The sequence below is a fragment of the Polypterus senegalus genome, chromosome 13 (assembly GCF_016835505.1).
Source record: "Polypterus senegalus isolate Bchr_013 chromosome 13, ASM1683550v1, whole genome shotgun sequence".
NCBI classification, from domain to species: domain Eukaryota; kingdom Metazoa; phylum Chordata; class Cladistia; order Polypteriformes; family Polypteridae; genus Polypterus; species Polypterus senegalus.
The window spans coordinates 7266136-7330655 of record NC_053166.1 but is presented as its reverse complement, the minus strand read 5'-3'; the positions used below and the strand labels follow the sequence as shown (position 1 = coordinate 7330655).

General features: G+C 41.7%; 2 protein-coding genes across 3 annotated transcripts in view; one reads left to right on the top strand and one right to left on the bottom strand.

Moving 5' to 3' along the window:
* Positions 1-10094: 10094 nt before the first annotated feature.
* LOC120542388 (F-BAR and double SH3 domains protein 1-like) lies at positions 10095-49531 on the top strand. Its single transcript, XM_039774825.1, has 12 exons — positions 10095-10236; positions 12817-12912; positions 14008-14124; positions 22648-22752; positions 23180-23341; positions 26760-26885; positions 27819-27902; positions 33063-33225; positions 37605-37807; positions 43246-43417; positions 47578-47633; positions 48166-49531. The coding sequence occupies exons 4-12, from the start codon at positions 22660-22662 to the stop codon at positions 48208-48210; spliced, it is 1104 nt and encodes a 367-aa protein (XP_039630759.1). The 5' UTR covers positions 10095-10236; positions 12817-12912; positions 14008-14124; positions 22648-22659; the 3' UTR covers positions 48211-49531.
* Positions 49532-61845: 12314 nt separating this feature from the next.
* The window catches only part of rell2 (RELT like 2), a 27470-nt gene continuing 24795 nt past the window's right edge, over positions 61846-64520 (bottom strand). For both annotated transcript variants that reach the window (XM_039775287.1, XM_039775288.1), the window contains exon 6: positions 61846-63901. In XM_039775287.1, coding sequence (XP_039631221.1) covers positions 63304-63901 — 598 coding nt within the window. In that variant the 3' untranslated portion in view covers positions 61846-63303. The remainder of the gene's footprint in view (positions 63902-64520) is intronic.

Sequence of the window (64520 nt, the reverse complement as noted above, 5' to 3'; positions counted from 1 at the left end):
TCTGTTGTGGTCCACAGACTTGGCAGGTAACTCATGTAAAAGAACATTAACTTCTAGCAGTACCACGTGAATGGGGACATCTTAATGTGTTCTGTGCCGAGTCGTGTCTTTTGTAGTGTTTGTCCCGTTTATTTCGTCTATTGTGCGTCTCTTTAAATGTTTTCCACCTGGAAACAAAAAGGGGAAGGAGAACGCTGTAGAGCTGTAATCCCTCACATCAGTTCCATCTGGGCTATTACTATATTAACGAGAGGGCAAGAAGAATTGGAGGATCAGTTACAACCTGGACACTTCACTGGAATCCAAAGAAATACGGAATGTACACCCTTGTCACATTGGCTGCTTTTGATGGCCAGCATTCAAATGCTTCACCATCACTACGCAAACCTCGGGGTTCAAGATCAGACCGACACGCTGAGGAGAGCGCGGTGAGACTGTTTTTAGTCGTTTGGGGAAGGAGCAAACAACGATTACATCTGTGTGATCTTCACTGTAGGACAATTCCAACCAGACAAGTTCACTTCCATTAATCGACTTCAGTTTAATCTTTTGGACTTTCATGTGAGTTTCGTGTTCTGTGTAGAGACCAGGGTTTGTATTGTGTATTTTTTGCTGCGCGTTTTATTATAACATTCCACCGTTCACCTTTGGGGTTGTGTGCGTTATGTTGGGGGGTGAGATATACGTATGTATTGTGGACACTAGGGGTGACTGATGCCCCTTAAACCCAACAGACAGACATGCAGGACACAGGTTAAAAGCACCAAGAAGATTCTGAATGCCTTTCTTCTTCTATAAACCGTGTCGCTAAGCACCTCAGCCGCAAATAAAAGGCAAAAAATCAAAATGGCACACAATAACAAATATCTTCTCCTCCTCACCTCCATCAAGCTACGTCCACCTCCACCCAACTCTGGAATGCTTGCAGGGTTCACAGCAGTCCTTTATATCGTGTCCGACCCGGATGTGCTTCTGTTCTTCCATCCATGGGACTTGCCAGCACTTCCGTTTCAGATGTAGAACTTGTGTTTTCTTCAGCCCGGAAGTACTTCTGGATTTCCGTCCTCGTGAGTCATTAGTACTTCTGGGCTATGAGGGAAGCACAACTCCCCAGGTCATCCTGCAACGTCTCCTGGCGGTACCCACGGTACCCGGCAGAGCTGTGAAGCTGAACTCCAAATCCCATAGTGCCCTGTGGGAATCCGGGGCACCGCTATGCTGCGGGGAAGTCCCCATAAAGTACCTTGGGGGAGGCAGTGTCTAAATGTAGTTGCCTTCCCTTCCCGGGGCGTCCTGGCCGGTTTGAGCTGCTGGCCGTCCCTTACAATGTAAACTGCTCAAAAAAATTAAAGGAACACTTTGAAAACACATCAGATCTCAATGGGAAAAAGAAATCCTCCTGGATATCTATACTGATATAGACTGGGTAATGTGTTAGGAACGAAAGGATGCCACATCGTTTGATGGAAATGAAAATGATCAACCTACAGAGCCCTGAATTCAAAGACGCCCCAAAAATCAGAGTGAAAAAATGATGTGGCAGGCTAGTCCATTTTGCCCAAATTTAATCGCAGCAACTCCAAATTGTACGCAGCACTTTGTATGGCCCCTGTGTTCTTGTATACATGCCTGACAACATCGGTGCATGCTTCTAATGAGATGACAGATGGTGTTGTGGGGGATCTCCTCCCAGATCTGGACCAGGGCATCACTGAGCTCCTGGACAGTCTGAGGTGCAACCTGGTGGCATTGGATGGACCAAAACATAATGTCCCAGAGGTGTTCTATTGGATTTAGGTCAGGAAAGTGTGGTGGCCAGTCAATGGTATCAATTCCTTCATCCTCCAGGAACTGCCTGCATACTCTCACCACATGAGGCCAGGAATTGTCGCGCACCAGGAGCCACTGTACCAGCATAGGGTCTGACAATGGGTCCAAGGATTTCATCCTGATACCTAATGGCAGCCAAGGTGCCTTTGTCAAGCCTGTAGCGGTCTGTGTGACCCTCCATGGATATGCCTCCCCAGACAATCATTAACCCACCACCAAACTGCTCATGCTGAATGATATTACAGGCAGCATAGTGTTCTCCATGGCTTCTCCAGACCCTTTCACTTCTGTCACGTGCTCAGGGTGAACCTGCTCTCATCTGTAAAGCACAGGGCACCAGTGGTGCATCTGCCAATTCTGGTATTCTATGGCGAATGCCAATCGAGCTGCATGCTGCTGGGCAGTGAGCTCAGGGCCCATTAGAGGACATGGGGCCCTTGGGTCACCCTCATGAAGTCTTTCTGGTTGTTTGGTCAGAGACATTCACACCAGTGGCCTGCTGGAGGTCATTTTGTAGGGCTCTGGCAGTGCTCATCCTGTTCCTCCTTGCCCAAAGGAGCAGATACTGGTCCTGCTGATGGGTTATGGACCTTCTATGGCCCTCTCCAGCTCTCCTAGAGTAACTGCTTGTCTCCTAGAATCTCCTCCATGCCCTTGAGACTGTGCAGGGAGACACAGCAAACCTTCTGGCAATGACACGTATTGATGTGCCATCCTGGAGAAGTTGGACTACCTGTGCAACCTCTGTAGGGTCCAGGTATGGCCTCATGCTACCAGTAGTGACACTGACTGTAGCCAAATGCAAAACTAGTGAAGAAACAGTCAGAAAAGATGAGGAGGGAAAAATGTCAGTGGCCTCCCTCCACCTGTTAAACCATTCCTGTTTTGGGGGTCATCTCATTGTTGCCCCTCTAGTGCATCTGTTGTTAATTTCATTAACACCACAGCAGCTGAATCTGATTAACAACCCCCTCTGCTACTTAACTGACCAGATTAATATGCCATAAGTTTCATTGACTTTATGCTATACTCTGATTAAAAAGTGTTCCTTTAATTCTTTTGAGCAGTATATATTGTTTGGAGTTTGTTTCACTTCTTTTCATTAATATATATTCACTTCATTATTTTACATACTGTTTGCCTTTTTGCTTATTTTGATCGTCAATTGGGGAAGTGTTCAGGAAGAAGCACGGTTTGTCTAATCTAACGTTCCCTCAGTATGCCAGGCCACAGGTCTTGGCGGTATAATTGCCATTCCCGATTATTGGGTCGGCCGTTACAAACTAATATCAAATAAGGTCAATCTGTCTTCTGTCAGTTCATGAAATAGCAAAGGCCTTTAACCCAAAGCAAATGAAACGTTGGTTGAACAACAGTGATGCTCCATTTGGTGATCTAACTACTTTCCTGTTAGTGAAAGTTGAAGGTTTTGCCCCCTAATATGACCTTAACTCGTGTGAATTTCCCCTTGGGATTAATAAAGTATTCTATCTATCTCTCTATCTATCTCTCTCTCTATCTATCTCACTATCTATCTCTCTCTCTATCATGCTCTTGTAATGCGCTGACCGTATGCCGCAAACAGAAACTAGACATTTTTCCCACAGGTGCTACTTTAATATTAAAATACATAACAAAGGCTGTCAAATGTGTGTCAGTCTAGTGTCTCCGTAATGTAGAAATTCTTTATATTGTCAATGCTTTGTTAAAAAAGTAGATGGAAATGAATGAATTACCTTAAACAACAGAGTGGAGACATCAAATGGCCGAAGTGGAGCATTTCTTTTTAAACACAAGAATAAGCTGGAACACAAAATACACAGACAGACATAAGACCTTGTGCCCTTTGTTGGCTGGGATTGGCTCCTGCAGACCCCCATGACCATGTAGTTAGGATATAGCGAGTTGGATAATGGATGGATGGATGATCCTAAATCCCTTGGTAAGGGGCTCATTCTGCATGGAGACTTTGTGATTTCTTGTCAACCCAGTAATAACCAGTTGGGCTTAATACAAGAGCTGCTATTTTAATAATCATTATCTTGCTAATTTCTTCCTTGTTGGTTACTTCACATGCTTTTGTACCTCCTTAGAGGTGAGACCCATTCTTCTTGTTCAATGCTGCACCACTTGCCCCCCCTTCACCTCCGTCACAGCACGTCTGTCTTTCACAGTTATTGTCAAACTGCATCCGCGTATTTCTTCTCTCCGTGTGGCTTACCACATTCACACCAAGATCTTATTTTAACTCTGCACTCTCCACCTTTTGTGTCAATAAACACCAGGCCCTTGCACCTAAACCTCTTCATCTGGACCTTTCCCCATTTTGCATCTTAGTCCGATACACCATAGAGCAGGGGTCTCCAACTCCAGTCCTGGAGAGCTACTGTGGCTGCAAGTTTTCATTCTAAATCTTTTCATATTGTGGCTTAGAGCTTCTCACTGACTTGGCATTAAATGGGTGCTTTTAAAGGTAAGATGTCCCCCTTTATGAATTTTATGTTCCGAAACCCAAGTTTTCTTCCATTTACACTACAAAGGTTTTATGTGGAGTATTTGTGTCTTCTTAGCGAGTCAAGGCTTGGGGGGCTGTCAAAAGGCAGAGCCTGTTAAAGCCCATTGTGGCACTTCTTGTGTGATTTTGGGCTACACAAAAATGAATTGTAATGTATTTAATGCTGCCATTGAGTCTGTGCTCCCATTCAACAAGTCATTCAGTCATTTTCTTAGTCCTGAATGGGGTCTGCTAGAGCCTTTTCCAGCTAGCACAGGGCAAGAACAAACCCTGGGCAGGGCACCAATCCTGTCAACACACACATGCACACACTAAGGCCAAGTTAATGTCCCCATTTCACCTAACATGCATGGCTTTGGACTGTGGGAGGAAACCGGACCACCTGGGGGAAACCCACAGACACGGAGAACATGCAGACTACACCCATGGAGGACGCGGGTCTCCTTACTGCGAGGCAGCAGCACTACCATTGTGCCACCGTGCTGCCCTTCGTTCAGTAAATCCCTTACGTAAAGTAAGTTCCCTATTTTGTCTTAGCAAAGTGTTCTGTTGGTATTGAGGTCTGTACTTTCAAAGTTTGCATTTGTCTCACCTTCTGTGCATATCTTAACAAAATTTGTGCCCTTCATCCGCCTGACAGCTTCTGATTGTACTGAATCTTTTCACAATCCATTTTTTAAAGGAGAAACTTTAAAGAAAATTCTCCATCAAGTCTGTGGTGCCGTAAATCAGGCCACCATCTCCACCATAATTAAGTGACCCCGTTTACAAAAGCAGCTGTGAAAAGGTGATGGCAAATCATTCTGCACACAAAGTTTGAATTTCAAGGCCAGATAAGACTCTGATTACTCCACTCCGTTATCAGGCAAGTTAAAATACAGGAGCCCTGAAGCAGGTGCTAAGCTTTGTGAGAAAGCAAGGTTAGACAAGGAGAGCGTGATAAGCAGCGCTGGAGTGCAATTCTAACTGAGACAAAGTCATTCATACATATTACAGCGGTACAAAAGTGCACGTCTTCACCTTCTTTAGTTTAATTCGACTACTTCATAATATAACATTTTATATTGTCTACCTCTGCATTTGTGCTGGAGCCTGGGAAGTCCATGGAAGCAAAACAGTGTGCACATTGCTGGTCTGTTGTGCAAATAAGAGATCGGCAACTTTGAAGGCTTTTTTTAAAGATGCAGCGATTAAGGCGGCGATGTTACAGCCAAGCTTTAGCACCACACGTTCCTGGATGTTAATGTTGACCCTAAAAATCATTAAAAATAGTCCTTTCACACAATCCGACTGCTATGAAACACATTTGTTTAAATAAAATACAAATAAACAGACTACTACTTTACACGGAAAGTAATGAAGAATAAGAGGATAAAACATAAAGCTCTCTGTCTCCTTTAGCAATTCATTAGTGAAATAAGCTGAACTGAGTGGATGGTCACCTGTTGTTTGTAAGCTTTCTTGTGTTTGTCTCCTTACTTCTTTTAAAGACACTCTGGAGTTTTCAGATTTTTCTTTATTAGTAATGATTATTGTATGCTATTATAACTGAATCATATATATATATATATATATATATATATATATATATATATATATATATATATATATATATATATATATATTATATTATATATATATATATATTCTTTATATATATATATATTCTTTATATGTGTACAGTATATGTATGTATGTGCATTTTAGGTGCCAAGGTGGATGGACTGGCATCCCAAGCAACAGGGATGGTGGTTCCTTACCCAGATGGGATGCCATAAGGGAAGGATCTGAATGAGTAGGCAGGTTGTTTGTGGATAACTTTCCTGGCAGGGAAGATATAACGGAAGGATGGAAAAATGTACGGTCTCTTTAGGCCATGTAGTCTCCCAGTACACCGGATGGCAGTATCCCTCGGGTACACCCGCAGGGCATAATGGGAATTGTAGTCCTAATGGAAAACCCTGACCAGTGTACATGGGTGCCACCACAGAGAGCTATGAAGGAGAGGACTCGGACATTTCAAGGAGGTTCTGCCTGACCCAGAATTGCTTCCAGAGTGTAATCATGTGGCACCCATCCTGTGGGACTGGCATGAAACAAACCACTCAACCTCACCCAGACAATTCGGTGTCGGGAGGTGGAGGGTAAGATTTTCCATGGAGGAGAGGAGAATAGAATTGTTATTGTAATCATACTTGTGAGGATTTGATTTGGAAAAAAACATGAAAATAAAATTAACTTTAGTTGAACCCTTGACTGTGCAATGTGAATTAGTGACTGGGGTACCCCCTTTTGGTCACAGTATGTATTTGTGTTTAAATGTGTGTGTGTGTGTGTGTGTATATATCTATCTATCAATCATATAGTGCCTTTCATATCTATCTATCTATCTATCTATCTATCTATCTATCTATCTATCTATCTATCATATAGTGCCTTTCATATCTATCTATTATATAGTGCCTTTCATATCTGTCTCTATCTGTCTATTATATAGTGTCTTTCATATCTATCTATCTATCTATTATATAGTGCCTTTCATATCTGTCTCTATCTATCTATCTATCTATCTATCTTTAGACCCCCTTTTTGACATCAGAACTGCTATAATGGCGTAAACTGAACAAGGTGCTAGAAACATTTCTCAGGGATTTTGCTGCATGTTGACATGACCGCATCACGCATTCATGTATATATGTGTGTGTCCTCAAAAATTTTGAAATGGAAGAAGTTTGGAACCACCAGGACTTTTCTTGGCCGAACTGAGTAACCGAGCAAGTAAAGCCTTGTAGTCAGGGAGCTGACCAAGAACCCAATGGTCACTCTAACAGAGCTTCATATGTCCTCTGCTGAGGTGGCAGAACCTGTTGGAAGGATGACCATTTCCACAGCACTCATCATTCAGAGGTTTATTGGCGGAGTGGCTAACTCTCATTAGGAGCTGCAAAATGGCATTTTAAAGATTTAGTGGTCTCTCTAACAAAGCTTGTGAAGTCCTCTGCTGAGACAAGGAGACCTGCTGTCAAGACCATCACCTTAGCAGCGCTCCGTCAATTAGGTGTTTATATTAGAGTGGTTAGACAGAAGCCACTCTTGAGTAAAAGGCATATGGCAGTTTAAAGAACATTGAGTGCTTGATGAAAAAGATTCTTGTAAACTCTTTGGCCAGATTGTCAAGTACTGTGTCTGGTGAATAGCAGGCTTTGCTAATCGCCTGCCTAATACTACCCCTGTGCTACGGGGGTGCACTTCTCCGTGGCAGGGACAGGAGGAATGGTCAGAATTAAGAGAAGGGTGAGTGCAACCCAACACAGGGATGAACTTTAAGAAAACCTTCTCCGTACTGCACAACATCTCAGTTAAGTTGATGGTTCACCCTGAAGCACACTGTCAAGACAATGCTGGAGTGGTTTTGGGACAAGTCTCCGAGTGTCCTTGAGTGGCCGGCCGGCCAAAGCCCAGACTTGAATGTGTGAGGAGAGACCTGAAGATGGCCGTTTACAGACACTTGAGTAATTGAGTGGTCTGCCAGTAAGAACTAGGATCAGCTCCTCAAATCCAGGGGTGTAAAGTTTGTAGAAACCTACCAAGAAGAATTGCAGCTGGAATTGCTGCCTAAGGGGCTTCTACTAAAGTACTGAGTTAAGAAACTAACTAAATACTTCTATGAATGAGAGATTTCAGTTTTTGATTTTTTTATTTTTTTTTTTACTAAATAAATGTGCACATTTTTCTGAAGGCATCACTATTTCACTTTGTCATTATGGGTTATTCAGTGTAGACGGATGAGCAGAAATGGCAAAATTATCGATTTAAAGTTACATTTACAGCACAACAAAATGTGCAGAAAGTGAAGGGGTCTGAATACGTTCTGAATCCACTGTGTATTTAGCAATGTCTTGTTGAGAAATTCTCACCACAAGAAGGATGATGTTATTTCCTGTAATTTACTGGTTTCCTCTTCATCTTTAAAAAAGAAGAGAAAAAAATGTGTACCCTGATCAACACTCGCTCTACAGATGGGCCGCTTACAGAATGACATCAATCATTCACTTAAAAATGACACTGAAGGAGACCACTTTAGAACTGTAGAGCAGTAGTTTATGAATATATAAAGTGTGGCAACGGTATTTATTTTAAATAAGATTATTATATTTGGTCTCTAACCACGCACTTATTTTAAATTTATTTTTTTATGCTTTCTCCTATTTCGCCTAAAGAGCAAAGAAACCTAAGTATGCACTTAACACCCAACGTGCAAAATGTCACTTATTTATTAGTCTCCTCATGGGGCCAGACGTGAATCTCAAACAAGAAAACACATCTGGGGACAACCTGTTAAAAAGCACGTGGGGCATAGCGGCGAAATCCTGCCCTGCAAAGGCTCCACCCACTTGGGGGCTCTTCCTAAAACGCCTGCCCCCCGCAATTTCTCCAGGGTGTGCTTCAGAGCCCTGCATGCCCGCACTGCCAGGCTGAAGAGCAGCTTTTACCCCAAAGCAATCAGCCATCACTGCCCCATCCTGTAACAGAGACCACCACTGATTGAAGTGAACATCTGCATCAACCACACATAGTCGCACACTTATAACATGGCCCCTGTGGAACTCGTGGCCATTACATTGACTGTAATCTTCACTGTGACTTCATTTGTTATTTCTCTATTTATGTTACATGCTTACTTGGACTCTGTGTATATTCAGACCTGTTAATAGTAACTGCGCTTCTCACAATTTAATGTTTACTTACTTTATTATCTACTCTTATATAAAGCACCTATAGGCTTGTTCCAAACGATATTTCAATACCGTATACACTTGCATTTAACTTCTTCCGCGGCTAAGTTGGGGCCTGATTTTACTTTATAATTTCCGGTATTTTATAATGTCGGTCATATAAGTCGAATGCAGAAAACTCCCGCTGTTGGTCCAAGAGATTATGATATGCTAACACCCACCTGAGAGAGTAACCACCGAGCACACGGCCTTTTTTTTCGATATACTTTGCCCACGTGACCACACGGTGATACCCGCACTATTCCAAAGCAACATTTGCACTGTTTTGGGTTTGTTGTAAAGTTAGTTTTCTTGGTTGTTTAAGTTTAGTTTTTGTATAAATTAAGGATTTTTTAAACTTTCATTTTTTTCGTTGTGCTTAAAACTGGCGTTTATGGCGAGTGGTTCGTAAGGATCTTGTATGAACTCTTGCAACGTTAGTTTTCTCTGTTGTTCAAAGTCTTCTCAGTGTTTTTACATTTAGTTTACTATCACACTGTGCATTCTATGGTATAATTCATTATTTTTGTGCTTAAAAGTCTTAAAAAAAATTTACATACAGTTTGTACGGTCTGGAACGGATTAATCGTGTTTACATACAATCTCATTGGGAAATTACGTTCGGGTCGCGTCCAGAGTTTTGGAATGAATTTTGGTCAAAGTATAAGCTTTTATAAGCACTTAAATTTACAGAGTAAAGAGAGTGGGACAAATTCAAGAAACGGGCCTCGGTGGAAACTGTAAATTGGCTGGGTGTGGATGTGTGTGTCCTGAAAGGGTGGTGCCACTCCTGCATCCAGTGGTACTTCCAAGTAATAAATCTCTGGATTGATTTTTATTTTATATTTTCAGAGGACTGCCGGTGTGATTTTTTTTTTTTTTAGCATGCATAGTACAGAATTGAGCACAGTGTCATCTTTTAGTGCTTTATTTATTTATTAGACTCTCTGTCCTTCAGCTGTTTTGATCAATTGTCACTATTTATGTTTCTAGGCTCTGGACGGTGACCTGTTTGATCGACTGAGGGATCATTTCACTTTGCTGAGCCAGACAGAGCTAGACAGCTGTCAAGCAACGCAGACCTTCTTCTGCAAGATCTTAAATAACTCCAATCAGGTATCAGATAAGTGAACAAATACAACATACGTGCCGACTTTAAGTTCCACTTGTGTCGAGCACTCGGTCGGGCTAAATGCTAATGCGGCTCATTTTGATTTTCATTGCCAGTATACTGTAGTTGTTTTATCTGAAACATTTTGATAGATAGATAGACAGAGAGATACTTTATTAATCCCAAGGGGAAACTCACACACTCCAGCAGCAGCATAGTGATACAAAGAAACAATATTAAATTAAAGAGTGATAACAATGAAGGTATAACAGACAATAACTTTGAATAATGTTAACGTTTACGGGTGGAATTGAAGAGTCGCAAAGTGTGAGGGAGGAACAAACGATCTCATTTCTAAACCTCAGTACCATTGCAAAGTACATTTTGAGAAATAAATAACACGTGTAAATAGTTCTAAACGGTATTTGACGTATGTGAATTCTTTTCCTGCCTTCTTATTATTAATCATTTATTATTATTTCTTTTTAATTTTGTTTGTATTAATTGTTATTAATAATGTATTATTATTTATGAGGTGGCTCTGTGGCTAAGGATCTGTGCTGGTATCTGGAAGGTTACCAGTTCAAATCCAATTACTGCTAGAAGGGATCCTACTCCATTGGGCCCTTGAGAAAGTCCTTTAAAAGATTGCTCTGGAGGGGCAGTGTACAACTCTGACCCCAACCCCTAAAGGTCATGCGAAAAGATACTTGGGGATTAATAAAGCGTATCAAATACCAAAAAAAAAGAACAAATTTATTTAGCGCATGCCTTTATCCAAGGTGATTTACAAACAAAGTTATATACATTACAACCAACCCAAACCCCCACGAAGTTGCGGCTCAGAGTTCACGGCCTCAGTCGTTTGCGGATTTTTCCTTCGAACCTGACTAATAATTGTTAGAGGAAACCACAAATATCCTCCGCAATTTTTTCTGGCTTTTTTCATGGCAATACTGTACTATAGAGAGAACAGGAAGCAACCGTAAAGGAAAACGCGGCTTGGGATGGTGAAAGTATTGACTGCTGCCCTGTGACGCATCTCCAGCTGAGTGTTCTTGTGTTTTCCTTTTGTTCTTCTTAACCCTTAAACCGCCGGAACCGGCTATAGTCGGCTCCCAATGCAATTTCCCAGCATGCCGGAGCCGAGCATATTCGGCGACGTACATTCATTAAACGCCGCAATCAGCTATAGTTGGTTCCCAGTGCAATTTACCAACACGCCGGGTGCCGTGTTGAGCAGCCAGCTCATGAACTTCTGGCGCCCCCTGCAGCACTGCAGCGTCACTGTCCCTGGGATTCAGCCGCTGCACTACACCAGCCTGTTGGCATCTGTGGGCAGCCAGTTCAAGCGCAGTTGGCTCGGTGATTTACTGAATTTCATCAGTGGTGTCACTTGCACCTTGTACATATTGTTCCAATAGTTTTTAAAATGGTTTTTACAGTTTATTGGCAGTGTGTAAAATGACCAGCGTTGCAGTAATTGTGATACTCTTTGCATGAAAAACAAAAATACGTGTTCCATTAAAATTTCACTTTTTCTTTGTGAATTGTGATGTTTACTTAAAAAGTGCAGCAAAAAAGTATTTGGCGTCCAGGGATGCATTAAGTATGTGGCAGTTTAAGGGTTAAAGCCCCAAGATGCCCCTGAAGCGCCCTGCACCTCCTAAGACTTCTGGCAATGAAAACGCGCTTGCGTGAATTCCAGTGGGTATAGTGAGCAGTAACATCGGTATTTTACATTCTAGCACTGCGGGAGACACAACGGTACAGCTCTGTACAGTAGACGGGTTTACCTTTACATTCTTTTTGTTTAGTTTGAAATGAAGTTAAAGTGTTTTGGGTTTCAACGATAAAAATAGGCTTTTTTTTTTTTTTTTAAAAACCACATCCAAAATTTGCGGTTTTTCACAATTTGCGGGTGGTCTAGGAACGTAACAACCCCTGCAAATTTCGGGGGTGTACTGTACATGCAAGAATGAAGGGACAAGCATCAAAAGCAACAGAAAACAAGATTTACTGTAAAATGAGCACAAGGGGATAAGAACAACTACATTATTATACCTAACTAAAAAGATTACAATATACAAGCTTTTGAGGCAACTCGCGCCCCTTCTTCAGGCAAGAACTTCATATCATGTCTAGTAAAGATTGAAAATTTCAAAGAAATAAATGTAAAAATACCAGGGTGTTGTACCGTATTAGCCAATATGGATGTAATGAGAAGTCCCTCAAGATGCCACCTTTTATTGGCCAACTGAACCGATTACAACATGCAGGCTTTTCAAGGCCTGAGTTGCCTCCATAGCCTGCATGTTGTAATCTTTTTAGTTGGCCAATTAAAGGTGACATCTTCAGGGACTTCTCACTGCATTCATAATGGTTGACACGTACAACAGCCTAGTACTGTAATTATACCTGAAGCTAGAATATTACAAAAGTCCGCATGTCATTTCAGCAGCAAGCCACCCTGTTGGAGAAAAACTGAGCAGCTCCAAAATATGTAATTAAAAAAGGTGTGTTTAGGCGTCTCTTAAAAACGCAAGTAGACTGGGTGATAAAATGATCAATTATTCTTTATGCAGGTATCCAGAGAGCAAAACCTTCAAATCTTCCTGCAGGATAATCCTACATTTTTCAAAGCTCCAGCCTTCACTTTCCAGGCAGCGCCAAATGATAAGGTATTGTGGGTATTTTGCTGTAGCAGAGTGCCAGTTTTTGATGCTATTCAGGATGTCAGAATAAAAACAATGTGGGGAATGTTCTTCGATATGAAGAGAGGACAAAACAAGAGTGCAGAATAGCAGCCCACCTTGGGTGGAATGGAAGCTTATCAGACACGAGCGCAGGCGCACACAGAGACCCCAACTGTGCTCATTCAGAATTCCCTAACATTGACGTCTCTGGAATGTTGATAAAGTTGCAGTGCAAGAGGAGACTGACACTTGGGGACATGGGGACACTCTCTGCATACTGTGCTGACTGGTGACATCCTAGGAGCTGTAAAGCAGCAGTACAAGTCCCTCTTCACTAAGGCCTCTGCCATTGTAGTCTCCATTTCAGTGTTCAGTGGAAACCAAATATGTCATTTACTTTTGAGTATTATACAGCATTTAAAAGAGCGTGATACATGACTTTGGAGGAAAAGCATTAATGGAAACAGATTAGGTAAACTTTAATACTTTTACAGAACTCCACCAATAGATTCAAATAGAAATATATACTGTTAACTAGTAAATGCTGTACAGGAAAAGCAGGTTAACAGTTGTTTGTGTGGAAAAAAAGGCATGCTTGTTTATAATTATTACAATAGCTTTATTAACTTTATTTCCTAAAAGAATAGCACAGTACACTTGGGTATAATCTCGTAAGTGCTCAAATTGCAGGCCTCCCTTACTCACAACTGTAAATCTGCTTTTACCCAGCTAACCTGCAGTTGCATTGTCCTGGATGTGACGTTAATCTGCAAGCAGGTCCTCCAATATATAGGGAGGGTTGGTGGCAGGATTGTCACTCCAGCCACTGTCCCAATTTGGTGCTGTGGCGTCACCCTGTGCACTCGGGTCCCAATCCAGGTGGTTCATCATGTGGTGGGTGCAGCAACGTGCTATTAACACAAGTGCCCAACCTCTCTCTGTCTGTATCTCTCTGTATTTATGAGCGTTAAGCCATCTTCAGTGTGAAGACTGCCATCTTCTGGTGGTTCTTTCTTATTGCAGGTGTGCCTGTAACTGTTTCAGTCAACTTTCTGTATTTGTACTGCGCTCTTATAACAGGTTGGCAGTCTGGTTCACCAAAGCAGCGGGCAAGGTGAGAGTTGCCTTGAGAAAGAAGCAAGAAAATGGGCAAGCAAAGCAGCCAAAGGTTACAAAATTGCCACTCATGGCGAAAGAGTGAGTACTTGTGTTATTTCTATTGACAATGGATATTTACATGAATTATGAATATACCATTTATTTGCATATTAGATGGAATGAGAACAGAAATTCCAAAGAGCTTCAATGAAACAATTGGCTAAACAATCTTTTATTTTATAAAGTGTCCTTAATAGAAGACACCATCACAAGGTCAAAAGTAACATGACAAAGCGCACGATTGTGCAGTTCATGATAGATTTTGACTAGAAAACCTTTGCTGTGCATGGGACAGTGTTGACCAGATGTGATGACAATACACTAGAATTATGTTGAGTAAATTTGGGATTAAAGATTCAAGTTAGAAAATAAAATGACATTAATAGTCAAGTAAAATGCCAGAGAGGGAAAAGACTGGAATGTAAGCACTGATGGCGCCACACACACACTGACCTAAGAGTGTTCTGGAAAGTGACAAAACTGAATGAGCAAAAATTGGAAGAGCAAGGAACAGTGAAAAAAGTCATTGTTTAGTAAAAATAAAACGTATCATTATTATTATTATGGAGAGGAAAGATGACAGGTAGTTGAAGGTGTAAGAAAAAATGACAGTCTTGAAGGCAGTAATATTTTAAAAAGAATTCCATATTGTCAACGTGCTTATTGTTTTGGGCGTGTGGTGGACATCTGGAAGCACCATTTTGAAATTCTTGCAGTCCCGTGACCCTGGGCAGAGTGGTGGCTCTGAGGTAGGGATGTGCACTGGTAATCAAAAGCTTTCCGGTTTGAATCCCGTAAACGCCAAAAGTGACTCTACTTTGTTGGGCCCTTAACTTGCCATCACTCCGTCATGGGTGTGACGTCAATCTGCAACCTGCAGGGAAAAACCTGGGGGTTGGTGGCAGAATTGGCTCTCCAGCTACCATAAAACCTCCCACTGGTTCTGTTCCATCTGAACTAGTGTGGCGCTGAGGTGTCACCTCCTCGGGTCCTGAGTTGGTGTGTCATGTGGTGGGTGCGTCAATGTGCTGCATCAGCGCCTGTTCCTAACCTCTAACCCCCCTCTCGTGACCCTTGAAAAGTGAATTGCAGTAATTTGATTGAGGCCTTCCTGTTAGTGGTAAATATTATGTCCCATTTTATACAAGCCTGAATCAAACAAATCGGAAATTGGCATTTTTCATGATGGCACATTTGGGTGAACATTTAAATAGAAGTTTGTTTAACAATACGTTTATTCTGCCATTTCAGCTCATAATTAAGAGGCCTTCAGTTCTCGATAGACAGATAATCTAGACAGAGTGTGACATTTAGCAGGATTGCACTCTTGGTGTAAGAAAGGATTTTAGCGGTGGGGCTAAGGAATTTCAATATTTAAGCAAAATCCTAATGCAAGTCATCAAAAATATTAATAGAAAAGAGATACATTTCTGAAGCCTCTGAATTAGTCTTTGAATTTCTTCGTCCTCACAGTCTTCTCTATTCTGTGTCATAATCTTTTTACTCAAATGTGCGGAGTCGCTTTTTTTGAAACAGTGATGATCTGAAGTTTTCCATATGAAGAGTCTTTCTGTATGATGAGTGCTGTGAATCCGCGAGTCTCGAGTGACTACTGCTATTTTGTTCCTCATGTAATAACTGAAGCATCGAGTAATTTAACATTTTTCTTTGTGGCAAATCAAGCAAATGAGTCGGTTGACAGTTCCTACTCTTTCTTTTTTTTTATTCTGTACTGAAGGCTCCCCACTCCTGATATCCTGCTTCCCTCTCCCTCGGTCCACAGCCTCTGTCTCAGATTAGCGTGAACATATTGCTCCTGCAACCGAACTATGATTCTTAGCGCAATGAGCGAAGTCGCAAAATCAAATGTTCAAGCAAATTCTAGAAAAAAAAAACCCGATTTAAATCCGTGAAGCAGTTCTCTCGTTCGCTAACTAAGCTGATGTAAGGTACACCCTGAGTCTGGAGCATGAGTGAGGAGGGCATCGGCCCGCTGCGTGTCTCTCGGATTTGCACAAATAAATTTATACTTCAAGCGAACTATGATTCTTTGCGCAATGAGAGAAGTCGAAAAATCAACCGGAATGTTTAAGCAAATTCTAGAAAAAGAAACCCGATCTAAATCCGTGAAGTAGTTCTCTCGTGAAAAGCAGACAGACAGACAGGCAGACATTGGATTTTATATATATATATATACACAGTTAGGTCCATAAATATTTAGACAAAGACAACTTTTTTCCCAATTTTGGTTCTGTACATTACCATAATGAATTTTAAATGAGACAACTCAGATGGCGTTGAAGTGCAGACTTTCAGCTTAAATTCAGTGGGTTGAACAAAAAGATTACATAAAAATGTGAGACAACTAAAGTATTTTTTGAACACAATCGCTTTATTTCAGGTTCTCAAAAGTAATTGGACGATTGACTCAAAGGCTATTTCATGGTCAGGTGTGTTTAAGTTTGTCGTTATGTCTTATCAATTAAGCAGATAAACGGCCTGGAGTTGATCTGAGGTGTGGTGCTTACATGTGGAAGATTTTTGCTGTGAACAGACAACATGCACTTGAAAGAAGCCATCCTTAAGCTGCAAAAACAGAAAAAACCCATCTGAGAAATTGCTACAATATTACGAGTGACAAAATCTCCAGTTTGGTACATCCTGAGAAAGAAAGCAAGCACTGATGAACTCAGCAACACAAAAAGACCTGGACGTCCACAAAAGACAACAGTGGTGGATGATCGCAGAATTATTTCCATGGTGAAGAGAAACCGCTTCACAACAGCCCACCAAGTGAACAACACTCTCCAGGGCTTGGTCGGCGTATTGATATCCAAGTCTACTATAAAGAGAAGACTGCATGAAAGGAAATCCAGAGGGTGACCTGCAAGGTGCCAGCCACTCATAAGCCTCAAGAATAGAAAGGCTAGATTGGACTTTGCTAAAGAACATCTAAAACAGCCAGCACAGTTCTGGAAAAACATTCTGTGGACAGATGAAACCAAGATGAACCTCTACCAGAATGATAAAGGCAAGAAAAAAGGATGGAGAAGGCGTGGAACAGCTCATTATCCAAAGCATAGCACATCATCTGTAAAACACGGTGGAGGCAGGCAGTGTGATGGCTGCCAGTGGCACTGAGACACTCGTGTTTATTGATGATGTGACACAGGACAGAAGCAGCCGAATGAATTCTGAGGTGTTCAGAGACTTACCGTCTGCTCAAATCCAGCTAAATGACGTCAAATTGATTGGGCGGCGGGCGCTTCATGATACAGATGGACAATGACCCAAAACACACAGCCAAAGCAACCCAGGAGTTTATTAAAGCAAAGAAGTGGGAAATTCTTGAATGGCCAAGTCAGTCAGCTGATCTTAACCCAACTGAGCAGGCATTTCACTTGTTGAAGACTAAACTTGGGACAGAAAGGCCCACAAACAAACAGCAACTGAAAGTAAAGGCCTGGCAGAGCATTAAAAAGGAGGAAACCCAGCATCTGGTGATGCCCATGAGTTCAAGACTTCAGGCTGGCATTGCCAGCAAAGGGTTTTCAACCAAGTATTAGAAATGAACATTTTATTTCTAGTTATTTAATTTGTCCAATTACTTTTCAGCCCCTGAAACGAGGGGATTGTGTTCAAAAAATGCTTTAGTTGCCTCACATTTTTATGCAATCGTTTTGTTCAACCCACTGAATTAAAGCTGAAAGTCTGCACTTCAACTGCATCTGAGTTGTTTCATTTCAAATTCATTGAGGTAAAGTACAGAACTAAAATGAGAAAAAGGTTGTCTCTGTCCACATATTTATGGACCTAACTATATAGAGATTTCTAGTATTTCTTAGTTTTATAAAGCTGAGGAATACACAAATAGATTTCTACTGTTGTGGAAGTGTATTTTATATATATATATATATATATATATATATATATATATATATATATATATATATATATATATATATATATATATATATATATATATATATATATATATATATATATACTAGCAAAATACCAAGGCTTCAAGAGAAGTAGTGTGTTAAAGAAGTTATGAAAAGAAAAGCAAACATTTTAAAAATAACGTAAGATGATTGTTAATGTAATTGTTTTGTCATTGATATTGAGTGTTGTTGTCATATCTATCCATTTATATATATATATATATATATATATATATATATATATATATATATATATATATATATATATATATATATATATATATATATATATATATATATATATATATATATATAAAAAATACCTGTGATTGGCAGCGAGAAGTAAAAAGAAAAGGAAACATTTTAATAATAACGTAACATGATTGACAATGTAATTGTTTTGTCATTGTCATGAGTGTTGCTGGCATATATATATATATATATATATATATATATATATATATATATATATACACATCTATACACATATATATGCACAGTTATATATATATATATATATACATATACACACATACATATATATACATACTGTATATACACATATATATATACAAATCTACATATATATATATCCACATATATATATATATTAGGGGTGGGACTCGATTAAAAAAATTAATCCAATTAATTAGAGGATTAATCGTATGTAATCGCACACGTAAATTTGCCCCAAATCGCAAATGTTTTTTTTTAATTTAAAAGTGTTTTAGTGGGCTTACAGAATCAAATAATAGACATGTACATGAATATTGTAAACTGAAGCTGTTTTAATTTCTGAAAAAAAGCCTTTAAACTGCATTTGAATTCAAAACAGAAACAAAAATATCATCCCTGGTTAAAATTGGGCAGACTTAAAAATAAAGTGGTAGTTTAAGTACTTTAAGTACATTTTCAGAATAGTATTGTCTTTAAATAATAATAACCAAAATTTCAACATAAAGTACAGTTTTTCTTCTTAAAAAAATAAGTCAGAAACATAAAAGGTAATTTGACCAACTTAATCTTTAAACTCTGAGTAACCTTAGCCAAAATTATTTTGTACATTAGGCTAAAACAGTGTGATCATTGAACATTTTGTAATTAGATGTAATTAGAATTACTAACGGTCACGGAAGTCCAATGATCCCCAGTAAGAGCCACAAAGTCCGCTTTCTGTAATGCATCTAATTTTGCTTGCTTTTCAGTGTGCACAAAACCATGCTTTTATCAAGGCTTCGCTCGGGAAGTCGAAATGATCAGTCGTAGGAACACGATTTATTCTGACTCTAACATTTTTGTAGCTGTGATGTGTGCATCAGTGTAATGGATGTACCAGGAAATCATGCATTGACAAAAGTTCCCGTTTGCTTGGAATTGAAAGTGTGATTAAATGCGTTATTTTTAACGCGTTATGGAGGACATGCATCGAAGCTTCTCAGCTGTGCTTGTGCTAATAAAGGGAAACATTTTAAAAATAACGTAACATGATTCTGCTAACCTAATATTTTTTCATACGTCCCAAACCAAGAAGATGCGAAGGTAAAATGAATCGGATAGCGCGCGTACATAGTCAGTATGAGTGCATCCCCTCTCAGGAATCGAACCTCGAATGTCCACATTAGAGGCGTAGACTCTACAATTGCGCTACAGCGTGTGGCTTGTCTATGCGAGAGTATGTACTGTAGATCGGGATTTATATATACATTTAAATATATACCCGCGTATCGCAGTGGAGAAGTAGAAGTTATGAAAAAGAAAAGGGAACATTTTAAAAATAACGTAACATGACTGTCAATATACAGTATTTGTTTTGTGAGTGTTACTGAGTGTTGCTGTCATCAAGGATTTGATTATCATTATTTCTTTCAATCAGGTTTGTATTTGTAGGATGTGTTGTGTTCAAGTTACATTCCGTGTTTGTCAATCGTTGTAAAGATGACAGGTTTCATTCATCGATTCGTTTCTTACTGCATCAATAAACAGCTCGTCTTCTTCTTTATCTGAGACCTGACACACTGCATGCACTTTTTTACACTGTCTTCCTTTAGCGGACATTGACTTTTTCCACCGTGTGCTTTGTTTCCACAGTAGCAGCATTTATGAATATGCTGTATGTATCAGACGCTTCATATTTTTGCTGCCTTTTCAATTGTGTAATTCGGTTTTGTTCAGCTCTTTGGAACTGTTGCCTTTATCTGTGCACTCGTCAGTTCACGTGAGCCGCTCGGTGTACATGCAGCGAAGTTCCCAGTTGTGCTGGTGCCATCTCGTGCTATGTCCATGGCTGTATTTAATGTTACCTTAGTCCTGACACTTAAAACTTTCTCTGGCAGTTTCGCTGAGTTTGTGTCAAACACCACCCTGACCATCTCATCTTCCTCTCCATAAGCACAGTCCTTAACCCGTGAATATTTAGTGGAGTTTGCTATTGGATTGCCGCTGACGGACGGCCTTATATGGGCAGGCACTAAATTACAAACGCCAGCGGCAGCCTGTCTATGAACTTAATTTAAAGTGTAGGTTTACATCGTGCTTTGTTTCCGAAGTAGCAGAACTCATCAATATAGTTGTATATGTCACTCGCTCGCTTCTTATTGTTTCGCTACCTTCTCAATTATATAATGCATGTTTTCTTCAGCGCTTTTGGAGGTCTTCCTGATTTTCTACGTACTGCGTGATTACGTGGGAGGCGTGATGATGTCCCACGAAACTCCGCCCCCACGGCGTTCAAGCTCATCTCCATTACAGTAAATGGAGAAAAACAGCTTCCAGTTATGACCATTACGCGTAGAATTTCGATATAAAACCTGCCCAACTTTTGTAAGGAAGCTGTAAGGAATGAACCTGCCAAATTTCAGCCTTCCACCCACACGGGAAGTTGGAGAATTAGTGATGAGTGAGTGAGTGAGTGAGGGCTTTGCCTTTTATTATTATATATATATATATATACTTAAAAGTGTACAAATGATTAAGAATATGAAATATCCTCTATGTAGAGAACATAGATGAGCACATTGACATCCAAGTTTGGTATTTGGTTTTTCACTCTGTCACATTAAAAAAAAAAATACATCACTCCGCTGTGCCTGAGGTTACATTTCACCAGCCACCCATTTCACCAGGGAGAGAAGCAGTTCAATTTATTAAGGGTATTGTATGGGCCTTTATGTCCAGAGCGATACTTTCTCATTTATGTCACATTTCCTTAGTCAGACAGCAAATAAATGTGTGAATTGGAGAGTGTAAGTAAATGAATGTCTTACAAAGACAATGAGTAAAGCATCCATTAAGGATAAGAAGATGTGCTCAGCTACTTGAGTTAACAGAACTGCTAGTTTTAATGTGCCCTTCATGAGGTGTGGCGTCCACCTGCAGGTCTGTGGGCTGTAAGCAGCGTGCTGGTGTTATGGAGGCTGCAGCTGAATTTGTGATAGATGGCACGCACTTGAAGGTTTAAGCCAGAAATTCAAAGATAAAAGCAGGTAATACAATATTTGCTTGAAAGTGTTTTTTCAGACCATTATCTGAAAAAGAAATATATATTAATTATTAAAAAGCGTAAAAATATTACAAAGATTAAGTATTTTTTAAATTCAGTATGGTAAGAAATTAAAAGTTAACAGCATGCCGAGTGTGTGTATCTATAAAAATGCAGATACAGTCACCTCTTCACATTTGCAAGGGTTAGAGGTGGAAGACCCCTATGGATGTGAAACCTCGCAAATAATTGTTTCACAGGCCTGCAGAATTCAATGACTTGAAAACTTTCTTCAGTATTCCAACTGTTCCTTATGTTTTTTGGGGCGCTGACTTCAAAAATACATCCGGTAAGAATGTATTCAGTCTTCATTTACATGACTTACTCCTTTCATATTTTTTATGAATAGTCTCCGTTGTAAATTATTTTCAAGACAGGAATTGAAAAATAGAGTAAAACAGTATTAAAGAAACGGGTTTCTACGCCTGCACTTAATGGCGTTTTCACTGTCCTTCAAACTTCTCTTGAGGCTTCTCCTTTTATGTTATTTGTCCACAGTTTCTCGCTGCAGCCCCCCTAAATAGTCCGCAGTCATGCTAAGGTTCCGCCACCCCGGTACCTCCTTGATGGCACCGCTTGCCACACCCAAGTTCACCAGGAAGTCGTCCACAATGAGAGTTGAGAAAGTGGAGCTTGAGGCTCATTGAGCAACCCAGTTCTTCTGATTAAGTCAACATATTTTCAACGATGGCCTCAAAGTTTGGGTCCTTATGGTTACAACGGCCAAGCTGCATATGGCGATTTGTGGGAAAATAAATGGATGTCATTTTTGGATTCAGCGCCCCAAAAAAATGTAAGAATCTGTGAAAACTTTGAGAAAAAATGTTTCCATCGCAGTCCTGTGACTTGGTCTGCCTTAATTATGGTGGGGGTGTCAGAGCAGAAGGTATTTGTATTTTCATTTATTAATTGCTTTTATTCCCCACTGGTTCACCGGCTCCTTACCGAAGTTGATTTCCATTTAGCGGCGTGGTGAGTGCACCATCTCAACCGTGGGGTTGGCTACAAGAAGAAAAAGTGCAGACGGGACCATGACAGTTACAAAGTAAGGATTTTCATAAAAGCGTCTTTGACCTGCAGGTACTTCAGACAATGGACAAGAGAAAAAAGCAGGTCTCCGAGGACGAGGCAGCCACCTTGGAGCTGAGAATGGAAGAAGTAAGGGAGAGCATTCGCAAAGCACAGGTGACGTATTTAACGTGTTCAATGACTGTTATTAAGTAAACGATAAAAGAGCCCACCACTGAATATGACGTCTAACGCAGATTCTCTGATATTTAGTGAGTTAGGGGAGGCAATGCACTCTGTAATGGCTGTACAAAAGAGAAGTGCTTTTCATTTTAATACAGTATAACTGAAAAGTGAAGGAGGGAATTTTGAATAAATTAGGTATAGTTGCAATCGAATTTGTTTGAAGAGAACAAGTGGAAGACGTTAGGAAGTAAGAGATTTTACAATTAAGACATCACAAAACTCTTTCCTGTGAAGAACAATATAATGCAAACGACCGAAGAAAGGATTTCTAAGGTGCTTATTTAATAAAAGGACAAAAGGCTCCAGCAGTCCTTAGCATGACCAGACTTCTTGAAGGTCTTCTGTTGTGTATTTTCAGGTAGACCAGCTGAAAGCAAACGCAAGACTGGACCTCCTGCGATCGGCTGGTGTGGATGTGGACCCTTGGGTAGCAAGCTCGTTTAGCCAGGCCAATGAAGAACTGGAGAAGGAGAGGCGAATGAGTGAAGCAAGGCTGTCTAATGGAGATATCTCCCCAATGGTTAGTCCGTACTCCTGAGGTCAAACCGTTCATTTTTCATTAAGTAAAAGGGAGGTGCAGAAACAATGCAATGCAAGAAAGCAACAGCAAATGAGTTATAAAAATAAAACAAATGACGCAGACCAGCCTTGGCGCTGTTGTGTGTGTGTTGCTGTGATCTCAGGGTCAACGCACATCTGGAACCTGAAGCCCTTGATGCTGCCATGCTGTGTCAGTGCCAGTCTGGGTGGGTGAGACGCTTTTAAAATGCCTACAGTTTAAAAAAGAAATCATGTAAAATTCACTATTAAAGAAAAAATATGTTTATACATACGTTCATATATCTGCATTATCGTTTGTTTGTCTCTGTTTATATTTCATTAAGGCAGCGTTTGGTAAATTCGGTTATTTGAGTCAATGTGAGGAGATCCTGTATCCCAATTGTAGCAGTTGTGTTCATTTATACACTCGAAAGATAAATAAAACATTTTTAGGTACCTTATTGTTGCAGTATTTTCGACTATGAAATTAATAAAGGAGAAAGCAAACCTCCAAATAACAAGTCACAACAGGACTTCACTGAATTTGACCGCAAAGTCAGCTTCATCAGTGGCAACCCAAGCCCCTAAAATCAATAAACTGCCCTGGCCCAAAATGGGGCAACAGTTCTTAAAAATTAATAAAAGTCTACGTGTGTAAGTGTGTGTGTGTCTGTCTGGCCCAGAAGTGCGAGGCTACTGCATGAAGCTCAAAGAGCTGGCAAGGCAGCCCCAAAGTTAACGAGTCGGGAGAAGAAAGAAGGATGAGGCTACAGCATGGAGCTGAAAGAAATCGACTCCGTCACCAAAGTGAAACCGCTGAGGAAAGACAAACGAGAGAGAAACTCGCTTAGCCTCTGATAGACAACGGGGGGTTGGGGGGGGTGGTGATGTGGAGCATGTCTGCAAAAACAAAACCACCGACTCTGCGTTTCAGTTTTGTTTCTGACGATTTCAATAGTTTCTAGCAGCCTGGGCATTTTACAGAACGGGCGTACATGGCGAGTAAATAATAAAACTCTCAAAATGTACTCAAAAATGAAAAGGGAAAATATGAAAGTTCTAATCCAACAGAAACCAAAGCAAGTTCCTTTAATGTAAAGAATTGATTAAAAAGCTTCAAAATGGCGATGCAGGCACAAAAGAACCAAACATAACATTTGGCCTAAAAGGGCAAAACCTAAACAAACAAAATCAAGAAACACAATCCTGACACGTAACTTTAAACACAGCAAAAAAAAACCAAAACTCCAAACAAGAATCATCAATCAACTAAAATATCCCAAGTCGAGAACAGAAATGCAGCACAAATTATGTAAATTGTTTAAATGAATTATTTGTATTTTTTTCTGTGACTGTTATTGCAGTAGTTATTTATTTTTTCCTGGTTTCCTTCTTCCAGTTATTGAACCAGACTGGGAGCAAGTAGCCAGCCGATAGTTTCAGTCTGTTCTCCGCTGTTCAGGACCATTATAGATAGATAGATAGATATGAAAGGAGCTATATAATAGGTAGATAGAGATTTGAACAAAGGACCACTTGAATCTAATACAGTTTTATTTTCATCTTGGACTCAAACATTTGGATTTACTTCAATTTTGGCTGTCAGACACATTAGAACAATCTAGACGAGAACAGGCCATTCAGCCCAACAAAGCTCGCCAGTCCTATCCACTTGTTTCCTCCAAGAAAACATCAAGTCGAGTTTTGAAAGTCCCTAACGTCTTACTGTCTACCACACTACTTGGTAGCTTATTCCAAGTGTCTATCGTTCTTTGTGTAAAGAAAAACTTCCTAATGTTTGTGCGAAATTTACCCTTAACAAGTTTCCAACTGTGTCCCCGTGTTCTTGATGAACTCATTTTAAAATACAAGTCTCGATCCACTGTACTAATTCCCTTCATAATTTTAAACACTTCAATCAGGTCTCCTCTTAATCTTTTGTTTAAACTGTAAAGGCTCAGCTCTTTTAATCTTTCCTCATAATTCAACCCCTGTAGACCTGGAATCAGCCTAGTCGCTCTTCATTGGACCTTTTCTAGTGCTGCTATGTCCTTTTTGTAGCCTGGAGACCAAAACTGCACACAGTACTCAAGATGAGGCCTCACCAGTGCATTATAAAGGTTGAGCAGAACCTCCTGTGACTTGTACTCCACACATCAAGGCGCTATATAACCTAACATTCTGTTAGCCTTCTTAGTGGCTTCTCAACACTGTCAGGAAGTCGATAGCTTAGAGTCCACTGTGACTGTTAAATCCTTCTCATAAGGTGTACTCTCGATTTTCCGACCGCCCATTGTGTATTCAAACCTACTATTTTTACTTCCTATGTGTAATTCTTTACATCTACTGACATTAAATTTCATCTGCCACAAATCTGCCCAAGCCTGTATGCTATCCAAGTCCTTCTGTAATGATATAATGGATTCCAAATTATCTGCTAATCCACCTATCTTGGTATCATCTGCAAACTTAACCAGCTTGTTACTTATATTCCTATCTAAATCATTTATATATATCAAAAATAGCAGCGGCCCTCTCACTGACCCCTGTGCAACACCACTCTTAACATCGGCCAGTTTTGATGAGGTTCCTCGCACCATCACCCTCTGCTTCCTGTGTCTGAGCCAATTCTGCACCCATCTAAAAACATCACCCTGAACTCCCACTTCTTTTAACTTGATGCCCAACCTCTCATGTGGCACCTTATCAGAGACACGGCATTGTTATAAACGTCTATTTAAAGGACAACACAATGTTTTTGCTTTGATAACGTTAAAGTTCCTTTTCCGGTTCACTTGAACTGTATGTCAGAGAAAAGGGAATACAAACTGGACTGCAAGGGGGAAGAAGAATAACAATCTGTTCATACAAATTAATAATCCATTTGGGCGAATCATTCGAACGGATTAAAAATTTAAAAATTTCTTGAGGACGGTCTAAGAGCTAAAACGGCTAGATAGAAAAACACCAAACTCGAAACGTAAGCCTGTTATGAGAGGATGATGTTGTGATTAGCTTTTGAGCCAAATCATACAGGAGAAAGAGGCACTCGAGAGGAACCCACAAATACCGGAATTCTGCAATGAATTATGAATTCTGCTCGTCAATTGCTATTGTAATGACCGATCAGCATCAGAGCGGTAAATAATTACTGAAATGTTATCAAATAGTTTTGGGTAACCTGGTCCTTAGGGCGCAAAGCCTACTGATGTTCACATCCAGGCCTGTACACCCCTGTTCTTCTAGAATATCGCTTCCTGTTTTTTGAGTGTGAACTGTTATGGAGGAACACCAATTTCCCAAATATAAACTACTAGGAGCGCTGAACACAATTCTTCCTGATTCTTTTGCACATATTTAGGTATCAAATGAACAGAATGTTTTTATGCTTGCTGTAGGGGGATCAGTTGGAATTCACAGATTTTGAAGATTTTGACGACGCAGCAGAGACCTTTACGGATTCGTCTTCAAAGCCCTCCTGTCACAGCTACCCTCTGCCTTGTCAAGTGCTTTATAGCTACCAGGTAATAAACTCAGGTTTTAGTGGTGAAATAGATATTGTACTCTTAATCTGTACTGACTTTTAAGATGTTTCTTGTAACCCTTTTGTCCTTCTGTGGCATTATAAAAAAATTACCTTTTACATAATCAGCGTTTTCTATTTAAGTTTTTCATTTTGTGACAGTGCAGTGGTGTGGTGTTTAGTGCTGCTGCCTCAAAGTGTTTTTGTTTTCCAAATGTTAGAGATTAGGAAATAAATAAGGTTTTAAACAACTAGACATGTATTTCAGTATTCCTTGTATTTGTCGAATGTACTCTTCAAATTGCCTCCCATGTAGCCCTCCATTACAAATATCTGACAAGTCGTGTCGGTAGATGTTAAAGCAGATCTCTCCTTACTTATCCGGCTTCAGAACACTTCTCATTTACCTTTTTGACACTCTGTTTTGGGGTGACGTGGTGCTTACTCACAGTGTGAGGGACCTCAGTTTACCTCCCTGGCTGATTGCTGCCTGTTTGAAGTCTTCATGAGCGGCCATGCATGTCAGGTTTGTTTGTCAGAAGTAAGTGAGGTTGGCTCTGTGTGTGTGTGAAGAAGATGCCCTGCCACACAGTTTGTCCATTTCGGGGTTGTTTCCTGCTTGCACCCGTTGATTACAGGGTCCCGTATGGTATAGATGTGAGGACCAATCAGAAAACGTCATCACGTTTTCCAGATGTGTTGCTTAATACTGGAGGCTGTGCTTTTTTGTTATTGTGGACACCGGTAATGCATGATATTGCAAAACTGTGTTAAAATGGTTTCAGTCAGAAGAAAGGTTGTTGTTTTGAAACCGTGTTTTATTTGTGCGGATGTTACAAATAACAAAAGCCGTTATTCTAATTATTTGTTATGCATTTTTTATTTTCTGTTTTTTTTCTTTCTCAAATGCTATATTATCTTCTTTTTTTTTCAGGCTTGCCAGGCAGATGAGTTATCAATCACAGAAGGTGAACACCTAGAAATTATTGAAGATGGAGACATGGAAGACTGGCTGAAGGTCTGGGGGGGCTTACTACATTATGCTGTACATTGTTTCCTACTTTGATAGATAAATAGAACTTTATTAGTTCCTAGGGGGAATTTGGCTTTACTATGTTACTATGAATGGAGCATAAAAATGAACAGTGAAGATTGGTAGTGTTTAGTGGTTTTTTTTTTTCTTTCTTTTTTGTTCATATTGTGTCTCTTTGATTATTCCTTCGCATCATAGTCTAGTGTCATAGATTTTGCTTTGTGTCTTTTGATCCATGAATACTAAAATCAAATTGTATCCAGTTAAATAATCCTTCTGTGTCATATGTAGGAGATATAATAGATAGATACATGCTTTATTAATCCCAAGGGGAAATTCACATAATCCAGCAGCAGTATACTGATACAAAAAACAATATTAAATTGAAAAGTAATAAAAATGCATGTAAAAGCAAACAATAACTTTGAATAATGTTAGCATTTACTCTGCCGGGTGGAATTGAAGAGTCGCATAGTGTGGGGTCTCCTCAGTCTGTCAGTGAGCAGGACGGTGACAGCAGTCTGTCTGTTGCTGAAGCTGCTCCTCTGTCTGGAGATGATCCTGTTCAGTGGATGCAGTGGATTCTCCATGATTGACAGGAGTTTGCTTAATGCCCGTCGCTCTGCCACGGATGTCAAACTGTCCAGCTCTGTAACTACAATAGAGCCTGCCTTCCTCACTAGTTTGTCCAGGCATGAGATGTCATTCTTCTTTATGCTGCCTCCCCAGCACACCACCGTGTAGAAGTATGAGATTGAAGTTCTTCCTCAGTAATCCTGAGAGGACCATAGGGACCCTCATTCACCTGACCTCGCAGTTACCACCATCTTTGATGACCTTTAGTTTCTTAGAGTCATCACCAGTTTTTGGTCCTTTCTGACCATAAAGCTGTTTCCCAGCCAAGCATTTTTTATGTGATTCTTAGCCCTGTATTGTGAGTCACAATGGCTGAGAATAATTTTTGTTAATCTAATGTTTTCATGGAGGGGTGAGATGACAAAGTTTCTGGGGACCAAGAAAGTGAAGCGCATTCAAGCAAATTCAAGCTTCTTCATTAAAGACCAGCCTTTGATCTGGCACCGCATTGTTAGTTTAAAAGCTCGAGTTTACTTGAACGTGCTTTACTATCGTGTACTACTCGTTTTCTGCAAGGCTTTATCTATACTAATAAAAGGAAAAGCCCTCACTGACTGACTGACTCGTCACTAATTCTCCAACTTCCCGTATAGGTAGAAGGCTGACATTTGGCAGGCTCATTCCTTACAGCTTACTTACAAAAGTTAAGCAGGTTTCATTTCGAAATTCTACACGTAACGGTCATAACAGTCGACAACGTCCGCCATGTTGAACTTTCTAATTTATGGCCCCATCTTCACGAAATTTGGTAGGCGGCTTCCCTGCACTAACCGAAACCGATGTACGTACTTATTTCGATGGTATGACGCCACTGTGGGCCGCCATATTGAACTTTCCAACGTCACCAATTTTCAAACTTCCCGTGTAGGTAGAGGGCTCACCCCATCTTCACGAAATTTGGTAGGTGGCTTCCCTGCGCTAACCAAAACCGATGTACATACTTATTTCGGTGGTAAGATGCCACTGTCGGCTGCCATATTGAATTTTCCAAACGTCACTAATTCTCCAACTTCCCGTGTAGGTAGAAGGCTGAAATTTTGTACTTATTTCAGTGGTATGATGCCACTGTCGCCCAACATATTGAACTTTTAACAGAAACCGATATCCGTACTTATTTTGTTGATATGACACCACTGTCGGCCGCCGTATTAAACTTTCCAATGTCACTAATTCTCCAACTTCCCGTGTAGGTAGAAGGCTGAAATTTGGCAGGCTCATTCCTTTGACAGGTGACGATTTCAGTAGTGGACACTTTGATGTTTATGAATGTTTAAACTCTCAAAAGCTGGATGTGATTTTATCGATGAAACTGGTTGTGTGCTTACAACGCTTGACAGATGCTGAATGTCACTTCAACACAACAAGTCCTACAAATACTGTCGTCATTGAAACAAACCATGAAACTCAAACCGATTACGACAGCAGCAATCCAAGCTGTGAGATTTGAGACAAGATTGCTGTTCACATGGCCGACTGTACGTTACATGCTCAAGAGTAAGCTCAGCACACAGCTTGGTCATATTACAACCGGAGGGCCGAACTCACAATGTGGTATACAAAGAGATCCTTAACAAATAATTATTGGCATATTTTCCCTCAGTTTAAAAAAGTTTAATTTTCTTCTTAATAAAAATTTTAATGCTGTACTTCGCCGCTGCAAAGCGCGGGTATTTTGCTAGTTTAATGATATTTGTTTAAAAAAATCCACGTAATTTAGATGATGTGAGTATATGACAGGTTAACTGACATATATTATGCTAAATGAAAATGTTTTTTGGACATTTCAATATTTTTTACTGTTATTCAGTATCTGATTTCTCTGGTCCCCATTGAAGCCAGTTTTATTATCAGCTATCCCTGAAAAGTTATGTTTAAACAGTTTTTTTGGCCATTAATACAAAAAAGTAGGCTAATAATGTAAAGCATGATGATTTTTGGTGGGAGTCTTCTTTTAGGGTTAAATATTACCGTATATACTCGCTTATATGTCAGGGTCTTGGAACCTGAAAATCGATCATAAAATCAGACCCCGACTTATACGCCCGTTCAAACTACAAAACTTCAATGCATTTTGTTACTAAAAATATTTGTGATGCGCCATCTTTTGGAATCATGAAGAAATAGAAATTGGGCATACTCATGGACACCTATCCTTCTATGAAGGCAGAATACGATAATAATGCATTTTATTTTGTCCAGCGTGGCTCATTTGGGCATTCAAGCTAAAAAACTTTGCTTTCCGTCTGGTTATTCTGATGAGGTTTTTGTTTACAACATTCTGATAGTAATAATCAATACAAAATATGAAGCATGGAGATTTTTTTCTTTTCACTTTTATGATACAGTAACCGTTTTAAGGGATATGCAAAAACGTAGAAGTTTGCTTTTAGTAAAGAACATTATGAACAGATTCAGTTGTCTCAAGTCTCAAAGACACTACTGTATATACTTGCATATAAGTCGGGTCTTGAAACCTGAAAAATCGATCATAAAATCAAACTCTGACTTATACGCCTGTTCAAAAATGTGACACTTTTTTTTTTTAATAACATCTTCTTGCCTCCTGCAATCCCGCACCAGTTTCTCAGACACATCGGATTTTGTTGCAGCAGCGCAGTTATCAATTTTTTTCACCACTTTAACAACTTTTAATTTAAAACCAGCTTCATATTTTCTTCTGATCGAACGCTCCATCGTAGATAAGGGATGCTCTTACAATAAAAGGGTGTGAGATACTAAAAAAACACAAAACTGTGCAAACGTCGCTTCAGAATTGTTCAGTTATTACCATGTGGTCACGTAGGCATGATATATAGTGAAAAAGGCTATGTGCTCCGTGGTTACTCTCTCAGGTTGGCGTTAGCATATCGTAATCTCTCTGACCAATAGCATCAGTTTTCCGCATTCGACGTATACAACCAACATTATAAAATACCAGAGATTATACGGTAGGGCTTTGCGATATGACCAAAATCTTATATCCCGATATTTCATTTCATATCACGATATAGTACATTTTCTTTGTATTCAGTGAATAGTTTATATAATCACCACTCCTTTTTTTTTTTTCATTTAAATTAAAAAAATCAAAAATGAGAAGTACTCAACTTGTAATTATTTCTGTTCTTTTATTTAGAACATTTGAGCAAATGTTTGACTTAGAATGTAAACATAAAATGTTAATGTATCAAATATAAAACACTTTTCAAAAACAAATTACTAAAGGCCCAATATAAAATACTGCTTTATAAAATGCCTGACATAAACAAAATGTGAACTGTAGCAGCAATAACTGTCACAACATATATTAAATATAAAAGGATCAAAGCACTAACAACTAAACTATATAAGGCCAATAAACCCTTTAAACAAAATAAATACAAGTCTAACATTAACTGTCAAAACCAAATGTAAACATTGTACTTCAAACTGTAGCAGCAATAAGGCTTACGACAAAAATATATTAAATATATAATATTAAATATGATATTTTTTAGGCTACATTCTAGTAAAATGTTAATTTGCACATCGTAGTGTGGCAAATCTCCATTAATGAGTTACAGCTGATCGCCCCGTGATTGGGACTGGACGGCGCTAACGTGTTGATGCCGTCCAGCCCCAAGCACGGAGCGATCCGCGGTAACTCGTTAACGGAGATTTGCCGTGTTAATGCAGTTGTGACGTAAACGTAATTTTAACAAGATTAACGCTGACAGCAAACGCTGCAGGGAAAATTATGCCTTAAGCAAATTGTTTTGGTAGCAATTAATCTTCCAAGCTTTTAACATGCTCGTTTAAATAGTACCTTTACAACTGTAATATCCTACGTGGCCTGCCTCTCAGTTGTAAACTCTCTGCATGCTCGCTCACGTGTTTTTGCGGAGGTGGTAGAAGAGGTTTGTCGTGTTGGAGTCTGTGGTAGCGATCGGTTTGCAGCATAATTTGCACAGTACCGTTTTCTGGTCCGTGTCAGACTCTTCAAATCCAAACCATCTCCATACTACAGAGGTAGCCCCTCGTTTAGGAACAAGGTCCTTCTGTGTGGAGCTACCTAGTGTTGCCTCGTCTTCATCAGCCATGCTACTGTGTCTGCATCAACGTGGTGGCCATCAAAACAATGAAAAAATTATTGCCGTAAACAGTTTATTTTGCGACACCACGAAACAAACGATAGCGTAATGTGCAGCGAGAGACGTTTTCATATTGTCATCCGATATATATCGTTATATCGAACAGCCCTATTATACGGTAAAATCAAGTCCCGACTTATCCACGGGAGAACTTAAACGTGAGTATATACGGTACCTCTAATCTTTAGCTGTTATATTGGAAAGGTTTTTTGCTTTCCAGTGTGAAGGATCTATTATATTCCTGTTGTGTCTAGAAGAGCACACAGTAACGTAGCATGCCCTACATGCAGACCTCCTCAGTTTACAGTTGTTGTCCTGCTATTTTGCTGCGTCATTAACTCTTTTTTGTGACTCATCCCTAATTTTATTCATTCATCAGGCAAGAAACCAAGCAGGACAAGTCGGATATGTGCCTGAGAAATATCTGCATATACTGAGTGTGTCAGCCAGAGATGTTTCATCACAGAAAGTTCCAGAGAGCTCCCATTTTGACCAGACTTCGGATATTTCCGAAAGTTCTCAGGGGTCCCAGGAATACAGAGGTTTGTCTGTTTTGTCGTAGCATTTCCTTCATTTAACTACATTTTAATTTTCTTTAAAAAAAAAAAAAATAGCATATTTGAGTTTGTCACATTTTATTTTTTTCTCAGTGCAAAACAACATTTATTTCTATAGCACATTTTCATACAAGTGGTGCAGCTCAAAGTGCTTTACAAGATGAAAGAAGAGAAAAAAAAGAAGTAAATTATAAAAATAAAATTAGGGAACACTAATTAACATAGAATAAAAGTAAGGTTCGATGGCCAGGGAGGACAGAAAAAACAAAAAAAAAACTCCAGAGGGCTGGAGATAAAAAACAAAATCTGCAGGCGTCCCAAGGCCACGAGACCATAACATCAATGATCTCAATCAGTCCTCCTGGTTTTCAAGCTTTACATGGAAGAATTAAACGATGACGGTCATGTGGACCTCTGGCCTTCAATCTGTCAATGCATGGTGCCCTGATCATGCGGTGGGGTGCAAATGGCCACCACAGAAAACCGGATAAAGAACAGCAGAGAAAGTAGGGGTTAGTACGGATTGTGGAGCCACCAAGAATGGTAATGATAATTAAATGCATATACAGAATATCAGGATTAAACTAATGAAGCCATGAGAGGGCCATGTTAAAGTAATGTGTTTTTATCAGTTTGTTAAAGTTCTTTGCTGTTCTTTGCTGCTGAATTTCTATCAGTAAACTCGTATTCCAGATTTGAGGTGCATAACAGCAGAAGGCCGTCCGCCTCACCACTTCTTTTAAGTTTAGCTCTTGGAATTCTAAGCAGACACTCATTTGAAGATCTAAGGTTACGATTTGGAGTGTAAGGTGACAGGCAGTCTGAAATATAAGACGGAGCAGATGATTTAGGGCTTTGTAAACCATAAGCAGTAGCAAAGGCTATTTGTACTTAAAAAGTCCACACTTTGCTTTTAGGAAATTATAATTTAACATTGTTCTTGCTTCTTTGTTTCGTCATTGAAATGTTTTCACAAGGAATATGTTTTATAGTAAGAACGAATGTCTAATATAAACTTAAACACGGACCATACCAGTGTACAAAAAGAAGAGATCCACGTCCCTGAAAACTAGCAAATAATGAAAACGAGTCAAGCCATCTGACTGGACACCTACTGTTAATAAAATCCTTTCAGAAGAAATCTAAAGACTCCACAACCTAATCGGATCAAAGTCCTCTGTTGTCTTAGTGGCTTTCTTTGCCGTGTGCTGCAGTCACCTTACAGAGAGAGTGTGTTTTATTCTAAGAGGCCAAGGAGTGTAAAAGCCACACTTTGTTATCTCAGGCACTCATTCTGTGTGAAACTTTGCAAAGCTCCCTCTAGTACTGCGTTGTAAGTAAGCAATTATTGAAATGTGTTTGTTTATTAATTGTGTGTTTAATGGAATATGATATACTTAGGGCAGTAAGGTGAGTAGAACTGCTGCCTCACAGTTAGGAGACCCGGGTTCGCTTCCCTGGTCCTCCCTGATGTGGAGTTTGCATGATCACCCCGTGTCTGTGTGGGTTTCCTCCCACAGTCCAAAGACATGCAGGTTAGGTGCATTGGCGATGCTATATTGTCCCTAGTGTGTGCTTGGTATATGTGTGTGCCCTGCGGTGGGCTGGCACCCTGCCCGGGGTTTGTTTCCTGCCTTGCGCCCTGTGCTGGTTGGGATTGGCTCCAACAGACCCCCGTGACCCTTTAGTTAGGATATAGCAGGTTGGATAATGGATGGATGAATGATATATTTATTGCCATAAAAATGTTTTAAAAGTAAAACATCAAGGAAAAAAATACAACATGAAGACAACAATAATCCTAATTGCTGAACAGCTCTTGATGTTTTGATGTGTTTTGGCTGTTTTTACGGGAACATAAATTTCATTGTCCCTTTGTACATACATTTGACAATAAACTAAAAGTTTGTCTATAGCTGTTAACCTGGAAATCTACTCACCGGCCACTTTATTAGGTACACCTTGCTAGTACCCGGTATGGACTCTTTCTTGCTTTCAGAACTTGCTGTAATTCCTCGCGGCATTGATTCAAAAAGGTGCTGGAAAGACTCCTCAGGGATGTTGGTCCGTATTGACATTATAGCATCACGCAGTCGCTGCAGATTTGTCAGTTGTACATCCATGAGGCAAATCTCCCGCTCTACTGGTTTGAGATCTGGTGACTGTGGAGGCCATTTGAGTCCAGTGAACTCTGTCACATTCAAGAAACCGGTCTGAGATGATCTGAACTTTGTGACATGGTGCTTTATTCTGGTGGAAGGAGCCATCAGAAGATGGGTACACTGTGGTCATAAAGGGATGGACATGGCCAGCAACATCTCTCAGGTAGGCTGTGGCATTTAAACAATGCTCACTTGGTACTAAGGGGCCCATAGTGTGTGATGAAAATATCCCTCACACCATGGCACCATCACCACCAGCAGCAGCCTGAACCCTTAATACAAGGCAGGATGGATCCCTGCTTTCATGATTTTGACAATTTCTTAGATCAAGACTCATCAGACCAGGCAGCATTTCTCCAATCTTCTGTTGTCCAGTTTTGGTGAGCCCATATGAATTTTCACCTCAGTTGCCTGTTCTTAGCTGACTGGAGTGGCACCTGATGGGGTCTCCTGCTGCTGTAGCCCACCTGCTTCAAGGTTTGATGTGTTGTGTGTTCAGAGATGCTCTTCTGCATATGTTGGTTGTAACAAGTGCTGATTTGAGTTACTTTTGTCTTTCTGTCAGCTCAGACCAGTCTGGCCATTCTCCTCTGGCTTCAGCAAGGCATTTTCACCCAGCAGAGAACTGGCACTCACTGATACTGTATTTTTTTTCCCTTTTCATACCATTCTCTGTAAACCTTAGGGATGGTTGTGGGTGAAAATCCCAGTAGATCAGCAGTTTGTGAAATACTCATACCACCAACAACCATGCCCCGTTCAAAGTCACTTCAGTTCCCTTTCTTTGCCATTCTGATGCTCGGTTTGAACTTCAGCAAGTTGGCTTGACAAGGTCTACATGTGGAAATGCATTCAGGTGTTGCCATGTGATTGGATAATTAAACATTTGTGTTAACACTAGAATTACCAAAGCTTACGAAAATACTCATAAGTCCAGCCCACCTTAAATCCGCTCGCACCTCTCTGTCAGTGTCTTTTGTCTTGTGAATATGTTGATAAGCCCAAGCAGTAAGCAGCCTATTATCCCATCCTCCCACCGCTGCAGAAAATGCAAAAACCTTCTCCCAGTTCAAGTCTGGTTTATCAGAGAGTAAAGTAGTACCTAGAGCTGTATAGGCTAAAATAATATCTTGTTATTTGGAACAAGTGCATGTGTTCCAAATAACAAGATTTTTTTTGCCTATACAGCTCTAGGTGCTACCTCACTCCCTGATAAACCAGACCTGAACTGGGAGAAGGTTTTTGCATCCAGCTGGATGGAGGGACCTGGGGAGAGAGTATCCACAAGACACTACCTTCCCCGCGATGCTAGAAGGCAGCCCCCCTTGGTTGGCTGGGGCACCACGGATTCCCACAGGGCATGCTGGAAGTTGGAGTTTGGTACAGCCATGGTGGTTTCCGTTGGGGCCGCCAGAAGGAGCTGCAGAGCCTTACAGTGGACTTCCACCATGCCTGGGAGTGATTCCAGGTAACGCTGATGAGCCACCTGGAGCACTCCCAGGATCAACATAAAAGGGGCCACCTCACTCCATGGGGAGAGCCAGAATTGGGAGGAGGAAGGCTAAGCTTGCCAGAGAGAGAGTGGAGGCGGAAGGACTGAGAGAGAGAGAGAAGAAAAGGGCTCTACTGTGGTGCTGTACTATGCGGTCTTGTATGCATGTTATTATCCAGTTGTCACTTGGAACGACCATCAGAGGGAGAAATGGAGGGGACTGCCAGCATTCTTTATGTTTGAGCGCCACTGAGCCCCTGTTGCTTTTGAAATTGAAATTGGACAGCTGATCGTGGAATATTTAGTAGCGAGGACATTTCACAAAATGGCACAGGGGGCATCCTGTGACGATACCTCTCTTGAATTCACTGAGCACCTGAGAGCGACCCATTCTTTCACTAATGTTTGTAGAAGCCGTCTGCATGCCGAGGTGCTCGAGTTCATACACCTGTGGTCATGGAAGTGATTGGAATTCAATGATTTGTAGGAGGGTCCCAATACTTTTGTAAATGGTGTATCTCATTCCTACATTTTAATTAAAAATGGTTACTCTTTCAAAATACACCATGGCTTTGAGCGTCACATGTGTTCGTTAGGATGGTATTAATGTCATTACTTACTGATGATACTAATGGTTAAAATAAGCAGGAAATTCATCATCTGTTTTTTCTCTGTCTAGTCTGATTAAATGTTTTGTCTTCCTATTACAGGACTAGCAAGGGCACTTTATGAATACTGTGGCCAAAGTGCAGAGGAGCTCTCCTTCCCAGAAGGAGCAATAATACGTCTGCATCGCTGCAGAGATGGGGATGTGGACGATGGCTTCTGGGAAGGGGAAGTGAATGGAAGAATTGGGGTATTCCCCTCCCTTGTTGTAGAGCTGTTAGGTGACGGAGATGAAGATGAGGAAGAGGTGAGTACCAGAACAATACATTTAAAACAATGACAGCTCAAATACACTCACTTAGATTGCACAATCTGAAGATGGAAAAGGAAATTAAATTGCTAAACAGATGGACTGGCCCTGATTATAGCTTGAGAGGTCTTATTTTTTAATTGACACTTTCAGTAGCAGTTATTTTTTTCTTATGTTGTTACTGGTATCATTGTGGTCTTTCTGTGGCAAGCAGTAGAGTTTTAACTTTAATTGGTTTCTTCTAAATTGATTGCTAGTTTTAATTATATCACTTTCATTTTATGAAAAAGCTCCAGAGACGCATTAGCTTGTTAGGTAATTAATGGAAATGTCAAGAAGAAATCACACAATGATAATTTCTTCGTTAGGTGACGTTGTATCTCTTCATATTTTTATTTTGTGCTATACTTCCCCAAACCCAGATTGACAGGTAGAAAAGAGGATCAGCGCTGGGTCTGTTTTCTATGTAGATCCATATAGAAGCTATGTTTACTGATTTGCTAAAATAAATAAATAGAAGAAATGCCAAGAAAATTCTTTTTTAACTTTGTTTTTCTGCTGTGCAGTGTTTTTGCACGCATGACATGACTACTAAGGTTTTGTCGAGACCACACCTCTAATAGCTACTGCACTGATTTAGGGGTACTTTTGACGTGATGAAAACATCGAGCAGCTTACAGACGTATCAACTCTTCGGTCAAGTGACTGCAGTAACCAAAGGATAGCCCTTGGTCAGCCGGGCTGTAATGTCTTACTTTTACTTTTGAACTCCCTCCGTCTCCTCCATTTTTAACCCACTTATCATACTGCAGAGGGACGCAGAGCTTATCCCAGCAGTATTAGATGAGAGGTAGGAATCCACCCCGAGCAGGACGTCAGTCTGTCATATGCACGCTTGCGGCCACACACACTCACACCTTTATTATAACAACAAAGCAAAAAGTCCAATTAAGGGTAGTGAAGTGTCCAAAAACAGACAGTGTTTAACTGAAAAGAATTTGGTCTGCAACATCTGTGACGCAGCTTTACAAACCACTGCACTGCTGTGCTGCGATGTGGAAAGAAAATCCTGAATACCCACCGAAAATCTGCAGGGCGCTGCACAAAATGGGATGAGTTTGAAACTCAGAAGCACCAATTTAGTGAAAAAGTATAATAATTCTTTAAGATGGAGACAGTGTGTGACGGTAATAGAACAGTCACCGGTTCTTTTATCGGTGCGGGGAGCTGGAAGAGCCAGCAGCGGCCGCTATTTGGCTCAATAACATACAGTAAAGAGTTAACAGGTATGTGCAGGGATGTGCAGGACTTCAGTAACTACAGGGGGATAAAATGGATGAGCGACAACATGAAGTTATGGGAAAGAGTAGTGGAGGCTCAGATAAGAAGAGAGGTGATGATTAGTGAGCAGCAGGATGGTGTCATGTCAAGAAAGAGCACCACAGATGTCATGTTTGCTCTGAGGATGTTGATGGAGAAGTGGAGAGAAGGACAGAAGGAGTTGCATTGCGTCTTTGTGGACCTGGAGAAAGCATATGACAGGGTGACTGAGAGGAGCTGTGGTATTGGATGAGGAAGTCGGGAGTGGCAGAGAAGTACATGAGAGTTGTACAGTATATGAACGAGGGGAGTGTGACCGTGGTGAGGTCTGCAGTTGGAGTGATGGAGGTGGGATTACATTAGGGATCGGCTCTGAGTCCATTCTTATTTGCAATGGTGATGGACAGGATGACGGATGAGATTAGACAGGAGTCCGTCAGAGAGGCGAGATTGCATTGGTTTGGACATGTACAGAGGAGAGATGTTGGGTATAATAAGAGAAGGGTACTAAGGATAGAGCTGCCAGGGAAGGGGAGAAGATGAAGGCCTAAGAGAAGGTTTATGGATGTGGTGAGAGGAGACATGCAGGTCATGGGTGTGACAGAACAAGATGACGAGGACAGAAAGATATGAAAGAAGATGATCTGCTATGGCGAACCCTAACGGGATCAGCCGAAAGAAGAAGAAGAAAGAGTTGACAGGTGCATTGCTGAAAGATTTGTAAAGTGAAGATTCCCCATAAGGCACTTACGAGGTGAGATAAAAAAACAACCGGATTAGTAAAAATTTTTTATACTAGCCAACCCACGGCGTACCATACGCCGCATAATCAGGCCGATTTTTTTAATGATTTTTAAACACAGGGAGAAAATTAACATTTGAGAAATCGGTAATGTAATAAATCAGCAAGAAAAGCAACATTGATTGTAACAATGCACGGAACAAACCAACACACAATCGTCCATGACTGAAAACTGGCGGACCCTCATCTCGCCTTCTCCTGCCAGACGGAGGGATGCGAGTGCACTGCGCTCAGGCGCGGAGTGTGGAACGGCAGGAGAGGAGAAGGACGTCCACTCAGCTCCATCCGTCATGCTAGTCTGCTGAATTCTCGTTCAGTATGCACTGCCCGCTCATGTGCCCACCTCCAACTCGTCACTCAAGTCGTTGTCGTCTTTACACAGTCCAGATGCACCTGTGACTCACATAAACGTTTCATTGCTCTGTGCGGATCTGGCTGCTTTTCTATATATAATCCACCAAGACACCCGGCCACGGTAGTAGCGAGGTGTGCACAAAGGGTTGGGACGTAACCAGTGGGAGCGTATGAGTCGCACTTAGTGGGAATTCCACAGTTTGCAGCCTGAATGGGGTTCAATGGCTTACCCACGCCTCTCTGCGCCGGGTAGACACACGCTCAATCTCATGCATAATTATTAATTGAATGCTAAACACTTCTGGAAAGACACGGTTGTCTAAAACGGGTTGGTGTGAGAATACAACAGTAGGTGAATGAAAAGATGGAACTCTGGAGAGAGCAACATATAATTGTCCGTGAGTGAAGAAGACATGTTTGTCGCGGATGCAAATTGCTGTATGTAGCGTGTAAAATAGTTTGCTATGGTGCATGCGGTCGTGCGTCGTAACCGAAAACTCGGTTTTTAAAGACTGCTTACTTCATTGTGTTTTAACCTCAGTTGTAAAGGATTGTTTTAAGGATCCCATGAGATACCCCTCGCAAACCGTTTTACACGCTGCATATGGCGACTCACCTCCGCGAGAAACATGCCTCTATGAACAGTCAACGTGGCTCGGAGGTGCCAGGAGTTGGTGGGCGTGGCTCCTTCCTGCGTGAGCCATAGGTGTCTTACTTGTCGGCGGCTCAGTGAGTCCACGCCCCTTCCGGCATGCTTTCCATGGTTGTCTTGCCTTAGTGAATTATATATATATACCTGTATATATTTATTGATGAATTACAGCATTCTAAACATTGTCACCTTCTGTAAACTCCCCCCTCCTGATCTCTACACTGCTCCATACGTATCTGCCATTGACTGAAACAGCGCTGGAAGTCTTCTTGCTTGAGGCTCTTCAACAGGCCTGCTGTCCTTGTCTTCACTTCATCCATTGAAGAAAAATGTGTTCCCTTCAGGTCACTTTTGATTTTTGGGAAAAAGTAAAAATCACAGGGAGCTAAATTGGTCGAATAGAGAGTTTGATCGAGGACAGGAATGTTTTTGTCAGTTAAAAACTGCTTTACAGAAAAAGCAGTACAACCATTTCGAACAATCTCATTAAACGTTTTGATGTTTTCATCCGTCCAAGATGAGCGTAGGCGACCTGGGCGTTGAACATCTTCCACATTTTCTTGTCCTTCCTTGAAATGTTTGTGCCACTGAAAAACTTGTGCGCAAGACGAACTGTTATCACCATACACTGTTTTTAAGCAACTGGGTAGGAAATCCTTAAAAGGCCTCAGTGCTGTTAGTAAGGTGTGAGTGTTGCGGATAGGTGGCGCTATTCAGCGTATTTCAGAGGTTCATTTTTCCCCTATGCTCAAGGTTGTCTTAAAGATATTTTTCCAGCCTTTTTAGGCCAGTAAGTCTCGTAGATTTTGGGGAGAGTCTCAGTACTTGGGGAGAGATTGGTTTTGGCTGCTACAGAGCCGTTGGAACAGTTATTCAACCTTTTTTCTTTCTACCATTTTATTTTATTTTTTTGGCAGCTTTGGGCTATGTGAAGTTACAAGCTCTTGCTTATAATTACTATGCATGAATGTTTTCCGTACTTTATTGAATTTGTCCTGTTTGTTGGATGCGACTATTTTGTTCTGCTGGATTGCTACATTTTATTTATTTATTTTTTTTTTGTGGATTTTTGTCCTTTAACTCAAATACTGGTTTAGCATTTTTTTGTAATAAACATTGTTGACTTTGATTTCAAGAGACTTTGTACTTTATCTGGGGTTTGGGGTGCCTTGAGCACCGTCCGACTACAAACTACTAGCAGACTCTGACCGAAGACAGTGTTTCGTGACACGGTGTTGTCGTAAACTGAAGAAAAACATTTAACGCAGGAGAGCAAAGGGAATCGGGCAAAATATGAGAAGTCATAAAGCTTCTATGGAGGTTGCTAAAACCCTGACTGGGCATTCTGCAGGTGAGGCCTTCTGTGTGGAGACCCAGTACTTGACATAAGCACAGCTCTGTCTGTCTTCGGTATATCTTCTTTTATACTGAACATTCCTTGCTTCGTTTCAGCAGACTGCACAGGAATTTTGCTGTGTGATGAGGTGCCAGTCAGTGACTCACATTGCAGACAACAGGGGGCATTACATTTACATTGTAAGTCCGTTCATTCAAAGCGACTTACAACATTTACGATACAATTTCCAATTGGAGCACAGGCAGGTCAAGTGACTTGTTTAGAGTCCCACAGTGGTGTCAGCAGTGGGATTTGAACCCACCACCTCAGAGTTTGAAGTCCAAAGCCTTTACTATTACTGCACCACACGCAAGCAAAGTGAAGTGAAACTGATATGCTGTGCGTCTGCAGATGAAGCCTAGGAGGATGGATACATAAAAGTAAACAGTGGATTTGTGTATTAAAAGCAGTTCATACTTTATAACAAAACATTTAAAATTCATATATTAACACAACTAAATTTGTAATTGAGTAAGTGGAAGAATAATTTCTGAAAATGCTGTTCATATCATTCTTGAATAGATCCATAAAATGTAGGACGTTCTAAACTCCCGAATGCCAATATTAGAACTTAATATCATGTCTAGTAAACATTCAAAATTTCAAACAAATGAATGTATTAAATACCAGGGCTAGCCATTATGGATGCAATGAGAAGTCAAGCAAGATGACCCCTTTTATTGGACAACATGCAGGCTTTTCAAGGCAACTCTTGTCTGAAGAAGGGGCCTGAGTTGCGTCGAAAGCTGGCATATGGTCATCTTTTCAATGAGCCAATAAAAGGTGTCGTCTTGCTTGACTTCTCACTACATGTGTAGGTCCCGTATATCTGGACTAGTGAAAATGAATCTGACCTGAGCCTTCATTTCTGGGTTCATGTTATTTATGTACTATTCTTTGTTTTGTGCCAGGAGCTGTCTTCTCCCACACCTCCTCCCTTTTCTCCTCCGTTTTCTGTTCCTGGAGGAGCCACTTCTCCTGTACGATTAACATCATCTGCAAGGAGCACTCCGACTCGAGGACTAGAGGAGAGACTGCAAATGACATCCCTCGATAGCCTCAGAATAAGTGACAGCAAAACAGGTAATGGCAAGCAGGCCAAGCATCCATCCATCCATCCATCATCCAACCCGCTATATCCTAACTACAGGGTCACGGGGGTCTGCTGGAGCCAATCCCAGCCAACACAGGGCGCAAGGCAGGAAACAAACCCTGGGCAGGGCGCCAGCCCACCGCAGACCAAGAATACACAGTAGGTTCAAATCAGCTGAAGAATTACAAAACGTTGTCGTTTGTGTTGAGATTCCAAATTTAAAGCAGAAGGATGGCCTGGCCTGGCCTGGTGCATTGCAATTTTTATAAGCACTAAAACCATATAAACACCTTTTCCTTTGGATTTGTTCTCCCTACCTATCCAAAATTCTACTCCCTTCTTAACGTGGAGCATTCACTAGGTGAATACTAAGTGTTGTCTGTTATGTTTAATAAAGTTGTCGACCCTTGGGTAATGTTTTCTAATTTTGAGGCGTAACAAAATAACTCTTATTAGGGTTTGAGCAAAAATGTCATTGAGCTTAATTGTGTCACAACGTTTTCAGCAGCAGAATTCTTATATGTTTAGTTGGTCATTTCATAACAGCAAAATTGTTTGCTAAAAACATGATGTCTCATTATTTTAAATGTGAGTTTCAGAAGCCAACAAAATGACTTGGATTTTTGTTGTAGAGGGTCTACAGTATTTCCACGTCTACGTGAATTTTCCTTCCATTTCCATGAACTTATTTTTCTCTTCACTATAAATGGACCCATCCCAGGTGTGCACATGAGTGTGCCCTGCAATGTATCCGTCCTTGTAGTTCCTGCCTAATGCCAGGTTAGATGACGGCCCCCTTGACCGTGCATTGGTTTGAATAATGCAATTAATTAGTGAACTTATTAGAATGAGTTTATTAGAGGGTACAGCTTTAATGTGGATCTCCCCTCTGACAGAAAGTTGGGATTTTAAAACAAAACTGTCGTCTCACTCAGGGTACAAGTGCTTGTCAGGGTTGTGCTTACTGCCTCTCCTTCATTTACTGCACACAAGCGACTTGACTTACTTTTCAGTTAGGTCAGGGGTCCTCAATCACGGTCCTGGAGAGCCGCAGTGGCTGCAGGTTTTTGCTCCAACCCAGTTGCTTAATAAAAAGCACTTATTGCTAAAGTAACACTTCTGCTTCACTTTAGTGATTTTGAGCCCTTATTGCTTATTTTTGTCTTAAACAGCTATTTGAATTGCTCCTTATTATCAATAACATGCAAATGACAAGAGAGAGCAGCATTTCTCCATTTAGCTTATTTACATTTACACCAGTGTGTATTTATCTGCACTAATGGGTTTAATTAAATACTTGGAAGAAAAATGAAGAGAAAAAAGTGAAGGACTGAGAATTACTCGTCCATTTTAGCCTTCAAATCATTTGCATGATAGAAAGGGAAAGAAAATCTAGGATATGAGAATGAGCTGACAGAGCAGAGTTAATTTAATTTCATAGCTTGTTAGTGCTTTATTGGCAAGAATTGCTTTCTAATTAAGCAACCAGGTCAGAACAAAAACCTGCAGCCACTGCGGCTCTCCAGGTCTGGGATTGAGGACCCCTGAGTTAGGATGATAAAGTTCGCCGTTGTGGGACTCCAACTCGAGCTGTATATATGGCAGACGACTGTTGGACTATTAGTGGTTTGCCCTAACAAGTCTCAAATTAAATACCACTAAAATGAAATGACTGCACGGCAATGCAGCCCCTTGTATACATTGAAAGCCATGTTGCAGAGATAGCTGAGAGCTTCTTCTGATCTTCTTCTCCCTCACCATACAATGATGAGTCAACACATCTTGTCAGGCTAAAGAAAGGTGTTTTATCTGACACAGCCGAAGAATTCCCGAGTGTCCCAGAAATGAAACGCTGCTTGTTAGGTATCTACAAAAAAAATGTTTTGACGTCTTCATCAACAGATGATTCCTGTGTTAGACTTTGGCATTGCTTCTGAAGTTATAAAGTGCCACCTTCTCTTGATTTCACTCAGGACTTTCCAAATGAGTCACAAAGCCTCAAGCGTCTTCTCTAACACTCGCCGCTATGTCTGCTCCTTATTGTCTCTCCATTCCACTGGTAAAGGTTTAGGTCTTTCAAGAGCCGTACCTCCTAGGCTTGGCTGATTTGTTGACCGCGATCCATCATGTGCTGAATGATTTGTGTTTTACTCTTGACAAACTGTACATATCTCTCTATTATATAAAAAAAATCCTGCGACAAGACTTTTTGGAGAGATTTTTTTCAAGTCCCGCGAGATGAGACTTTTGACATGAGATTGTTTCAAGTCCCGCCCTCCTCTCACCTTATTCAGCCACGCCCACGGTCCTCTCACCTCTCATTCGTGTGAATGCTTTTGACAGACACAGTTCCTGCTCTCTCAGCTCTCTTATAAATGTTTACTTTTTAATTAAAGAAGACGTATTATGTCCAAATCTTATTGATGAATTTCATCGGGGATATGAACAGAAGAAACGAGAACACGGGCAATCCTAGCACCAAGAAACGATGAAGTCAAATGAATTAACGTGAAAATTGTCGATCAGTTACATGTTAGATTGGTTAATGTGTATCAATACACTCTGCTGAAACAGTTGGTGGTGATGATGAGGAAGATGAAAACATCAACTTATAATATCACAAAGAAAAACTACAACCATTAACACCCTCTGGTCATCCACCACACGAATTACTGTAGAAAGGAGGACGTATCCAAGAAAGGTAATGTAGTACATCTTCAGGGGATAATATTAGACACCAAAGGAGATCTCAATATGCCATTTGTATTAAAGCGTTAACCGTTTCCTGTTTGAATAGATTTTGGAAAAACAATTAAATCACAGAGACAAACATTCGAAAAATAGTCGGTTGGTTTATTAGAGAGAAAGAAACGAAATTCTCTCACGGGCAGTTATACGTTGCGTTGTCAGGATGTAATTTGAAAATCAAACAGAACAAAATCATATAACACAACGAAAAACTCAAACGCAACATGAAACACACTTTTCTTTCAATTTATTACATTTTATTATTTTTAATATAGTTAATTGCTCGCTGTATTGAAAAATAGTTAGTTCTATTATGCATATGTAACAGTTCCCATGAAAATAACAGTCTGTTTAGATTGTACATTTGCATCCCCATACGCAGGCTGCAGAACCGCAAAGTGGCTAGCGCGTAGTGCGAAGTAAGCGGGGGGCAAAGCCCCCTAGTTGTACTAAACTAACAAAATGGTCACATGGCTTTTGCAGGTTGTGTTATTGCACCGTGACCATCTAGCGTTAGAATTGACCGAATGAGAGAAGATGATGTGCAGGCCCGGTTTTTCATTAAGCGAGCATCTTCAGTCTGTGGTCAAGTGGAGAGCCTTAAGAGGAACTGAATACTGTTGGCCAACGGAGTAGACTCTCTTGCCTAGAATGCTTAACAATGATAGAGAGAAGTGTTTTGTGATCTGAACTCGTAGAAGCCACCCTGGATCCGCTTTAGCGGCTTGACCTGGCGCATCATCAGACAGAAGAGCAATTCTATGGGATTGTCAACCGCTGTGAAGACTCTGAGCTCTTGATGCCATTTCTTGATTTTCAGTTGCATCAGACCCAACTGGAGTGTTGCCAGACAGAAGGAATTGCTGTTGTGATCCCTCAGAGTCGTATTATGGACACTCTTGATTGTTTTGGATTGCCAGGATTAGGTATAGTGATGGCTGCTTATATGACTTGAAAATGCACCTCTCACTGGCATCGCCAGAGTTGTTTTACAGCTGAACTATAGAGCAGACAAACTTTTCCTAATTTTCAAAATGCTATTTTTTGTTTTCTATAAAAATCATGCTTGCGTTAATACTTTTGTATTGCGGCTTGTCCCTGCATTTTTTCAACAAGGTGGACCGAGATTGGTAAGAATTCCAGTTACATTGGCAATAAGCTAAATAGTAGACAAAGCTGGTATGTCGTAGTGACTTGTCACGCATCACTTTCACATTGGGAACAGAGCAGAGCAGCACATACTTTTGGCAGACATTCACTTTTACCAGCTTTCATTTTTCCCCCCAGACGTTTCCCAGGGATCTGTAAATAAAATTTTAAATTAATAAAAGAGCTGTTTTGCTTCAGAATGGCCCACCATCTGAGTGTTGTAATTCTAACTCTCTCGACTTTGCCTTCACAGAATACGCCAGCAGTGCCCACAGCTCGCCCGATCTTTCTGTTCGAAGACTTCGGCCGGTTTGTATCATTTCTCTTATAAAATCTTATTTTTGTTTTTGCCTGTGCTTTAATGTCAATGTCAATTTATTTATATAGCACATTTAAAACAACATAGGAATGCTGTGGCTTTACAATAAAAGAAAAATTAAAACAAACAATTAACATAAATAGAAGTAAAATAAATGAACATTATATGGAAGTAAGATTACAAAAGTAATGTTACTTAGTTGCTTTTGATGACCGATAATATGAAGATTCACGTTGTAATTTTTAATCTTCAAATTATATCCAAGTTTTATATGAATAGAATATTAATGTGAGGTGTAAACAATATTTATGATTAATATCCACTTATTGTATGCACTGAAGGTATCAATCGAACTATTAAATCATAATATTTTGCCAAACATGGTGTATAATATTAATAATTAATTTTATTTATATGGCATTTTCCCCCGCTCCCCATCTTTTCATGTGAGTTCATCTGTGCTTTTATAATGAGGTCTCTCACTTTCTTTTCTTTTCTTTTTTTCTTTTTTTTAATACACAGATGCGTGCCCCCCCCTTGCCCCCTGGGATGCAGAACGAGCCCTAGTTCTCTGAAAAGGCAATCAAAATGGCGGCTGCTTTTGTGTGTCTGTTTGATGCTCTCACCACACAGACATGGAATACGAGACATTTGTGCGGGAGCCGTATGCAGTATTCATTTCCTTTTGTGTGGTTTATATTTGGGGTCAATTGAGGAAGAGGAGGAGGAGGAGGAATACTGATAACACTTGAAGTAAAATTTTGGAATTTTTACAATTGCTTTTGCTGCATTCAGCCCTCTAGCTTGACATCACCATTTGAGATTGCTGATGGCGCTTATTGAAGCTGTGCAGGAGCCTGCTGATTCCACTAAGAACACAAGCGGGATGATGTAAGAGTTTGCATGAGGCTTTGGATGGATGCATAATCGTTTATAAGAGATCCTAGCAGTAGCTAATCCTGTGATTTAGAAAGGAGGTTTTATGCATTGTCATAGCCACAGAATGTGTTTTCCATCTTCTCCATTTCATGCACCTTTTATGAAACGAGATCTCCATGCATACTGCTGAAGCTTTGTTAGAGTGTGCGGCTGAAAAATTTGACCTGAAAGTCGCATCAGCTGAGAAGAGGATTCAGATGGATCTTGGCATCTCAAATACAGGTGGACGTTTATAAAGTTTTAAAGGGGACGTATCATTTTTAAAATGACATATTCTGGTGTGCAAACCTAACGGCTAATATTTTTTGAATTTGTAAAGGCTCTGCGTTTATTGGGATTTATCTCTTTGAATGCCCAACTGATGATGCACAAGAATGTATTCACTGATTGTGAATTGACGTTTCTCACTGTCACTGTGTTGTTTCAGTTTGATGTCTGTCACGTGTTTAAATATTCGCTTTTTGTTGTACAAGTCTATATGTAGTAGCACCCAGGTTCATGCCCTTCACACATCGGTTCCTGTTGTTTTATGATAACTTATTATATTTATGTTTTTTGTCTCAGCTTAGAGATACTGCAGTAGTGTGTTCTGTTGTATGTTCTTACAGTCTTGAATGTGTCATTGGGTAGTTGGTTGGTTGGTCAACAAATGGGATGCTGATCTGTAAGGGGGTCTCGGGTCTGTACTGCCACCGTGTCTTCCTTTGCAGGGTGACAACTCCCTTCAGTTAGGGCTTCTGCCATCTCCTGAAATGCCATTAAGGTAGCTAGCGCCTTGTTGTTGCACTTGTTAAGAAAAGTTACAATAAAACGCCACAAAGCAACTTCTCAGCTGTAGTGTTGGGACTGAGTCATTGTTTGTCTTTGTATTAAATGTTTTAGAATTCCTTTACTTGTGATTATGTTTATGATATCAAGGGTTTGTGTCTAATTAAAAAAGAAAAACCTGTGTGTGGTGCAATGTCTCTGTAAAATTAAAACTGATCTCATATAATCAAATATAAGGTGTATTACATGTAATAAATGAGAATTCACAATTTGGAGCTCTGAGACTTGAAAGTTCGCTTTATGCGATGGACTCCCAGGAGTCACTGTGGACTCGTCATTCAGTGCATTTAAGGTGAGTAACCCGCTTAAGGCAGAGACCTGATTTCTTAATGATCTTCTGGAGTTCTCCTTCATTAAACTGTACAAAAAAACAAAAGAATTCAACGTCATCACGGGCCACCGTGAGTCTGAAGACAAGCATGACGCCTCTGGTGATTTTCTTGCGTTTTATAAACGTGTTTAGCTAAACTGATGCTTTATTTATAGGTTTCTTTCTCCAGGTTGGACGCAGCACACTCTTTTCTGCTTGGCAGTGCAGCTGAGCCCTGTGAAGGAGCGGCATACCGGCACGTCTGCGTCTTGCCTTACCACCCAGTGCTGCTGGAATGGTAAATAAAAATAGAGAATACGTATTGCGTTAAGTTAAAAGTAATCGCATTACGTAAGGTGCGATAAAATGTGACCCTTCTGTGTTGCTGAGCTTAGCCCTGTGTGTTCAGATCATCCACATAAATTTAGTGATTTTTTTTTTTTGAAATATTGAGACAGATTATTTCAGCCAGTAGAAGGAGTGATGCGATCGCCCAAACATTTGCCTCTGGGGATTTGCTTAGCCGATTTTTCCACCCATGGCTACCGAAAAACGTGTGCAGGCTGACTGAGTGTGGCAGACATGCGCAGAACACAAAATCCTTAATGGTAACCTGGTTAAGGGTTTACATGGCCACATAGTCAGATTATTGACCGAGAAGCCTACAACCTCATTTAATCAGCTTTCTCGGTGGCCAGTAACCCGAGTTCTCTAATCATCATTCGGGTTTATATGGGATTTTAGTAACCCGGTTAGTGAAGTGCATGTAAGCACACTCATCATCTAACTTGAGACCGTGTTCAGAAACCATTAAGAAGGCTAACTGAATATTAGGTTACAGTGGGTTTGAAAAGAATCCCCCCTTCGAAATATTCCCATTGTTTTTTTTTTTTTGCTTTACAGCCGTAAATGAAAACACACACAAAACTATTTTTCCAGCTTTACTTACTTACTTATGCAGTCTGTAACATCCAAGTGAAAGATGATAAAAAATCAAAAACAAGACCTACTGAGATTAATAAAGGACCCCCCATGTCAATGTCATTTTGTTGACCCCCCCCTTTTGCTTTAATGACACCCTCGAGTCTGTTGATTCTTCTCTCTCATCTTTGCACATCTAGACTGAGCCCACTCAATATTTACCTCCCACTCTTCCTCATATTTTAACTGTTCAAGTTCAGTCACATTGGATGGTGAGCATTGGTGGTCTGCTATCTTCAGATCTTTCCACAGATTTAGGTCTGGGCTCTGACTGGCCACACCAGGACATTCACTTTTTTCTCCTTCAGTCACTGGGTGGTCAATTTTGCTGTGTGCTTTGGTTTGTTTGTCGTGTTGAAAGGTGAACATTCTGCCCATCTTCAGCTTTCTGGCAGAGGGTAGCAGGTTTTCCTCAAGAATTTGATGGTATTTTGCTCCATTCATTTCTCCTTCTACCCTAACGAGAGCCCCAGACCCCCCACAACAGGATGCTGCCCCCTCCATGCTTTACTGTAGGTATGGTGTGTGGTGTGTTGTGGATGGTGAGCTGCATTGGTGGACCGTTTGGTATTGAGGTCAAATAGTTTGATTTTGGTCTCATCTGACCAGACCACCTTTTTCCACTTGGCATCAGAATCTTCAAGGTGCATTCTGGCAAAGCTCAAACAAGCCTTCATGTGGCCTTTCCCTTGTGATCCTCCCAAACAAGCCACAAATTGTGGAGCGCTTGTGAAATTGTTGTCACATGTACACCATTAATGACCACTCTGTGCCATCAAATCCTGTAACTACTACAATGTGGCCATTGGCCTCTAGGTAGCCTCTCATACTAGTTTCCTCCTTGCTCTTCCATCCAGTTTGGAAGGTCCTAGTAGTACCAAACACTTACCACTTCTTTATGATGGCCTTTACTGAACTCCTTGGGATTGATAAAGCCTTTGAGATGTTTTTGGTCTCCATCTCCTGCATTACGTCCGTCCACAACTCTATCCTGAGATCTTTTGAAAGTGGCCGGCCACACACAGTCAGTTGGTATTGCAACTAACAGCAAACAAGCAAGGGCCTGAATGCTCCAGGAACAGCTCCACTAATCACACTCATTACAATTGATCAGAAGTAGAAGGAAGCCAGTAACCGCCATGGAAATGGTGGGCACTGACACCTGAGTGAGTTTAGGGGGGTGGGGAATCCTTTATTAATCTCAGGATTTCTTGTTTATTTTTTATAATTTTTCTGAACTGTAGCTGTGATGTCTTTCACTTGGATGTTAGACATTAATTGAGTAAGTAAAGCTGGAAAAAATATTGGTTTGTGTGTTTTCATTTAAGGCTGTAAAGCAAAAAAATGGGGATATTTCAAAAGGGGGGATTCTTTTTTATACCCACTGTATGTAGCGCCCTGATGGGTAGAGTCCGAGTCCATATTGGGGGGTGTTCATGTCAAAGCACACTGCTGAGACACAGCAGCACAAGAAGAAAGGGCCACCAGGATGATCCCAGGACTCGGAGGTATGAGTTTTGAGATTAAAGGAAACTGAACCTTTTGAGTTGAAGTAAACGGAAATTAAGAGTTGACATCATCAAAGAATGGCGTTGGTACAGCGGTGCCAGGCTGTTTGTTTAAAATGAGTTCAACAAGAAGACAGAGACATGTGGGGAAATTATTAAGAGGAAACTTAAACTCGTCCTTACCCAGTGAGCCACGTGGAGTAATTCAGCAAGTTGTGTGGCGGAGAGCAGGGCCTTCACAACTCCATTTTGGAGGAATTGGACGGATAGGACTGGTGAGCTGTGTTGGCCTGAATGGCCTGCCCTTGACATTATCCTAATGTTCAAAGCACAAGAAACAATTGCTGCAATAAACCTTTGAAGCTTATGAACCAGAAATGAATAATAATTCTTTGCATTCATATAGCGTTTTTCTCACTACTCAAAGCGCTCAGCAATTGCAGGTTAAGAGCCTCGCTCAAGTGCCCAACAGAGCAGAGTCCCTATTGGCATTTACGGGATTCGAACCTTCCGATTGCCAGTGCAGATCCCTAGCCTCAGAGCCACCAAAATTCTTTTATCGTTTTATAAAACAAGAAAGGCGATCCTTATTCTACATCAGTCGGTCAGTAGGAAACTATTGTTGTTGAAACTCCCCAAAGAAACGAGGGCAGACGTGTTAAAAATGCATAGCTTTATTTGAATTGTCCTCTGACCTCATTTTACACCTTGGTTTTATATTGCAGCATCTCAACAGTTTGAATCAGAATTCTTAACCCCGACGTTTTAGGCTGTAATATTTTCAAATTCACCCCGTTTGCTAACATACTAGTAAGAGACAATGTGCTTCATCGCCTTTTCTTTTTTTTTATAGTTGTAAATACATGCAGAGATACATTTTTGTTAAGGCCACTATACGAAGACCTTTGTATTACACGAGAAACGAACCTTTCTGTGATCAGGTTAACTCTAACCATACGATATTGTTGCTGCTTTTGGTGATTGCAGGATACAAGATGGTGGGTCGTCTGGTGATGTGAAACGGGATGTCGTCTTCGTCCGGTGTGTATGAAGAATACTTGCATCTACTCGGGCTCGGCAGTGCGTGAAGCTCGTGTAGAACGGAATGGCGTGCAGTTGATGCCAACACCTCCAGTCCCTCGGTGAATATGTTTGACTTGTGTGTAGTCGTACATAAACGTGTTCAGTCCGCGATGCGTTTCCTGACTGATGTACCGTATTGGTGCTTGGTAGAGAAGTGAAGTACAGACGTGGGTCGTTTTACTAAAAGGTGAATTGTGCACCGCTTGGCTGCTGTAACGCGGGTGAGGATTTTTCCAACGTGGATTTAAAGCGACTTCCCTTCTCTTATCTTCTGGCCTCACCCGTAATATCGAAGCAAAAACGGCCATCTAAGAACAAAATGGTTTAAAGTGCATAAACACTGGTTGATAACATTCTTTAGACTTTTCAGTCTTTTTTGTTTCTTTGCCTCGTCTCAAACTTTCCGTTTCTTTAATACGTTCTACAGACAGACAGGCGACCTTGTGTTCTAACGGGCCGCTGGTCGCTCCCTGACTTGACCGATCTCTTCTTCTGTTTATTCCTTTAATGGCTGCTTTACTGATTTCTTCTTTTTTCTTCTAAGCATTTCCAATTTCAAAGCAGCCTTCTGTCCCAAACTCTTTAGGGTTTGTTTCATCATAATAATTAAAAAAATGCTGCGCTGTTTTTATACAATATGTAATATTGGGAGAAATGTCTCTCCTGATACAGGAGAATAGAACTATAAGATCCCAAGGATGACATGATTAAACTTTTGTGTTTTTCCAATATGACAGGGGCTTACTTACTGGCTTCCATCTCCAAAGACGCACATTTTTCAGCCTGAATTTGGTCATCTGATTGGGGCAGAGATGAAGCCAGCTAGGCCTGCGTAGACGTCTGCCAACTGCGGTAGGGGGCCGAGCAGAAGAGCTTCAGTGCAGCAGTGCCGGCCTGGCTGGGCACCCGACCCGAGTGACACGTAAGCATTCTGACTCTTAATTGTCTGTTCATGTTTGATGAAGTGAAGCAGTTCGGAAATAAGACGCCAGCCTCTTGGAAAACTGGCATCCATGATAAGGCCTCGAGACCACTGGAGTGCATTTGAAATTGAGGCAACTGGAATCTCACCTCTGTGTTCCTCCTTCGATTACTCATAAACAAATCAAATCCGGCCTAAGAAACGTACACTTGTGTCTAAAAAGCTGGCAGGCAGGAGGCACCGATTTTATTTTATTTTTTTAAAGGCATGAATGCGGATGCGCTGGACAGGAGAGTTCGCCGCGTCTACAGCCTCTGTTTTACTTGTTTCACTGCGCATGATGATTAGTCAGTCGGCCGTTTTCTGAATGGGGCTGCAGGGGGTCTTCTGGAGCCAATCTCGGCTAGCATAAGTCGCAGGGCAGGAACAAACCCCTGGACAGGGAGGGTGACAGTCCATCCATCGCAGGGCAAACACACAACACTAGGGCCAATTTAGGATCAGCGGTCCACCTAACCTGCATGTCTTTGGACTGTCGGCGGATACCAGAGGAAGCCCACGCACCCGGGTCTCCTTACGGCCGCTGCACCACCACCCCATGGTAATTAGACCAAATGACACATGAAGTAAAAGTTCAAAAATGATATTCTGAATGACGTACCTCAAAGTAACAACCGCTACAAAGATGTCAGTTTGCAGGTTTAAACTGCCAGAAGGACTTCCTTCTTTGTGTCGACCGCTCCGGTAACAGCTATAAAATGAAGGCCTTGCCAAATCAAAAGTGCCCATGCGTTTTTAAAATGTACGGGTCTCTGATCAGTTCAGTGTGTTACTTTGCGATGCCCATCTTTACCCAGCCAAGGTGCAAAAGGTGAAACCCAAGTGAAGCGAAGATGACTTGTCAGATTCAGAATCTTTCAGCCCCGACTGGGTTATTCTAATAAAATGGCATACCAAGATGTGGAGGGTAGACAGACAGACAGACGTTTTGGGAAATAAAAGCTTCCATCCAGACCTCGGAATGTTGTGTGCAGAAGCAGTAGGTTGGCACGCGATGAGTTGGTGCAGATGTTCCGATTTATGCATCCAGCTGATGTCATTTGTACTTTGCATTATGGGAATCGTTTTACTTTAATCAGAACTTGTGTGCACCACACCAGATTTATCACAGAGTATTACGCTTCTGTGTGCTGTGCCCGTGGGCATTTATGGTGCGTGGTATGAGAGAGAGCTCTGGTCATACTACGGTTCAAATGTTAATCAGTGCACAGATATTTTTGGTTTCCATGCATGTGAATCAGTTTTTTGGATTTTGTTTTCTGTGTCTTTATGTGAACTACGTCTGTGTTTAGTCATTTTGTAAAATTCATACTTGGCTCCAGCAGACCCCCGTGACCCTCTGTTAGGATATGGCGGGTTGGATGATGGATATACTTGGTGTTTCACATGAGAACTTGTTCCAGTGCTCTGTGGCTGCACTCCGTGAAGAGTGCCATACAAAAATAAAGTGACTTGATGGTGTGGCATCTGATCTAGGGCTGGTAACATTGCCCTGGGCCTACTGGTGCCAAGGCTGCCTGTAACCTGGCAGTGGAAAAAGCGGGAGCAGAAGATGCCTGAATGAAATGGTGCAGTTACTAATTTAGCCATCATGTGAAGTAAACCCCAGTCAATGGCGCGCAGTTACAGTGCAGTCCAAATCGCCGCCAAGACCAACTGCCTACACGGTTGACGATCCGCTAAGTGACGGCGGGTCCAAAGCTGCTCCACAAGTCTTTTGTGAAGTCTGTAAAGAAGTTTTTATTCTCATCGTCTCCTATCCAGGATTTGCTCTTTCAGACGCCCTGCATTTAGACTTTGAAATAACCAACCGACTGCACAGAAGGGCGTTTGTGCAGAGCAGATCTGAGCCTTCACAAAGTGCCAGGGGTACCATTTGATGTTCTCATGCGTGTGTCCCTAAAGTCCAAAGCTTTCCTTTTCAGTTGGACATCCATGATCAAGTGAAGTTGAGCGCTTCTGATTATTTTATATCATGGCGGGCAATCACAGCAGGAAAGGGGGTGCAAACTGGGGATGCAGTGGATTATGTGAGCTTGGCAAACGGAGGGGCTAAGTGGCCAAATACGGCAACAAGAGCGCGTTTTCAGATTTGGTGATTTGACTGCGTCGGCCCTCTTAATTATGTTTCTAGGCTGGCCTGTGGTGTCGTTACTCGCGTGTGCAACTCCAACACGTGGCTCCTATATAGTGCCTTTCATAGCGCTCTGCCCGTCACATGTTGACTTGTTGGAAATGGAATTGGCATTGAATTGGAATGTCAGGAAACAGAACTGAATTCAAATAAAGTCCACGAATTTCCACTTTCTAAGATAACGTGACTTGATTTGCTGAAGAGTTTACAGTAGAAATTATGAATCCCTTATCGGCCTGCGCTCCTCACCTCCCTCTCTCAATCTCTCTAAATCACAAACAGAAGAGGAATGGCTGCTTTATACATTCGCCATGTCAATTTCATATGAAATGTGATTGTCTCATTTGCATGTGTCACTCTGCACATTAACGTCCCTTACGACATTTTCTTTAAGTCCCAAGTTACCGAAGGCTGACGAGTTGGATTCCTCTCCTGTACTGGAAGGACAACCAGAACCGCTGGCCCGCTTTGGCTCAAATCGCATGCGAGTATCCGGCTGGTCCTGCCTCGTCTGCGCCGTGTTTGCTGGTAAGACATTTAGGCCTGGGAGATACAATCTTAGTGATGCCAACTTTCAGGAAATGATTGTTTGATGAACTAAAAGGTGAATTTATGTGAATGAAATCCATGAATGAACACGACGATGTATTTATAAATATATAAACTGCTCAAAAAAATGAAAGAAACCCTTTGTAATCCGAGTAGAGCATCAAGTCGGTGAGAGTTGTGGGCTGTTGATCTGCTCAGTTCAGTAGCGGAGGGGCCTGTTCATCAGCTTCAGCTGCTTTGGTGCACTAGAGGGGGGGCAACAATGAGACAACCCCCAAATCAGGAATGAATGGGTTAACGGGTGGAGGGGGGCCACTGACATTTTCCCCTCCTCATCTGTTTTGTCACTCGTTTTGCATTTGACTACACTCAGTGTCGCTACTGGTAGCATGAGGCCACACCTGGACCCTGCAAAGCTGGCACAGGTAGCCCAACTTCTCCATCAATACCACGTGCCATCGCCAGACGGTTTGCTGTGTCACCCAGCATAGTCTCAAGGGCATGAAGGAGATTCCAGGAGACAGACAGACAGGCAGTTAATCTAGGAGAGCTGGACAGGACCCCTCAACCCACCAGCAGGACTGATCCCTCGCTATATCGCGCTTCGACTTTCGCGGCTTCACTCCATCGCGGATTTTAAATGTAAGCATATCTAAATATATATCGGATTCTTCGCTGGTTCGTGGATTTCTGCGGACAATGGGTCTTTTAATTTATGGTACACGATTCCTCAGTTTGTTTGCCCAGTTGATTTTATACAAGGGACGCTATTGGCGGATGGCTTAGAAGCTACCCAATCAGAGCACGTATTACATATTAACTAAAACTCCTCGATGATATACGATGTGCTTCCTGCGCAGTGCTCGATTGTTTGCTGTTCTCGGTCTCTCTCTGACATTCTCTGCGCCTGACGGAGGGGATGTGAGCAGAGGGGCTGTTTGCACAGAGGATACGGACGCTCCTCGACAAAATGCCGCTTTATTGCAGTGCTTCGGCATACTTAAAAGCCCAAAAGCACGCGTTGGTTTCTTGATTGTTTGCTTTTCTCGCTCTCTCTGACATTCTCTGCTCCTGACGCTCACCCCTTTGAAGAGAAGATCTGTTTGCATTCTTTTAATTGTGAGAAAGAGCTGCCATCTCTGTCTTGTCATGGAGCACAGTTGAAACGTTTGACTAAAGGGTGTTATTTCATGTCTAGAGGGCTCTAATAATGTTAACAGTGTGGGAGAGTTTATAAGGGCTTAAAATATATAAAAATAACCATACAAACATACGGTTTCTACTTCGCGGATTTTCACCTATCGCGGGGGGTTCTGGAACGCAACCCCCGCGATCGAGGAGGGATTACTGTATCTGCTCCTTTGGGCAATGGCAGAGCCTACAAAATGACCTCCAGCAGGCAGGCCACTGATGTGAGTGTCTCTGACCAAACAATCAGAAACAGACTCCATGAGGATGGCTTGAGGACCCGACAATGTCTTCTAGTGGGTACCATGGAGCTCGATTGGCTTTTGCCATAGAATACCAGAACTGGCAGGTCCACCATTGGCGGGCGCCCTGTGCTTTTCACAGATGAGAGCAGGTTCACCCTGAGCACATGTGACAGACGTGAAAGGGTCTGGAGAAGCCGTGGAGAACGTTATGCTGCCTGTGACATCGTTCGGCATGACCAGTGTGGTGGTGGGTCAGTGATGGTCAGTCTGGGGAGGGAGGCATATCCATGGAGGGACACACAGACCTCTACAGGCCAGACAACAGCACCGCAGGACTGCCATTAGGTATTAGGATGCACTTCTTGGACCCATTGCCAGAGCCTATGCTGGTTCCTCCAGGTGTATGACAATGCCCGGCGTCATGTGGCGAGAGGATGAAGGAATTGATACCACTGACTGGCCCCAAACCCCCCACACTCACTTGCCTGACACTTCTGGGTGGGACATTATGTTTGGGTCAGTCCGACCCCTCAGCCTGTCCAGGAGCTCAGTGATGCCCTGGTCCAGATTTGGGAGGAGATCCCCCAGGACACCATCCGTCATCTCATTGGTTAGGGGGGCATACAAACTACGGAGTACGATTTGGAGTCGGCCAAATGGACTCGCCTGCCTGCCTACCCGCCACATCATTTTGTTCCCTTTGATTTTCGGGTGTCCCTGTGTCAGTTCATCATTTCCATTTCCATCCTTTCGTTCCTCGCACATCACCATATCAGTCCATAGCAGTAGAGATAGATGGCCAGCAGGATTTGTCTTTTATTCCCATTGAGATCTGATGAGTTCATTTTTTTGAGCAGTTTCTAATTTATTGTATATTTTCTGATTGAGGCCTGTGTCACGTGGTGTCATCTGTCACATTGAACTGCTAATCGTATCCTGGTATTAACTTTATGTTCAGATACTTCTGGCCAGGGTCACTCGTCATTTATCGATGGTTAATGTGCAGTTCTCAGTTTTATCTACTAAGCATGTCATCAGCTCTTTCTCAAATATGACTTGGTATTTGTAAGGCACCGTAAATAAAATGTCCCTTCATGAAATCCCAAATGAATGCTCAGAAACAGCAAGAGACGGAATTCGGCAGAATTTCACTGAATCGAATCCCACTTCCTGTAACTGCAATTCAATTCCAGTTCAGTTTCCTGTGGTGGTTGGTGTTGATTTCCAGTCTCACTTTCATTTTCTTGCTTGAATTGAATTGTTGAGTTCAGTCCTGAAGTGACCCCCCAGCCCTGGCCATGACTGGCAAGCAAAACGTTTGTCTTCCTTACATGAAAAATGGCCGAACGTATTTAACGGCAGACGTGTGGTGTGGCGAGTCCTGCGATGTTTAGTGGTGTCTGTCTGACATTTGTCTTCTGACTTGCAGTACAAGTGAGACTAACGCTTTGGGAGTGTTGTAATCATTTCAGAGAGTTTTCAGGTAAGGAGGACAGAAGTTTCAAAGTAAGGTGGCTCTGCTCACTAATACGGCGCCACATGTTGATTAGCACACGCGAGTGACAATCTCACAGGACAATGAGGACCCCATAAGGCCTAAATGTGTTGGCACAGACCAAGAGGTTTTGTGTGTTTGTGTCTTTGTGTGCATGCAAGACGAAGGATGATGACTGCTGTGAATATTAATAGCATCGGGGGGGTAACCTCCCTGCTATGAGGTCCCGATGCCAGGCGGTTATCAGAAATACACTGCGTGGCGAAAGATGCTTACTGAAGCCGACATATCAGTGAGAGATCCCACCTGCAGTGCGTCCACTAGGGGGTGGGCTGTGTTCTTACAACAAAACCCAAGCCCCCTTGGCAGGAGTAGAGCACAATGTCTGAACACAGGATAGCCGAGCGTAGGTCTTCATGCCAACAGTGTAGCCATCTGTCAATGGGGAGGACAATCACCTCTAATGTGGCCAGGAAAGTCCTACACCACTTTGGGGGCTTGGGGGGACATGACACTGTATCCTGCCTAATGTGGTGGTCTCCACAGGGCATGGGATTTCAGTCCAGTCAGGGATTTGTGGAGTGGTGAGGAGCAAATTAGGAAGGGTGCAGATCTTAGAACAGCTGTGGGAGATTTCGGAGTCGACGTAAGCCAGCTTCTGATACCTTGCTGGGTCTGTGACCTGAGGCGGCCAAATGGAGTAAAGTGGCCCGATAAGTGCAGACCGCAGTGCCAATGAGGCCAGTCAAGTGATGCCCCAACATCACCAAACGGCCATTGCATTAGACTATGGTTAACATCAGGGCCCCGTTACACTATGGTTAAGATTAGGGTTGTGGGAGGGTCATCTGACGCAAAGGGCGATTGGTGACTGGCATTGTGGGCATCACCTGACCGACAGTATGTCATAGGTACTGCAGGCTGCAGCAAGACCCTTCTCAATTGGCCACTCCAGATCAGTCAAGAAAGGCCAGAAGCTAGAGCCGTGTATAAAAGACGATGGCGCCCTCCTGTGTTCACGGTCTGCTGTAACACTGAATCTGATCCCCATTCATTTAGAGCTGGGGTCTGCAGAGAGGGTCCTGGAGAGCTGTGGTGGCTGCAGATTTTTGTTCTAACATCAGTTGCTTAATTGGAAACCAATCCTTGCCAATAACTGATCTTATTTAATTGTATGGCTTGGTATGGTATAGTAGTCTAGTATTAGTATTATTTGCACCATGCCCATTGCACTGGCATTCTTGTTTACACCAGCCTGTGATTGCATCATTTGTATAGTATTTGTTATTTTTGTATAGTGTGTACTTAATAATGTTTGTATTTAACTTGGTATAATTCTTGGCTAGTGGTATTAAAATTTCCCACTGAATCAATAAACTATCTACCTATCAGTTATATAGTGTCTTTCATATCTATCTGTCTATCGTATAGTGCCTTCTTCTGTCAATCTATCTGTCATGTAGTGCCTTTATTTGTTATATAGTGCCTTTCATTTCTAGTTCTCTACGTTCTTTTTATTAAATGGTGACTTCTTTATGTATCTCTTTATCTGTCAATCAATCAGATGCTTCCTGTAGTATATAGTGCCTTTGAGTATCTATCTTATATAGTGCCTTTCATATCTATCTGTCTGTCTACCTGCCTATCTGCCTGCCTGTCTGTCTGTCGATCTGCCTGCCTGTCTGTCATGTAGCGCCTCTATCTGTTATGTAGTGCCTTTCATTTCTAGTTCTCTACGTTCTCTTTATTACATAGTGGCTTCTTTATGTATCTCTTTATCTGTCAATCAATCAGATACTTCCTGTAGTATATAGTGCCTTTTACAACTATCTACCCATTATACAGTGCCTTTGATTATCTATCTGTGTATTATATAATGCCTTTCACATCTGTCTATCTCTGTCTGTCTATCTATTATATAGTGCCTTTTCTATCTATCTATCATATAGTGCCTTTCATATCTTTCTATCTATCTATCTATCTATCATATATATATCTGTCTGTTTATTCTGCCATGTCAGGTGATTCTTAGATGTTTTTCCTTCTCTCAAGTGACTTGTAGCCTGAAATGGACGAGTGACTCCTCTTCACTTCTGTTTCCTTCACAGATATTTCATTCACAATGAACACACCCAGGTGTAAAGGGAGACCACTTAGATGATAGAACTGCTGGGTCCCTTTGTCATTTTTATCTAATAAGGAGCCATTTAAAACCTGCCAAATGCGAATGCAGCTGTTTAAGACTAAAGTCAGCAATTAAAGGTGGCAGGACCACCAAGATTGTTGCTTGTGCGATAGCAGACTTCCCTGTAAGAAATTGGGGTCGAACAAATGGCAACCTGCAGCCCGCCAAGCCTGTCTTTGCAGACCCCTGAATTAAAGGATCTTCCGATGGTGTGGTGAGGTGGTGCAGTGGTTAGCTAGCAATGCTGCTTGATGAATCTGCCATCCTTGGACTTATCCCTGGACTTTGTGACGTTCACACGTTCCTCCCACGGGTTTCCCACCCACGCCCCCAAAGATGTGCCCGGTAGGTGGACATGTGACCCTAAACGTACCTTCATGAGAGTGCACGGACCTGGGGATGGACCAAATCCCTGCTCCTGTCCAGTGCTGCCATGGCCTTGAATTGGACTCGCTGGCTCTGAAACACACAGCATACGAATCACCTGATGTGCCTTACAGAAGCTTTAAGCCAAGCAAAGTGACGCTCGTTTTTCACAGCCGTTCCCACTAATCCTGAACTTTGTGTGCAGGTCGGCGCCCCGTATGTGTGCTGAGGTTCACCTCCCGTGGAGAAGGAGACTGCGAGAAGCTGCTTATGTTACAAGGCCGAGCAGAGCAGATGCGGTTACCGCGGCCGTCCTCCGCCTGCCATCCCGTATTGGGACACTCTTCTAGTTGACGTGGCCTTCATTGATTATTTGCGATGAGTAATGCGAAGCCGCTGGCTGCCGTGGCTCTCTCTAAGTCGCCCTTTCTGTGCCCTTCGTTCACGATGTCATAGTTTTGCTCCTAACATTTTTCTGAAGCCTGGAGCCTCTCGTATGTCCATACGGTAAATAAATGGACCCTCCAGGCCATTTTGCGCTCATCTTAGCTGATGCATTGTGCTCTCCTCCGCACATTTTCTACGAGGCTTTAGTAGCTCGTTCAAAACGGACGTGCGTTCTTAATTTCTTCACGTGACTTTCTCTCTTTGTTTTCCGCCGTTTTTGTTTCACGTTAAATGATAGGCTGGTGCCGGGGAGACGTCCACCAGGCAGCGTCTGAGCCTGTCCTCCCGACGTACCAACATAAAAGGAACTGTTAGGGAAGATTGACGACACGCTTAACACACTGGACCAGCATTTAAGGGATAATTGGGTGAAACCCCCCCACCCCACCGTCAAGGGTCTCCTGGTGTTCAGTTCTTCTTCTACCATTTGGAGTGGAGACTGTGAGCAATGGCGCGCTTGCGGTTGTTCTTCTCCGCCATTTGATGGCTGCGAGGCGACTTGTCGGGGTCCTCCGTCTGACTCACCCGACAGTCCTTGATATCCTCCATTTGGACCATGTCGTCTTTAAGGTCCTCCATTTGAGTGGTCCCGTTGGTCAGATCCCCCATTTCATAGCAGATTTCTCTGGATGAGGAGGCGAGAGTCGGAGTTCCTGTCAGATCCACCGAGTCGCGAGAAGACGAATCACCGAGCCGCTCCTCCACCTTGGAGACCCCCCTGTCATCGGGGTCCTCCGCCTGCACTTCCTCCTGGGTTGGCTTTGAATTGAAGTCGGCCTGATCCTCGTCCTTCTGGCCTGGGGTGTGGGTCTCGTCGGCGGAGACCCCCTTAAACATGTCCTGAAGGGTGCACTTGTCGTGCTGCTCCGACTCCGGCTGCGACGAGCCTTCAGCCTTCAGTGTTGTGCCATCGGCGGTGTCTTCAGACGAGTCCAAGCCCGATTTGGTTGGTTCTGTGCGTGGTGGGCTTTCTGTCTCCTGCAGGCTGGGCTTCTTCCCAATGTGGGTGACTCGGAACCTACAAACGAAAGAAAAGAGCACTCGGGTAAGAAGAGGAGACTCGAAATCGTGTGAAGTACCGACACCCCATAAAGCCCCAGCAATTGAACCGCAAAGTGTTAGAGATTTAAACGCAGAGTGCCTCTCCAGTGGTCTCTTTTATCATCACGGACCACCACACGTATTCATCGACTGGAGGTGGTTATTTTTTTTTTTTATTATTATACTTTATTAATCCTGAAGGAAATGACTTGGTTTTTCGCATACCCCTTGAGTATTGGGGTCAGAGCGCAGGGTCAGCCATTGTACAGCGGCACCCCTGGAGCAATTGAAGGTCAAGGGCCCAGCAGAGTAGGATCTCTTTTGGTAGTGACGGGCATTTGAACTGGCAACCTTCGGGATACCAGCGCAGATCCGCACTCCACTCACACGAGAGCCTGCTGCTAAGCTACGGCGTCCTGTCTCCAGCCCCACTAAGGTGACAGGCGTCTCGACTCACTTTACGGCCTCGATGTTTTCAGACATCTCACTGAAGCCCTCCATTATGATTTGTTGATGGCAACGATAAAATAAATCTTTGAACGAATCGCAAAGTTTGGCCACCCGGTGATAATTTCTGTTACGGTGAATAGCTGAGC

Coding starts and splice junctions, on each gene's coding strand:
- LOC120542388 (XM_039774825.1), top strand. CDS start 22,660: ATGGACAAGAGAAAAAAGCAGGTCTCCGAGGACGAGGCAGCCACCTTG. Junction 23,342..26,759: donor ATGGAGATATCTCCCCAATG/GTTAGTCCGTAC, acceptor TGCTTGCTGTAG/GGGGATCAGTTGGAATTCAC. Junction 27,903..33,062: donor ACATGGAAGACTGGCTGAAG/GTCTGGGGGGGC, acceptor TTCATTCATCAG/GCAAGAAACCAAGCAGGACA.